Source organism: Durio zibethinus, chromosome 18, assembly GCF_047325235.1.
Source record: "Durio zibethinus cultivar Kanyao isolate XHJ-2024 chromosome 18, ASM4732523v1, whole genome shotgun sequence".
Taxonomy (NCBI): domain Eukaryota; kingdom Viridiplantae; phylum Streptophyta; class Magnoliopsida; order Malvales; family Malvaceae; genus Durio; species Durio zibethinus.
This window is the reverse complement of record NC_143179.1, coordinates 19,886,117-19,945,327: the sequence shown is the minus strand read 5'-3', so window position 1 is coordinate 19,945,327 and position 59,211 is coordinate 19,886,117. Positions and strand designations below refer to the sequence as shown.

The window sequence follows — 59,211 nt, the reverse complement described above, 5'->3', positions numbered from 1 at the left end:
GTGGGACAAATTGTGCTAACTATTTTTGAAAATTTATGAATAACCAGTCACATTTTTTATGAAAAACAAGAAAATCATGTTTGAAAAAATTATTTAAATTATGAGAATCTTTAGACCAATTTATATTTAGGACAAAAAAGGTTTTTTTCATGGAATAATTGATGTTGATGAAAAAGAAAAAAGAGAAGAAAAAAAGAAAAATGTTTTTATAATGGTGATATGTCTTCTTGTTAAGTCCAAACACATGTGATATATTGAGTGTTGCATGATTGTATGAAAGCTTGTTGAAAATGAAAAAAAAATTAAGAAAAACATGTTGGAAAAATAAAAAAGGCAAAAATTGGTAAAAAGACCATGAGAAAGATGGGTGGAAGAACAAAAAAAAAAGACATGAAAAAATGGAAAAAGAAACCATTTTGAGAGGAAATTAAAGTGCTAAGAAGAAATCAACAAAAATGGAATCTGAAAAATGAAAAAAAAAGTTTGGCATTTGCATTATGAAAAAGAATGTACATTTTCATCATAGTAAGGAGTTTAGCATTTGTATCCTCATATTTGCATCATGAACAAGGTTTTTACACTCGCATCATTACAATACATCTGCATAACTAGGACAAACATTTTTCATTTGTATGGAAAATTTGCATCAGGGAAAGGACATTTGCATTTGCATTTGAAATGAGACACTTGCATATTCGCATAGAGCATTCATTTGCATACTTACATGAAGTAAAGTTTTCATCTGCAAGATCATAGTTTTTTTTACATCATGATTATATTTGTCAAATTTTAGGTAGTAAAGTAAGAAAAAGAAAATTTATTCTTTTGAAATTTAAAATACAAGAAATGGTGTGGAGCACTTCCAAAAGATAAAATTTAAATATTAGGTATTTTCAAATCTAAAATATAAAATGTTTTGAAATAAATAGTGAAAGACTTTTGAAACCAAAAGTGAAAATTTTGAAGTGAAAATATTTTAAACTTTAAAGGAAAATGAGTACTTGATTTTCAAGACCTCTGGGCAAAATCTTAGATTTCTAAATGATTTCTAAGACCTTTAGGCAAAATTTTAAAATTTTGAATTATTTCAAAGACTTCAAGGTAAAACCTTAGATTTTTTACATGATTTATAAGACCTTCGAACAAAATTTTAAAATTTTGCATGATTTCTAAGACCTTTGCACAAAATCTTAAATCTTTAAAAGATCTTCAAGACCTCCAAACAAATCTTAAATTTATAAATGATTTTTAAAAACCTTCAGGCAAAACCTCAAAATTTTTACATGATTTTTAAAACCTCCGGGCAAAGATTTGAATGATTCGTAAGACCTTTAGGTATAGTGTTTAAATTTTTTATACTTTCAAGACCTCTAATCAGAGGAACTTTCATACATGACAAAATTTATAGGACGTTCGAGCATAATTTGTAAGACCTTCGAGCAAAACCTTATATTTTTTATACATGATTTCCAAGACCTCTGAGCAAATATTTGAATGATTTGTAAGACCTCCAAGCATAATGTTTAAATTTTTTTTAAAGTTTAAAGGCCTCTAATTAGATGAGTTTTCATATATCACAAGATTAATAAGACCTCCGGGCATATTCTCTAAAATTTTTAGGCATAATTTTTAAGACATCTAGGCATAATCTCTACAGACGCCCTATTTTGTTTAAAAATTTTTTCGGAATAAAAAATGGGCTTTCGACTATAAATTGGGCCATGATTGGAAAACTTCAAGCCTAATATTATAAAAGCCCAAACCTTTTAATTTGGTTTTAATTTTAATTTTATTTAGATTTTTTTTTAGTTTTAGTTTTGATTTTAACTTTGTGATTTATTTTGGTTAAAACAAAAAGAGTAAAGTTAAAAGTTAAAAAAAAAGAGCCAAAGTCAAAAAAAAGGAAAATAAAAAAAAAGGAAAGAAAAAAATACGCTTGAAATTTGAGAAATCATTGGCATTAAATCTATAGATTAATGGATTTTATGATGTAATGATTTTAGGAATCTTAATCTTCATGAAAAAAGAAAGATATAAGAAATCAAATCTCTAAGAATTAAATCCCATAAATCAATCAAATTAACTGATTGAATTTTTCCAAATTGAAAAGAGTTAAATACCTATATAAACCAACAATAGGCACAAAAAAAAGGTTAGCAATCAAAGATGTTTTGAAAAATTCTTGGGGTTCGTGTTCTTGGGGTGATTGAGATTTGTTTCTAAAATTTTTTTTTCATTTTTTTGGGTTTGGGTATGGAATTTTATTTAAAGCTGTTAAGTCTTTATTTAAAGGAATTCTTTAAAAGTTTTCAAAAAATCATATGCCTTTATTTAGAAGATTCTTAAAAAAAAAAAAAAGGTGGAATGATTTGGGCCTGAAAGTAATGAGTATCTATGTCTTTACACAATTTACATTCTACAAAAATTGTGTAAAGAGGGACAACTGTAAACATCCTATTTTGTTTAAAATTTTTTTCAGAATAAAAAATAAGCCTTCAACCATAAATTGAGCCTTGATTGGAAAACTTCAGGCCCAATATTATAACAGCCCAAACTTTTTAATTTGGTTTTAATTTTGATTTTTTTTTAGTTTTAGTTTTTTATTTTAACTTTGTGATTTATTTTGGTTACAAAAAGAGAAAAGTTAAAAGTAAAAAAAAAAGGTCAAAAGTAAAAAAGAGGAAAAATAAAAAAAAACAAAGAAAAAAAAACATGTTTGAAATTTGCGAAATCATTAGCATCAAATCTACAAATTAATGGATTTTATGATTAAATAATTTTGGGAATCTTAATATTCACGAAAAAGAAAAGATACAAGAAATCAAATCCCAAAAATTAAGAAAATTAACCAGTTGAATTTTTCCAAATTGAAAAGGGTTTAATCCCTATGTAAACTAATAACAGACAAAAAAAAAAGGGTCAACAATCAAAGATATTTTAAAAAATTCTTTGGGTTCTGTTCTTAGGGTGATTGAGATTTGTTTCTGAAAGTTTTTTTTCTCTATTTTAGATTTGGGTCTGAAATTTTTTTTTTGAATTTAGTTTTTTTTATTTGATTATAGAGCTGTTTAGGCTTTAAAAAAGTTGTCTTGAATATAAGAATTTGTAGTTTAAAATTTTGGATTTGATTTTTTTTTTATTTTTTAGGAAAATTTTAAGTTTAGTTTGACTTTTTCAGCGGAGGTTTGAATTATCTAGTGGAATGTATGGCAGTTGAAGGGTTTTGGTGATGGTCGTTTTTTGGGTTCATCCAAGCTTCTAGGAAAGTTTGAATATTTTGATTGTCGTTTGAATTTCGCAACGTCGAAATTTAGGTTCATCTTGGTCGTTTGAAGTTTTCGACAAGACTTTTAGAGAAAAGTTGGAGAAAGATTGAACTAGAGAGAGAAATAGCCAAGACAATATGAAGAAAAACTAATTTGTTTCTGGTTTTATAAGGAAGCAAAACGACGCCATTTTTTAAAGGTTCTTGACCCATCTATGACCTAGTGCTTGCACGTTGACCCACTCTCAAACCTAACCCACAGTGCAGGTTTTCCCTTTTTTTTGTTTATTTTTTGTTTTGAATTTTTGGTTTGATTTTTATTTTCTTATTTAATTTTTTTATTTTGTTTTTATATTATTTTTATTTTTATATTTTAATATTTATTATGGTTATTTGAATTAATGTGGTAAGAAAAAATAGTTTATTTTTGCATTTTTTTTATATCTAATTTCATGTTTTCATGTTTATTGTGTGATATATTAAATATATTTTGTATAATTGTATAATTATATTTAATTGCATGATAATTAATATTATTGCATGATATATTGTACTATTTTTTATGGTATTATTTGCATGATATTTTTGTTTTATTTTAATTAATTTTTCTTTCAAAAGTTAAAAAAGAATTTTCAATTTTTTTTTTAAATCTTACCAATGTATTGGAAGATAATTTTTCATGACAAATTTTACTAACATATTGAATATATTTTTGAAAATAAATTATTTTCACAAACAAATAAATTTTCAATTTTACCAACATATTGGAAGATAATTTTTAACAAAAAATCTTACCAACATATTAGAAGTTATTTCTAAAAATAAATTATTTTCATAAATAAAAGTTTTTTTAAGTGAATCCGATGACGAAACCTTTTCAGAGTGAGATACTATTCTTCATGAATACTCCTGATGTGAGAAAATTATCTTAAATTGCTATCAAACTATTTGAGTAATTTTAAGATCAATTTTCAATAATTAAATTATTTGGTAAATTTACAAAAAAGGCTTTACAGGTTGGCTAATTTGAAATCAAATTGATATCATCTTTTGGATGGGGCGCTATGAAGGTGCTATAACCTTTCTCACGTATAATTGTATTCTCGAATATAAAATTTGATTTCGTAGACTAAAATTTACCTTTTAAAAAATCCCGAATTAAGTTTAAATCTTTTTTTAAAATGAGATAAATTCTGTTAGTAACCAATTACACCTAAACATAAAATATTGATGGCAACTCTTAAAGTTTATGTTTAGTGATAAGTTCACGAATCTATACATTATGACAATCTCTAACCTTAGGGCATAATCTCTAAGACCTTTGAGTATAATCTTTAAAACTTTTAGGCATAATCTCTAAGATCTTTAGACATAATCTGTAAGACCTCCAAGTAAAATTTCTAAGATCTCCAGGCAAAATATTTTAAATCTTTAAAGTTTCAATACTTCTTATTAAATGAACATTAAAAAATGTTGAAATTTATAAGACCTTTGAATATTATCTTTAAATCCTTCAAGTAGGATTTAAAAGTCTTCCAAGTTGAATATGTTAGTTTTAAAATTTGTAAGACATTCAAACATGATCTATTGTTTTATTTTTAAAAATTGTTGACTTTTTGTTTAAAAAAGTATTCAATTTTTTTTTTAAATGATCAAATTTATTAATTAAAAAAATAAAAAAATAAAGAAAAAACAAAAAACAAAAAAACTTTTGAAAAACCTAAAATCGTTAATCCAGATAAAATTATTATCTATATATATACCTTATTCCTAATTTTTAATAATATATTAAAAAAATTATAAACATTTAATTTTGTATGAGTCAATTCAAGTTTGTTCAATTTTGAATATTTGATTTAAATATTTTGATTTAAGTTAAATTTATCAAATTGAGCCCAACTAATCTTTGTTTTGAATTAATTATTTTTAAATAATTTTTGTATAAACTCAAATTTAATTCTATTTAATTATTGGATCAATTTTGAGTTTAAATTTTAAAGTCGAATTTCTCTAAAAACTCTAAAAGAAAACTAATTAAAAAATTAATTACAAAAACAAGGGAACTAATTTGAAGGTCAGCAATTAGGGCACCAGAAGATAGGCCCTGCACTCCACTAGCTCCAATAGCCTGATCCACTACCCTGCACTCCATCAGCCCCAACACCTTGATCCACTATCCTGCACTCTGCCAGCAGCCCTCACCCTGCACCACCCTGCAAATTTTGTCTATTATGGGAATTTACAAATTAAAAGGACAAAGGGGAATTCACACCATGGGGGGTTTGATTCTGGAAACAAGAAGCAAGAATTGCAACAGAAAAAAAAATTTTGAACCTTCTGGTCTTCCCCGCCTACAAGCCTCGCGCCACACCAATCACTAACCCCAATCACAGCCCTTGAGACCTCGGCCAGCCGAACCAACCCTTTCCTCACCCACACAAACCAGACCCTATTCCCTTTATCGGCCTTCTTAGAGATCAAGCAACCATTTCCCACACCCCAACCGAACCTCCATCACAACCCCTCCTCACCGGCCTCCATACCCTTATCCAGCCCACTACAAAACCCTGCCAACCCATTTCCTACACCTCAAGCAAACCTCTATCACAACCCCTCACCGGCCCCTTCCTCTGAGCTCAACCCTATCCCACTCTAAGGCCTTACCAACCTATTTCCCACAACCCAACCAAACCATCACAACCCCTCCTCAACACCCAACAACCCTTTTCCAGAGCCCACTTCAGAACCCCCTATGAACCACCTCCATCCCACTCCAGTCGAAACCCTTTTCGGCAATATCCCCCAGCACCATAACCACAAGCAACCAAAATGGGCAAGAAACCTAAACCCAAAATCAATTTCCAGAAATAGTAGCCCAAACATACAGATTCAACCAAGAATTGAACCCAAGGTCAGAAAATTAAGGAACCAAGAAAAACCCAATACCCAAAAAATCAATTAACTAGCCTCGAAAATCAAACCACCCACAAGCGCATAGAGAAAACATATTAGGCAGAACATCCAACAACAATTTTTTTTTAGTTTCAGTTTCAGAGGAAGTGGTGGTTGTTCTTGGCTAGAGTTTCAAGCAGAAAAAAAAAGGAAGAAGGTCTGCTTCAAGGAAGAAAAGGAGAAGCCTCTGGAACAGGCGTGGTGGCTAGTAGTGGTGGTGACAGCAGCTAGCTGTCGGGATTTAGGTTGGTGTTTGATCGGCTTCTGTTTTTGCTTTGGAGTTTGAATAAGCTACAGAGAAGCAAGGAGAATTTGAAATCTAGAGATGCAGGGAAAAGAAAATAAGGTAAAAGAAGCTAGTTCTGGGAAGATAGAAACCAAACGGTGCCGTTTTGGTACTAGGAGGAGAAAAAAAAAAAAAGACCCGCACCCACGTCCACGTGACCCATTTGGTGGTTAAAGGTTTTTCTATTTTATTTATTTTAATTTTTATTCTCCTTATATTATTTTTATTTTAATATTTTTCAGCATATTTATCTCATTTGTACATGATGATGATTAATTATTATTATTGCATGATTAATTTTACGAGTTTTTATTATTTGCATGAAATATTTATTATTAGCACGTTTTATTTATGATTTTATTTGCATGCTTTTATTTTGATATTTTTGTATGAATATATAACTGTTTGATATTTTATATTTGCATGAATAATTATAATATGTATTGTTGGATGATTTTATATTTATTTTATGATTTTATGTTTATTGTATGGTTTAATGATTGCATGGTGTATGATAATATTGTATAAATAAATAAAAGAACTTGAAATTTGATTTTTATAAAATATTTAATAAATCTGATGATGAAATTTTAGGAAGTTTAAGTATTAATTTTTGATAATTCTTTAGCTATGAAAAGACTTTCAAAATTTACTAAAGTATTAGAATGTTCAGAATCTCTTTTTAATACAAAGATTTTTATTTTAATTCTTTTTAATTTGAATAATTTTTTTAAAAAGAGATAGAAATATATAATATTTATAAGAGTATGCATTTTTTAGGAAATAAAAAATTTATAGATAATCATATTATCACATAACTTTTAAATATTAATAATTATTAAAAAATAAAAAAATAAAAATTTCAAGGATGAGATAAAAAAAAAGTTTGAGTAGTGATTTTTTATGAATCTCTATGTAAGAAAATTTATTTAAATGACATCAATGTATTGGAGTATTTAGAATAATTTTTTATGAAATTTTTTTTAAATAAATAGAATAAGAAATGAATTCTTTAAAAAATTAATTATTTCGATTAAGTTATAGATATCATATTTTATTATATGCATGGTAAATATAAATTTTGAAGATAAATATGAATTATCGAGGATATGATTTTTGAAAAGTCCAAATAGTGATTCTTAAGAGATTTTTAAGTGGGAATTTTTTTTTAATATTACTAAAGTATTAAAATATTTTCAAAAAATTTTCAATATGTAATGTTTTTATTTATTTTTCAAGCAAATAACTAGAAATAAAAAAATATTTTTTTACAACTAAAAAATTATGTTAATCCCATCGTGAACATTTAGAGAAGAAAAATGTGTTTTTTTTGTTGCAATAAAGAAAATTAAGAAAATTAAATTAAATACAAAAATTAAGATATTTTTATCAAAATTAAAAGATAACATATAATTAAGTGGTATCATTTTAAACGGATATTATGAAAGTGCTAATATTTTTTCATGCGTAATTGACTTTCGAACTTAAATTATTTTCGCAAACTCAAAATTTATCTTTTTATTAAAATTTAATTAATTTTAATATTTTATTAAAAAGATAAATTTTATTAGGTGGTTAATCACATCTAATCAAAAAAGATTGTAACGATTTTTTTTTATTTTCAAATTAATATAACGGACCCAAAAAAACATTATGACATAGTATATACAATATTTTTTTTAAAATATTATTCGATACGATATTAATAATTTTAGATAAGATTAATTCTAATGAAATTAAATACAGCAATGGTGATAAGATTAGTAAATGTGGCTATAAGATTGTTATTATAGTGGTAAGATTGGATATTATAATAATCAAATTAAAATTAATAAAAATATATGCATTAAGATACGAATGCAATAATGACAATGATGTGAAGTATAATGAGAATAAAAAATTACCATTAAAGATATTATATCAAAATTTTTATATAATTAAATTTATAATATATATTAAATATTTGTAAAATTAATAAATTATTAAAAATTATTAAAAATTATGGTATATATTTTATTTTTATGTTGTATTTATGTATTTATAATGTTGTAACTATTTATTATATATAATTATTATATAAAAATTATTTAGTTTAATTAATAATATGTATAGATATATTTTTTTGTATATATTTTTTAAAATTTTGCTATCTATTTGTTTATTTATTATGCAATTGTATAAATTTATTAGCCACTTTAAATAAATAATTAAAAATATCTACAAAATTAAAAACAAAAAGGGGTAAAAGGGAAAAGGGAAAAGGGGACTACGGTGGGAACATTATTTTTCCACTGGACCTTAAGGCTCGAGTTTCAAATCATGGGTACCACATGATTAAAAAGTCTCCGCCGTTACCTTTTTTATGTCACCCAAATAGCATCATGGTGTGATTGGAGAGTCCAACAACACCTTATCGGCATAAAATGGAGATCCAAATCCAATTTCAGGTTTTATTTAAATGATAAAATTAATTTTGATAAAATTAAACATAATAATAATTATAATTAAAAAATTTTATATAAAATAAATATTATTAAAATTGATATTTAAATTCAATTGATCATGTAATAAATTCAAATATATCTTATTAAAGGTATAATGAAATCCAAACCTCCACCTAATGTATTAGGGTTAAAATCTTATTTTCAAAATGATATAACAAAACAAATATATACAAAAAAAATTGAACACATGAGATTTACAGTAAAAAACTTGCAATTATGATAGAAATCCTTTAAACATAAACACAATTAAAGAGATCAAGTTACTTATGTCAAAAATTTAAATATATCTTTATTTAATATTATTATATATTAAATTTTGTTTAAAAAGCTACGTCGCAACCTTCACATCAATTTTATTGTAAAAATCAATTCGTAAATATATTTTAAAACAACCAACGTCAAAAAAATAATTAAACTCTACCCAACTTAATAAATTTTTGTACAAACTAGGGAACAAGTTAGCAATTCTCAGTGAAAATTAATTAATTAGTTCATCGGGTCAAGTAAAACCTATCTTTCTGCTTCTATACATGGATATGTCGAAAGCATTAATTTATTAACTGATTTAGATTTGAGGCATATATATATATATATATATATATATTTCATTGATGGTTCTCTAATTAATTGCTGATGTGTGTGTATATATATACATATATACATATATATGTATATATATACACACACACATCAGCAATTAATTAGAGAACCATCAATGAAACAACCAACTGAAATGTAAGAAATGAAACCTAATTCATAAAAAGAAAGTAGGAAAAGACAAGTTGACAACTTGATATAAATAAATGAAACTTCCTCTTTATACATATTTTGATGTAAATAAGGGAAAATTTTTAAAAATATGTTCGAATATTGAAAGTTCTTCTTGGCCAAAAATATTCTGTTTGAGGTTTTCAATTTAGAATATAGGATGTAAACTAGGAAGAAATTTAGCATCGAGAGGATTAACTTCCATAATGCATAATGATGATATAGTAATGGGATGAATTGAGACGGTTTTTTATTTGTTTCAACTTTAATCTAATTTAATATTAAAATATTATTTTTATATTCAATCAATTCACATATATATATATATAATTGTAATTAAATCGATTTAACTCGAAATTAAATAATAATTTTAATTTAATATAATATTTATAAAATATTAATTTTTTCATATAAATTATATTTTAATTATACATAAATATAGTATTTTTATTAAGTTAATATCTTAAAATATTAAATAATAATTTTATTAATATAATATATATAATTAAATAAATAATAAAAAATATTATATATCAAATCGGGTTCATTTAAAACCTGACTTTGACCTGATTTTGACTTATTTAAAAAAATAAATCTAATCTAACCCAAAACTTAATTCAAAATAAAAAATGATCTTATAAAATTAAAATGAGTCGAAATCCAACATATTTGAATATATTTACCTTCTCTAATGATGCATGCATTTTTCATAAAAAATCCAAATCTAGTTGCCAAACAACTAGATTAAAAAAGTAAATTTATTTATTATGAATTTTTTTGTGTGTTTATGAATTTTTTGCTTAAATACACATTTTGGTATCATTGATTAAGAATTTGAATGGTAAGTGAGAAGGGATCATCTCAATGGCCATATTCCCACCAACAATTTGAATGAAAGTTTTAAAAAAAAATCATGTTGGACTTTGTAATCCATGTAATGTTGTACTCTTCATATAATAATTAATCAAAATTGTTTATAATTGGCTTGTTGCCATTAGGATCAAGTTGTTGATGCTAAAGTCATTTATCACCCTAATTTATTTATTTTTCCATTGTCCTAAAAGAAATACAAAAAAATCATATTCTGACAACCCTAATAAGTCTAATAATATTCTCTCATTAATTCCTAAATCCACCCTGACTTGACATAGTCCTTAAAACAAACGTTTTTTTGGGATAAGGGGAGTGATCCAGATTGTTAAGGGTATAATCGAGTTGAGTCAAGTCGAATAATGAGAAATTCAAGTTTGAACTCGACTCACAATTCGAGGTTCGATATTCGACTCGAGTTCGATCGAGTTTTATTTTTTAAACTCGAGTTCGATTCGTGATTGAATTCGAGCTACTCGAATTCACTCGATTAAGCTCGATTAATATGTAAAAAATAAGCTCGATTCATATATTCGACAAGAGTTCGATTATTCATGTTCGAAACTCAAACTCAAAATATTTTATTAATTAAAATAATAAAAATATATTTAAATATAAAAGTTCGATTAGGCTTACGAGCTACTCGAGTCAGATATAAAAATACTTGAATTTAGCTCGATCGATAAGTCAAGCTACTCGAGCTCGAGCTCGACTTGATAATAATCGAACCGAATTCAAATTTTTTTCTAATCGAATCCGAGTAATTATGAGTATTAATGTATTATTTACACCCATAATCACAACAAACTCAATTTGGTTTAGCCAGTCGTTTTCAAATTTTCATGCAAGTCCAAATCCACCCCTAGTAAAGCATTATAAATATATATTATTAGCTTTAAATTAATCATTGTTTTAAAATGATAAAAACTTTAAGTGTATTTTTAAAATAAATTTGCTTTAAAATTTTGTGTATTTTAAAATCAAATATTAATTTAAAAAATTATTTATTTGAATTTAAATACAAGTTTAATTACTGTTTCAAAGAATTTTTATTTTTGTGGACTCAATATAATGATGATATTATTAATTTTATGAAAAATAAAATATTCCATGTGCTTTACTTGAAAATGAAAGTCCAAATTGATATTCAAAAAATATTTTTCTTGAATTTAATATAATTTCAGCATTTTTAATTTCAATAAAAGAACATTTTGAATATGCTTTACTTTACTAAAGCTTTTGTTATTCAAAAGAAAATTGATGTTTAGTTTTAATATTATCTTTGATAAATTAAAATTTGGAGAAAATTAAAAACAAAGAAATATTCCCTAGATTGAAGTTATACAACAATCTTTGTTAATATTTCTTTTATGTAAAAAAATATTTTTAATTCTCAAAAAATTCCTAATTTTTATCTCAAATATTTGTTTTGAATTAACCCTAAATGAATAATTTTAGACTTGAAGAAGGATTGGTGAAAACAAAAGGAAAATGAAAGTCGGAGGCTTTATGCTTTGAAGTAAAAGAGTACTAGAGCGATCCCCTAACCCATGGATCAATCATATGATCATACGATTCCAATTTTATTTTTATCAAAAATAGATTCGTTTAGTTTTTTTTTTTTTCCCAACAAAAGAAGCCTAGCCTTGATATTTATGGACCAAACTTGCTTGAAAATATAGTATTATGAAAGATCCTCCCCAAGATTAAAGTTGTTCATTTCACCACTTCAGATGAACCCTTTCAGAAACACTAGACAAGATTAAAAAGGAGTAAGTCATGATTAATTACTTTCAATTCCTATATTTTTGTTAATGCATTCTTTCGCAGGAATCCAAAATTAATTTTCTGATTGCTTTTGATGGAAGATTATCCAGAACCAGAATTAAACTTTAATTATAGTCCAATTTTATAATTCTAATACCATATTATTGGTAACGACAATTATTATACCGGAGGAGGCTGAGCCGAGGATTCTTCTTTTCCAACTTGCTCAACCCTCAAGTTAAGACAATTTAACTTCCACGAATTCGACCCATCTCCGCCTCCAGCGCCACCTCTCTGAAACTTGACCGAACCCGTCTTCGTAACAGACGGCGGAGTCCTTAAAAACACCCACCGGTCAGTATAACTTTTCCCCCTACTGCTTCCTTCACCTTTCGTTGAACTAGCTTCCATCCTCGAAACGACATCGTAACTCCTCGTCCGCTTCAACTTCCCGCTTTTCTCAATTTGCTTCCTGATCTCTTCTGGCAATCTTAACGTGAACCTTTCCACGTTTTCCCCGGGTTGAATCAGTGAGTGACCCGTCGAGTGAGAACGCAGAAACTTTCCCTTTACTTTCCCTCTCGGTCGAGTTCCTTCATTGACTTGAATGACGAATTCATTTCGTTCTTCAACTTGTTGTGTTGTTGGAGGACTAGACTCGTTGTTGTTGTTCGAGTTCAACTCAGTGATATTTGGGCTTGAATCTTCTTGTTTGGCATCGGAATCGGGAGTCAGTTTAGTTCGACAAACGGGACAGGTCACGTGGTAAGCCAACCAAGCGTCAATGCAATCAGGATGAAATACGTGATTGCATTTCGGCATTAAACGCAGCGTTTCATCATCTTCGAATTCACTCAAACAGACCGCGCATTCCAGAGCACCTTTCCCGATTTTAAAGTCTTTCACATAAGAATATATAAAGACCGGGAAGCTCTCGATAACCGCCGTATCAAGACCTTTTGGCCCGGAGCTTTCAACGGAGGAAGCTGCAGCCAAGGGTGCTGCGGTGGCGATGCCGTTGTATTCGTTGCAATGGTGGATGTAAATGGAGATGAAACCGACGAAGAAGAAAGCGCAGACAAGGACTATAACGATGATGGCCATGGACGGGTCTAAGTGAGAGTAAAGCCCATACGAATCTCCCCATGGCGGAGCTTCTGGCTGCGCCGCCACTAAGACAACGGTTACTATGTACAAGAAATTCCAACTGCTGAGATTTAACATCAAGGCCAGGGGAATCAAGATTTCGAGAAAGAAATAGAAACGGATACTCACGTCAGTGAAAAAAAAAAAGGAAGAACGGGAAGGATAATAATCAGCTGTCGCCGTGGGGGGGTTGTGGGAATAAAAATGAAGTAGTGGGTACGGACGTCACTTTTCACAATGGCTATGTTTTGAACACGTGGATATGTTAATGAGTGCTTTTATGAAGAGGAAAAAGACAGCTAAAACCCAGGTTGGCTGAGAAATCGGTGGGCTAAAGGCTTAGAAAAAGCCTAAAAAGGGGGATTAAAGTGAATAAAGTGAAATGACAAGGAAGGGGGTGGCCATTACCCACGTAGGGTTTGGATAAAATTTGTTCGTTTGGTTGCTAAGGAGACAAACTTATTTTAAAAACTCTTTTTGATTGCTTATGATCTGGTCCTTTTGTTCTAAATGCAATTTGCAATTTCCTTTTGCTGATTGACGTGACATTAGAATTGGTTCCAAATTCATAATTATCATCGAATGTCTTTGTCTTGATTTATTATAAAAGTAGAAATTTGTGTTTCCACCGTTTTTTTTAAATGGTTATATAAATTAATTAAATTAAATTTTTTTATTTTAAATTAATTTAATAATATTTAAAAGAATATAGATGTAAAATTTAATGTTATTTTTAAGGGTTAGTAAAATTAATGTCATACTAACAAAATTAAAAGAGAATAACTAACATCATTAGTATTCGATCAATATTATCAAATTTAATTAATATAAAAATGAGGTATAAATTAATTAAATTAAATTTTTTATTTTAAATTAACTTAATAATATTTAAAAGAATATAGATATAAAATTTAATGTTATTTTTAATGGTTAGTAAAATTAATGTCATACTAACAAAATTAAAGGAGAATAATTAACATCATTAATATTCGATCAATATTATCAAATTTAATTAATATAAAAATGAGATTTTTATGAATCTTAACATATAGATTAAAATTTAAATCTTACAATTAGTACATAAATCAATGACATAATTTGATCAAATTTTTTCCATAGAAAAAATTGGTATGCCTCAATGGAAATTAACTTGGTGACTAAGATTCCTTAACAATATTTTTTATTTCATTCTATGAATTGAATCAAGCGTAATTTAATGTTTAGATATTCCTCCACTCAAACACTTCCTTCCTCTACAAGTGAAAGACTATAATTTTTTAAATCATGTTCCATCTCATTACCTTCGACCCTTTTTTATGTTGAGTGTCACATTAATTAAACTCTTTCATTTCGTATAAGCCATCTAGTATAACAAGTAAAATGTTTGGAAGGTCTCATATGTTGAACGTAATTTCTTGGTTACTATTAGTGTCAAGTTTCGATGTAAGGATACCCTTGGAAGGACAAGAAAGGGAACATAGCAATTAGATGTAAAAGCAAAAAGTATTTCCTGCGTTTTCACTCCGATGCATAAGTCAGAGATAAGAATGAAAGATGTTGAAATGAGAGAAGAGTAAAGGGTTAGGGCAAGATGGAGCCTAGGATAATAACGCTTGGATATCTATATTTATAAATGAGAAACAAGGGACAAATGAGGGATAACAATGACGTGATCGAGTTAATGTGGCACTAAACGTGTCATGCCAACCTAATATGTCAAATCAGTTCAAATGTCTGAGATATCTCTAGTTGTTTGCCAGGGGTCTCTAATGGGGAGAAAGATCATCATGCCTTTTGGGCTATTAAATACCCCTAATATTCTATCCCCCACAGAGCAGTTTGAATATCAAACTGTTAGGTGTGTGATTAATTCATTTCACATAGGTCGGCTAGCTAAAAGGGGCAGCGAGGAATTTGATCTTTTGCAATTGAGGTCGACATGGAGACTAGCATTAAGGGACTATTTATCATCCATTTCGACTCGAAGTGCCATGATGTATGTCGACCTAATGTGAGTCCGATCTTATGTGAGTGTGGTTTAGGTTAAATATATAATTGGTTTGAAAGTTGTCAATGTATTTTTTATTTAGGATGATTTGAGGTCAAGATAAGAGGTTTGAAAGAGTTGAAGAGTTCTTTTGGTAGATGTGAGATTTAAATATTTTTTTATAAGCTTGAACTTGAATCTTTGTTTAAACTTTGGTGATGAACTGACTACCAGTTCACTAGATCTATTTAACCTGAAGACTCATCCGATTTAGTCGATCTCACCGCGTTAAGTGGTTGAGATTGCATTAAATGAGAAGATAATTGGTTTTGGTGGTAAAATTCAGAGTAAGAAAGGTGAAAAGACACTTTTTAACGGTGCTCTTACACATGGCACAATTTAGGTGATCCATCTGATATGATGTGCGACTACATAAAAAGCTATTGAGGCTTTTATTTTTCATTTTTTTACTTTTTGCTTGCCATCCGACTTGAATTTTTTGACCTAAAAAGATTTTTATCTTTTTTGACCTTACTATTTTTTTCCTTTCATCCGTTTTCACCGTTTTCCTCGGTATATTCTCTCTTCATCAATTTTTCTAGTTTTAGCTCCAATAAAATTAAGAATTTCAAGGTAGAGTTTAAAAGAGGTCAATTCAAGTAGGATGACAATGATCTAATCTCACTAATCATTGGAGGTTGAAACTATCACAAGATGGCCTACCACCTCAACCCTATGTTTAAGGAAAGGCAATGTTGGATCAATGATAAAGCTCAACAAGAAAATAGTGAGTCATAAGCATAAAAAAACTGTGTGCCTATATAGCTTTTGATTTAAAAAATCCATTTCATTTTCTTGTTTTTTAAGTCAGTACGTCTTCTACAATCAACCTTTTCTTGTCTTTGGTTGTTCCCTCTTCTAGGGTCCAACCTCATCTAGGGGTGTAATTAATTGAGTTAGAGTTGATATAGTATTAAGCTCGAGCTCGAGCTAAACTCCAAATTTGATGCTTGAAACTCAGCTTGAACTCAATCAAGGTTTTTTTTTTAGTTTGAGCTTGACTCGAGATAAAAATTGAGCTACTTGAGCTTGCTTGATTAGGTTCGATTAACATATAAAAATAAGCTTGATTCTTGTATTCGATAAAAGTTTGATTATTTGTGTTTGCGCTCAAACTTGAGTTTGAAATATTTTATCAATTAAAATAATTAAAATATATTAAAATATAAAAGCTCGATTAGACTCACGAGTAACTAGAGCTAGGTATAAGAATGTTCAAACTTGACTCGATTGATACGTTAAGCTACTTGAGCTCGAACTTGACTTGATAATAACCGAGCCAAATTTAAGTCTTATTTGAATTGAACTTGAGTAGCTTGCGAGTATTAATGTATCATTTACACCCCTAGCATCATTAACCTTCTTCTTTTTCTTTTTCATCTGCTCATTTTCCTATAAATACTCATGCTATTTTTACTATTCTTTCTCGATCAACTTTTATTGACCTCACCTCTTCTCCTAAAGAATTTTTTACTCTTTATCTTCCTTTAAGGTTGTGGTGCTTTCTGCCACACCTCTAACTTAAAATTTTACTCCTACTCTCTATCACGAAAAGGGTTTCGATAAAAAACAAAAAGACGAGAGTACTTTTAATGAGAAAAGTGATAGGGATGAAAAGAGTTCTTTAAAGTAAAATGAATTGGCCAAGGCTCCTATATACGCCTCCTAAGACCTAGGTATGATCCCCAAGGACATGATAAGAGAACTAAAAGGCAGGGTCAATCCTAAGGATAGCCCAATATGTGTTTAGCTCATCACGTCCATGCTATGGGAATGAACTTTTACTTTCTTAAAGAGGGGTATAATGTACTAATGCTGAGCTTCTTAGATCGGGTCATAGATAAATTAGAGTGACATCGACTTTGGGTATATTAAGATTCATTTATGGCCAATCTGAGGTTCTTCTTTTATTTTTTATTTGTTTCAATTGTTAATTCTTATAATTTAACAAACATTTAGCTTACTCCTAATTTTATACGGTGCATAGTAGGTTTTATTATTCATTGTCAATATTTAGATATTCTTTTTTATCTCTCTTTTCAAAGAATTCTTTTTTATTAAAAAATACCCCAGTGATAAAAGGTGGTTTTACGATTTAGCTCAGCCTAATAAAAAGATGTTTGCTAATTGCTTGAGCTATATCAAGAACTAGAAGCTGCTCTTCTTCTATTTTTAAAAATAAAAAATATAAAGATAATGAGACTAAGGTTGAGGCCTGTAAGGTAATAAATGAGTCTAGTAATTTTGTAGATGTGCCTATTGCTCTATCTATTTTGGACCTCTTTGATCAAAAAAATAATGGAGCACACTTGTAAGGAAGAGCTCATCATAGATGTCTATGAGTTGACCTTTCTTGAAGTAATAAACGAGATGAAATATTAGGGTAAGTGTGAGGTAACCTTGTAGGATATTTGTTTTGTTTGTTTTTTTCTTTAACTCTCAACTCGATTTTGCAGAGATGTCTACCAATAAGAATTTTGACTTTTCCTTTTTTCATCACAAGTTAAGGTAAAAAAAAAGTCAAAATAAAAAGATTCAGCTCGATACCCCCTTTTAAGGGGGAATAAAGTCAGTAACCCAATAGTAAATAAGCAACTAAGCTTCTTAGCTTAGTATTTTTTTGCTAAAAAAATACAATAACTATATATAGGGAGTTCTCTTTAGCAGTTCCCCTTCTCGCAAAGAAACGAAAGATCGATGCCTTCTCTTTTACTTTAGAGAATCTTGAGTTTAGAGTTTTAAGGCCCAACTTGAAAAAAGTTAATACCAGTTTGAAGTATACTTTAGGTGACAACCCACTAGAGAACCTCGATGTGGCTAGAAGATTCTGTAAGGTTATGGTCATTCATAACAGTAAGTATTATTTAACTTCAACTCATTTTTTTCCCTTGCTTTTTGTTTTTTATTTTGCTAAGTCTAAATTCATCCTATGCAGTTTATAAAAAACTTTTTTTTGAGCTCGTTGACAACACCAATCAAGCTTTCCATCACACTTACCCAGTTATGGCCCACCTGCTTAAGGTTAAAAAAGACATGACTGTCTTAGGCAAAGAGTATAAGAATAGCTTAGATGCCTTACGTAGTGAGAAAAAACTTCAGTGTTTTTTACAAAAAAGAGGATGAGTAATGAAAAAAGATCAATGAGCTGACAGTTAAGCTAGAAAGCATACACATCGAGAATTTCTCAGTAGAGTCTATAAAGAAATAGGTCGAGCTGAAACCTAGTGATGTTCAGGCTGAAATTACAAAGTTGAGGTTCAAGCTTGAAGCTAAAAAGAAAAATAAAAAAGAGTTAAAAAAAAGTTGTTAAGAAGTTTAAAGCCTCCAGTGAATTTCTTAAGCTATAAGTGAAGTTCTCTAAGTAGAATGTCCTTGGTGCTTTTAAGTTAGCAAAAAATGAGGTGCAATTTAAATTTGCTAACCTCAACCTTGACATCTCTAATATTGACTTGAACAACATTAGATCAAGGCCCTCTGCAAACTATTTTGATGAGAAAAAAAAAAAAAGATAAAGATGAAGCACTAGATGTTAAACTCGAAGTTGCCATAGGCTTAAGGCTAAAAAAGGACCAACTGATGTTATGGTTGTTGTTAGAGGTGTTGATGCTTGAGCTTCTTTTCTTTTCTTTTTTTTGTTGATTTTTGTAAATTTTTGTTCAAGGTGTGAGGTTGGGTTTTTGTTATGACTTCAATTTGAATCACTCTGCACAACTTTTGTTATTTAATAATTTTTTGTACTTACCTAGTTGTTATCAATAAGAAGTTTAACATTTTGCTTCAAGTTTCAGTTTGATTTTGCCTCATTTATTTAGTTTAAAATTTCAAGTTTAAGCAAGAATAATTGTTCATAAGATAACCTTGTGGCTTAAGCTCTGCAACTTAGCTCAAACAATTAAAAATAACTCAGCCAATAGTTGATTTGATTCAAAATAATCCAACAAGTTTAAGCTCGATTCAAATGAACTTAAAATTTACCTAAATGTTCAAGAATATCCCAAATTAACTTAAAAATCCATCTTGATACAAGTCTCAGGTTGGATTGTATTAGGTTGGTTGAGGTTTGAGCCCAAAGATTAAAATAAACATTATCATATTTAACTTTAAATTTCAAGTCGGACATATCAAGTCAGAGACACTATTTTAGGACTAGCACTAAACATGATCATTGTTAGGTGAACATAATATTTATGACTTTATTGATTTTTAGATTACAATGATAAGCTCATTTTAGTCTAAGTTATTGATAATACACTTTTAGATTATCTGCATTTCATGCATTCGATAAGTGATTGTCATTTATATCCTATAATTTATAGGTCACATTATGGACAACCTTCTTAACCACATAGGGTCCTTCTTAGGTTAGAGTTGGTTTGCCACCTTGATCATTAACTATTGAGGCTTTAATTTTTTTAAGTACTAAGTCACCTTTAATATTTTTACATTAGACATTCTTATTGTAATAGTTAGATACCCTTTGTTGATAAGCCACTATTCTGGTTAAGGCCATGTTTTTTTACCTTTTAACTAAATCTAAGTCAGCCCTTAGGGCCTCTTTATTTCCTTATTTTGACCTTAGTTTGACTCTTAAGCTTGGGAGACTTATCTTAACTAGCACCACGATTTTTATTCTAAATGCTAAGTGGAAAAAGGTTTTTCCTATGAGGAACTTTATAGTTATCCTTAAGGCTTTTAATACCCTGAGGAGTTCGTTGACCCACTTCATCTAACCTATTCTTCAGGGACTCAAATATTGTTTTATTTGTAGCCTTCATTTGCCCATTGGATTGAGTGTGGGCAACTGATATGAATCTTGGATCAATATGGAGTTCAAACATGATTCTTTATATCTCAGATATTTAAATTAATTACCATTGTTTGTTATTATGGATTAAGTTAAGCCGAACCCATAGACAATATTAATTTAAGCAAATTTCTTGACTTGGGCCTTTATTGTAGTTGCTAGCACCTTAGCTTCAAGCCACTTTGTGAAGTAGTCTACCACTACTATGACAAATCTCTTTTGGCTTGTGACTGAGGTGAATAGTCTGAAGACATCCATCCTCCACTGCATGAAGAGTCAAAAACTGATGATAAGAATGAGTTCGATTGATGAAAAGTGTTATACATGGGTAAACCTCTAGTATTTATCATATTTTTTTACTAGATCGATCACATCTCTTCTGATGGTAGGCTAATAATAATCCTATTTGAGTATTTTGTAAGTAAGCGGTCGAGGGCTGAGGTGATTTTCACATATTTCTTCATGAATTTTTCTTATGACATAGTTTGCTTTTTTGTCATCCATACATCTTAGGAAAGGTAGACTAAAAAATCTTTCGTATAATTTTTCATTGATTATCATGTACTGAAGAGCCTTCATCATTAAGGCTTTAACATGGACCTTATCCTTAAGTGGCTTTCTCATAGTTAGCTGTGTCCTGATTAGGGTTATCTAAGTTTTTTTTATTTGTTTGACCAATTCTCCTTAATGTTTTTTTTGTGTCAATTATTCACTAGAACTTGGCCTGAGTTCTTTGTTGTTATCCCTAATGCCAATTTGGATAGGAAATTTGCTAGTGAGTTTTCATATTTTGATTTTTTTTCACCTTGACTTTTTGGAAACTGGCGATAAAAGTGAGCACTTTGTCTAAATATCTTTGGATTCTTTCATCCCGAGCTCCGAACTCACCATTTATCTAACCAATCATTAATTAAAAGTCACTATATACGATTATATACTTAACATTTAGCTCAGCTGCTAGTTTTAAGTCGACTATCAATGCTTTATACTCGACCTCATTATTAGATGTCTTAAGTCTAAATTTCAAAGTGTACTGATATTGTAGGCCTTTCGGGCTGATCAAAATGAGGTCGGCTTCGTTGTTGTGGCTAGTGGCTAATCCATTTATCACAATGTATAGATCTGCTGACCTAACGTAAGACATGGATAAAATAAAGACGTTACCAATCTTTTTTGCTAAGGTGTGATTGGTCACCAAATTTGATCTAATCCACAAAACTAGATTTAGGTTCAAAAGTACGGTTACGCGTAAGAAATGTTATACACCTCACAGAACCCATAAAAAAATGGTAACAGTTTGATTCCAAATTATCCAAGCCTTAAAAATGCTTATGCTTTTACCAAAATATTAAATATTAAAAATTAGTCTTAAAATTATCTCAATAGTTTGGTAGCAATTTAAGATAATTTTTTTACCTCAAGAGTATTCATGGAGACTAGTGTCCTACCTTGAATAGGCTCCATTGTTGGATTTATTAATGTTTTATTCAAAAAAATTAGTAAAGTCTCCAAATAGTTTGGTAGGACTTACTTTGAAGAATCTTCCAATAGTTTAGTGAGATTTTATTTAAAAACATTTGTAAAAATTTTAAGAATTTCATTAAGTCTCTCAATAGTTTGGTAGGACTTAATTTAAAAAGCAATTCTCTAATAATTTTATAGAATAGAAATTTATTGTTAAATTTTACTTTTGAGAAAATTCATTAAGTTTTTCAATTGTTTGGTACGACTTAATTTAGGAAGTAATTCTTCAATAGTTTGAGGATGAAAATTATTTTTTTTATTATTTTTTTTGAAATTTATTTTATAAATTTTTTTAATAATTTGGTGAATTTTATAAAATTTAAATCCATGAAACTTTTTTGATAATTTGGTACAATTCATGAATTTATTTGAAAAGATCTTTTTTTTAATTTTATTATTATTATTTTTTATTATCTTTTCATAAAAAGAGTTTTTGCTAAGTATAAATAATAAGTCACTCAATAAAACAAATAACTAATAAAATAATATAACGAAAAAACTGAAAAAAAGAACCAAAATCAAAATGTAAAATAAATAAAAAAGCCAAAATCAGAAAATAAAATCAAAATAAAAAAATGAAAACTTATGATTCGGGTAGGGTTAGCACACGGGTCGCCAGGTAAATATGCGGATCTAAGACTTTCAAAACGACGTTGTTCTGGCGTTGTACAAAAGCTACTCCCTCAACTTTTCTCACATAACTTCTTTGCCTTCCTTTTCTAGCACTAAAATCCTCTATTTTCTCTCTAAAATCCATTAAGAACACCAATCGAAAACTAAAAATTCTTAGCAATTTTTGGAAAAATCATCAAAATTTTATCAAAAAATTCAAATGTTCGATAGAAAACCCAAATTTCTCATAAATTCCCAAAAAATCCCAAATTGTTTTCTAAAAAGCTCTAAAAATCTTTCAGAACTTCAATCTAGACTTTAAAAACCTATATCCCAACCTAAAATCCAAAAAAAAATTAAGATCAAAATCCATAAACCTTACTACTAGAAATTTTTTCAGACTTGTGACATCAGTAATTTTTTCCCCTTCAACCATGTCCTGTCATTTTGATTCTTAGTTCAATTTATAGGCAGTCTTTAGGAGAATCTTTAGGAAATGAACAGAACCATCTCAAGCTTGGATCATGGGATTGGGTTTTGTCCAAATGTAATCTTAGGTTTCTAACTTGATTCCAATTGATTTCAGTAATTACACTGATTTTATTTTGCGTTAAAGATCTTTGACTATGTTGATGAGATTTTGATTTGACTTATTTGAAATTTTGATTTCCTTATTCAAGTGCAGATTAGAATGAAAAGGAAATAAGAACAAAAAAAATATAATAATAATATAATGTAATGATAATATAATAATAATGATAATAGCAATAACAATAGTAATAATATAGTAATAATATAATATACCAAGATAATAATATAATATCATATACTATAATAGTAATAAAATAATAATATCATATAATATGCTATATTATAATAATAATATATAATAGCATATATATTATAGAAATTTGACCCAATTGGTCCTAGATATAGATTGGTGTCTACACCATCAACAAAAAGTTTTCCCTTTTTTTTTTTTGTAACTTTCACATTCTTTTCGAGTTGTTCATTAAGATGAGTTGATGCGAGCTCTACAATGAAATCTACCAACATTTAGGATTTAAGGGTTAACCTAGGGAGTATATGTAGGTCAAATTCATTGAAGTTCTATAGCCCACTTAATTAGTTTTTTTAATAGTTTTTGCTTCTGTAAGACTTACCTTAGTGGTTAGTCAGTCAATATGTGAATCGTGTGAGCTTGAAAATATGATTTGAGTTTTTTGGCCAATGTGACAATTGTATAGGCTAATTTTTCTAGCTTGGTGTAGTTTATCTCTGACTCCGTCAGTATCTTGCTCATAAAGTAGACTAGTCGTTACCTCATTTTTTCTTCGTTGATCAAGACCAAGCTAATGGCCTAATCAGTGGTGGCTAGATATAAGTACAAGGTCTCATTGAACTTTGGCTTGAAAATGATAAGTGGAAAGGATAAGAGCTCTTTAAACTCATCAAATACTTTCTGACATTGAAAGGTCCATTAAAAATTGGAGATTTTTTAAAGATTTTAAAAAATGACAAGTATCACTCTTCTGATCTGGATATAAACCTACTTAAGATGGCTATTCTTTTAGTTAACCTCTGTACCACTTTCATTGAGGTCGATGCTTTCATGTCCAAGATTACCTAAACCTTCTCTAAATTTGTTTTTATCATTTTCTTATTGATCATATAGTCGAGAAATTTACCCGACGTGACTCTAAAGACATACTTGCTTGGGTTAAACCTCATGTTCTATTTTTTCAAGGTGTCAAAAGTCTTCTTGAGATCTTTTAAGTGCTCGACTAAGCTTTTATTTTTTACTATTATGTCATCCATATATACTTTCATATTACAACTGATTTGATTTTTAAAGACCTTATTAACCAGTTTTTGGTATGTTGCCATTGTATTTTTTAAGCCAAAGAGTATTACCTTATATTAATAAAGATTTTTCTTAGTGGTGAAAGTCATTTTTTCCTCATCTTTCTTCAACATTTTAATTTGGTTATAGGCAGAGTAAGTGTCCGTAAAACTAAGGAGGTCATGCTCAACACTATCGTCCACTTGCCAATCTATGCTTTATTAAGGTCAATAAAGTCAATGCACATCTTTTATTTTTTGTTGTGTTTCTCAACTATGACCACATTGACTATCAATTCGACGTAGTAGACCTCTTTAATGAAATTTGCTTGTAGTAGTTTGCCAACCTCCTCCTCAATAGTTTTTTGTCTTTTAGGGGCAAAGTTCATCTTTTTTTACTAGCTTGGTTTTATGTTTGGGTTGGTGTACAACCAATGGACCATTTTCTCGGTGTCAATACTGGGCATGTCAAATAGTGTCCAACTAAATAAGTCAACATTATTCCTTAAAAGTTGGATTAATTACTCTTTATGTTTGAGCTTAATTTTGATCTACATATATTTTTCAAAGGTATTCTCCCAAAATAGGATGGATAAAAGGTCTTTTATGGACTTAGGTTGATTTTCATCTGTCTCAGGTCTTTGATTAATTATTTTTTTCTATTCAATTAGGTCGATACTGCTTCCTATGGAGATAAATTCTGATATGACAGTTAGTATATTATTGATAAAATGATTAGAATGTATAACTAAAAAAAAATATGTTTATATTTAATTTCAATTTTTCTTTGGCCAGTGTGTTAGCTCGATCCCATTAACACGTGAATATTCATCTCGACTTAAGAGCTTGGTCACTTTCAAGATCTATTCAAAAATTACAAAAAATTATTATGTATCTTTTGTTAAAGTAGAGCTTAAGAGCTTATAATGACTTAAAGATGCATTTCTATCAGGTCGATTCTCTATTATTGTGGGTATTTACTCTTGTTTTCTTGCTTTTCTTCATTTTCTATTGCTTGCTTCTTTTTTGACCTGAGTCAAACTACTATTTTGCATTTCATCCTTTTTCTTTCATTGTTGTGACATAAAATTGTCGTGCTATGAACTGCTTTCCCTTTACTTCTTAAATCCTATGGAAACTTTACTTTCAGATGGGGAGCTAAGTCTATAAACCACATAACTGACTAGTTAAGTTAGCCTAGTATCATGTTATAAATAGATGAGATGTTTACAACCATAAATTCTATGACTAATTTGATCTTCTTCAATTCTGTCTCTAAAGAGATTGGCATTTTAATAATTTTTTTAATTGCTACCTGTTCATTTTCAAATTCAATTAGGGCCATAGTGATCGACTGTAACTGATCTTCTTTGATTTTCATCTTTTTCATAGTAGCGTGGTATATAACATTGGTTGAGCATTCATTATCAAATAAGATCCTTCTAACCATGTAATCGTCCACAACGATCGTGATCACTATAGCATCATTGTGAGGGTATTAGATTCTTTTCAAGTCCTCTTAATAGAATGAGATCGTTTTATTTTTTCAGTCTTTTTTTTTTGTCGAAGAACCAATAGTCATGACTATACCTTAATCAAATTTCTTTTTAGTCGAAGTGGAGCTTCCTTTAGTAATCATATTGATTACCCGATAATTGGTTTATTATCTGTAGCTCAGCCCTCATTTCATTTTTGTCTCATCCCTTTGAACTTTTTCTCTCATGTTCTCTTTTAGTTTACTTTCTCTTTCCTTTATGGGTTTTCTTTGGTCCTTTTTGTAGTTCATCCTATTTGTCATTGCCTTTGTTAGTTCACAAACCTCCTTAGCATACCTTTTTTTTATTAGAGTTTTAATATCATTTTTCAAGTCGACACAATCTTCGGTGTTTAACCTATATCTCTATGAAAGGTATATCTTTTAGTTAGATCCCTTATTGTATTTTGCCTTAGTGGCTTTAACTATCTGAGCTCATGCTTTCTTTCAATTTACATCAGAATCCTCTTTTATGAGGTATTCAGTGTTGTGTAGTTTCTTTTTTCGTTAGAGATCTTGGCCCTATATCATTTCTTTTTTAAGGAAGGATTATAGAAATTCTTATCTTTTTTTTCAATCGAAAATAAGGGATAAGCTTCTCTTACCTCAACCACAGAGGAGAGGTTCACCTTAGCTATTTCTTATTGCAGTTTCAACATTTATGTATTTTTTAGCTACAAGTAGGATGTTTGCCAAAGTCTTGGGTGACTCAGCTTAAAATGGTATTTTTTTTCATTGAGTAGACTTGCTAGGGTAGCTACAGTAGTTGTTTGTTTCAAGTTTTTCACTTGTAAGGCTTTTTTGTTAAAATGCATGACAATCCTTCAAAGATTTATTTCGCCCTTAATGAATCGACATCAAGCTTAATGTCGTCTTTTTTGTTCTTCGACTATTCACAAATCGAGACAAAAAGAAATGGTTGAGTTCTTTAAATGTTATAATCCACTTTGATTTTAAGCTACTCTATCAAGACCAAGCTGTGCCCTTGAGGGTAGTAGCAAGGTTTTTACACATCAGAGTTTCGTCTACATCCTGCATCTTCATATTAGTTCTATAAAATTTTAAATAATTAAAGGGATCAAAATTTCTATCATAAGTTTTTAAGGTTGGCATTTTAAACCCCTTTGAAGGCATAGCTCTGCCAAAATTTTTTAGTGAATAGCAAGGTCTTTAAAAATTTAAACTTGTCTTCAAGAGCTACCATTTTCGCTTTTAATTTTTTCTTCATAGCTTGCATCTGAGCTTCCAGGTTTTTATTTGGTTGGGGTTCCAAGTTACTTTGATTTGATCTTTGGGTTGTGACGTCTATTGAGTTATGACTCAAGTATTGGTGAGTGACTGAAATATCATGTTATTTTTCCTTAGAGGTTGAGAATGCTTATACTCTTTTATAGCTTAGCTATCTTTCTACGGCTTATTGACTAAAGGTGACCGGGTCAGGTATTTTTAAGGCCTGTGGTGGGGTTATAGTCTGTAACATTTGCTTAAGGGCTTGTATGTGCTCGGTTAGAGCTTGAAATTGCTTCATGGTTAGACCGACCTGTTGTGGGGCAAGTCGATTTGAGTGCTGGCTATTGTGTGTTTTTGTTTCGACCAAGATGGTCATTTTTCCTTCATTTAAAGCTCTTTTCCTTGGCATCATCGTCTTATGCCCGATTAATAAATAGAAAGTCCCTTACTTGACGCGCTAAATATTGGTGCCAAGCTCTAACGTAAGGATACCCTTAGAAGGACAAGAAATGGAAGAGAGCGATTAGAAAGAGTGGCTTTATATTCAATTTGAATGCATGTAATTCAATTTTCAAATAATTAAAAAAAAATTATGATCATTTCTAGGGGGATTAATTTCATATTATTATATAAATGTTAAAATTTAATGCATAATTATGAAGCAATTAAAAAAGGTATTTTAGCAATTTTAACTAGAGAGCAATATCGCAATTTCGATTAATTATAACATAAAATGTATTTTCATAATTATGGTAGGAAAGATATCTTATGAAGCAATCAAAAGGGCATTTTTTTGTAATTATAGCTAGAATGTATTATAGTAATTTTAGCCAAATGTAATATGATAGGTATTTTTATAATTATAATAAAAAGGGTATTATAATAATTTTGGCCAATTATAGTAAGAAAAATAAGAAAAATATGAAAAAGAACACATAACAAACAATTAGTATCAAGTGAGTCATGTGAAAAAATTAATTCAAAAAAAATGATTAAAAATTTTAATTATGAAAAAAGTTAAAAAGGTAAAAAAAAAGTTTAATATAAGTGGGTCTCAAATATAAAAAATTTTAAAAATATTATTTTATAATTTTTAAAAGTATTTATTAAATAAATTTAAAGAAAAGTAAAGAAAAAAAAACAAAAATAGTAAAACCTAGAAAATAATATGTGATAGTCAAAAGGAAATGAAATTATAAACTATACATCATTCAAGCATATTCCAAAAGAATAAAAAGATTAATTATTTTTTTATTTAAAAAATTAAAAAAGATTAAAAAATGGGTATACGTATGTCTCATACATAAAAATATAATCTTTACAAATATATATTTTTATAATTTCAAAATAATTTATTAATTTTTTAAATGAAAAAATTTTTTAAAACAAAAAAATAAAGATCAATCATAGATTGACATGTGGCATCTTTATGTATAAAAATTATTATTAAAATTTAAAAAAATGGTTAAAAAGATAAAAAATAAAGTGAAAAAGCAAAAAAAAAAAAGGGTGACACGTGACTTGGGCTTTATCATGTACCATTCATTCGTACATTAATGGATTAGGTGGGTGGTTGTGCAGTGTGGCATATCAAAATTTTTACATTAATTTATTTAAAAAATTATTTAATTTAATCACATCTATAAAATTGCTTAACATATAATTCAAATAATAGTATAATGTGTTAAAAATTTTTTTTTATCAATGGTATTTATAGATGTTTTAGTTGGAGAATATTGGTAAAAGATTAAAGGTGAAGTAGCCCAAATCTATAGCCAAAAAGTATGACAAGGGGTGCTGAAATTGGTTTCACAGTACGTGCTCCAACATTTAAGTTAGTGAAATATTTAGGGTTTTACGAGGAATAAGGTGAAATGTATTAAGGAAGTTGTAATGGAGGAAAAGTGGTTAAGTTTTAAATTTTTACGTATTTAGATCTCTTTTTATCTTGTTTTATTAAATGTTTCAAACAAATTAAAAATCAAATGTTTAATTATAAAGTGATGTTTTGATGGAATATCAATAAAGATGTTGGGTGATTTTTTTTTGATAAAAGGTAAGTTAATTCTTAAAGAGAGATAATGTGATAGCTTAACATGTGTTGACTAAGTGTATAAGAGAGTTAATTATATTGACAAGGTAAATATGTGTAACAAATTAAAAAAATTTACCATCTAACATTCGATTTAAAATATTTTTTATTCAAATTGTTAGCATTTCTCGAAAAAAAAAAAGGCAATTCCTCGTTCTTGATTTGTAGTATTTCCTTGGGCCTTCAAATGAGTAAGCTGGGTTTTCAATGGGCTTCAAAATTTTCAAAACGACAGTCTTTTTTTCCACGCAGAACACGAAATACGGAAAAAAAAAAAAAAAGAGATTCAAAAATTTCAAAGATCTCAATCCCTCCAAAATTTCGTAAATAGGGCTTGAAAATAAAGATGTTTAGAGCCTAAACAAAAAAATCCTATTGGTCCTTTCTATTTCACGCGGATCACAATCCCCGTCACACCTTCTCTCCACCGTACGATCGGAAAGGAAAAAATGGAAAGATCCGCCCCTCCGCTTCAAAATTTCAAATCTCCCGCGCTTCTATGCTCCCCTATAAAAAACCCCAACGCCCCCTCTGATTCTTCGTCCAAAGTTTTCTCTCATTTTATCAAGAAGCAGACAACTTATCACTAGAACCTAGTTTCATCTCACTACCCAAATGGCTCGTACGAAGCAAACCGCTAGGAAATCCACGGGAGGCAAGGCACCAAGGAAGCAGTTGGCCACAAAAGCAGCCCGAAAATCAGCTCCAGCCACCGGCGGAGTCAAGAAGCCCCACAGGTTCAGACCAGGAACCGTGGCCTTACGTGAAATCCGAAAGTACCAAAAGAGTACCGAACTCTTGATAAGGAAACTCCCTTTCCAGAGGCTGGTAAGAGAAATCGCCCAGGATTTCAAAACCGATCTGCGGTTCCAAAGCAGCGCAGTGGCTGCTCTCCAGGAGGCGGCTGAAGCTTACCTGGTTGGGCTTTTTGAAGATACCAATCTGTGCGCAATTCACGCTAAGAGGGTTACTATAATGCCTAAGGATATCCAATTGGCTCGTCGGATTAGGGGCGAGAGGGCTTAGAGTAAGGCTTAGTTTTACTATTTGCTTTGGCTGTTTCTTGTGGGTATGTTTTAGGGTTTAACTGGGGAAATGTGGAATTGTAAAGCCGTCGTGAAATTAGCTTTACGGTTGGTTTAATGTTATTGTCTTTTTAATCTTATGTGTTTGTTCATGGTTTTGTTAAAAAGATGGGTTATTTTTTTTTATATGGTAATGAGTTTTGCAAATCTACCAGGCCCAATTTGGAGACTGAGCATGATTACTCAATCCCTTTGAAGTAAAGCTCATATCTTTTTATATATTTATTCTCCTTTTCATTTGGTCTCTCTTTGCGATTGACGGCGACTGGTGTGGCTGCCAGTCGCAGAAATTTGGATTGTATGAACGATGACAATGATTTTTTGAGGGACAGGCAGGTTAAGATTTTTTTATTAGGGAATTTGTTTTGTTTTTCTTTTCAATCATTGTTTTTTTAAGCAATGATTTTTGTAATTAATAAAATTTAAAATTTAGAAAAAATATGATGTGGATTTATTAATATGTCATTTGATATTTTAATAAATCCACATTTATCAATAATAAATTAAACAGTCACATTAATAAAATCAATAATTACATTAAAAAATTAATAATTACATTAGATTTTTACGAAAGAAATTTAATAAAATTAAAAATTGAATTAAAATGATTAAATCAGACTAGATGTGAATGAATTTTATTACATGCACTAAATCTTTAATTTTGGATTAGTACAGGAGCACAATAATTTTCTCTTGTCATTTAGTGAGTAATAAACACGTGGAAAGAACAAAAGGGGAAGGACATGAGTGGATAAACCAGGCTATAAGGCAAAAACCAAACCCCATCTATTTGCTCCTATTGCATGAATTGAGCTCCCTTTGCTTCGAAGTCCATCCAAGAACCCCAAAGAAAGGCTCCCATCACCACCTTTCGTGTTCTGTATTATACATACAAATTCAAAACAAGATCAAGGCAAATAAAATGTAGGGTCCAAAACCAGAGAGGGGAAGCGCACAAAAGATTATATTCCTTCTTTTGCATAAAATAAATTACGTTTTAAGTTTAACAGTTGTAAATTGGAAGTTGAATAGTGCGCAGTATCCAAAGGTCTCTAATGGTTAGATGACGGGGAGATTGCTTGTTTTGGTTTCTTGGTCGTACGGACATTTCTTATTCTCCCTTTCTTTTTCTGCCGGGAGACCAAGTTGATCAGAGAAAATAAAAATGTCAGTCCAATTATTTGGAGAATATTTCATCCACTATACTTGCTTCCACAGTTTCAAATATATTCAAAAAAAGGAAATTCAGTACCCGCAAATTTTCCGTTTTCAATTTTTCTTTAGTCTTCTTTGTATGCAAAGTACATTTCTTTTTTTTTTTTTCACATGAAACAAAGGAATGGTCTAATTTCTGAGGCCCCAAAGGCCAAACCTAAACCTGTATCTGTTGGAGCAGTTGAAACTTGATCACACTTCTTTAATATGAACATATTTGATTAAAAAATATATATATCTCTAAGAAATATAAAAGCAAAAAGGTTTTTTTTTTTCTTTTTTCTACTCGAATTAAAATATTGAGATGGAACACCTGTTTAAAATAGAAGTAATTAATTGGCCAGCCTAACAACCAAAAGCACACTATCTTCTCTTATATAAGCCTTCACCATCTGCAACAACCCACAAACCAAGCCTCCCATATTTGACATAAGGCAAATTAACATGTCCTGTCTAGCAATTGGTGCCATCACCCAAATAACAAATGGTGTTACCTCTGTTGACTGCCAGAAACATGTCCGGTCATGGCGGCTTCTGCGTTCCCTTATGGAACTCCTTATCCCAAGTTGCTACTGCACCTTCATTGAAGACCAAGAAATCAAACAGGATTGCCTTCACAGCTATTATCCAGGGCATTTTTACAATTCTTCTAGTGTAATTACAGGTACCGTCTTTGGTTATCTCAGGGGAAAAGTCAGCTTTTGTATCCAAGCAAAATCCAAGTCCACCAACCCAATTCTCCTCCTTGAATTTGCGGTCCTTACAGCAGTTTTGGCTAGAGAAATGCAAGGTGATATCTTCCGAATTGCTCTGGATTGTTCCAGTTCAGGGAATAAAGGAAATTCTGATTCTGTTTTGTCCATGCCAGCGTGGACTATGTACTGCAATGGATGGAAAGTTGGCTATGCAGTTAAGCGGAGGCCATCAAAGGCTAATATGGATGCATTAAGGCTAATGAGTTCAGATGTTGTTGCCGCAGGAATGATTACTGGAAAGGAACTCGATCGTGACTATGAACTTATGTACCTGAGGGCTACTTTGAGAGAGTTCGTGGTTCATCTGATTCTGAATCTTTCCATTTGATTGATCCAGAAAGGAACGTTGGTCAGGAATTTAGTATTTTCCTTTTCCGGTCACAGTGACCTTGGTTCTAGTTCATCCACAGATAGTTTTTGATTTCAAGTCTAGCGGCGGGTGTCCTGAAACCAGTTTTTTAGCCCGTCCCCCTTTTTTGAGCTGTGCTCATTAGCATAGCGTTAGCATTCGACAAGCCATTTATCTTGATTTTAACATGCAAATTTAGGCAAACAATAATGAAACTGTGTCCTAAGAACAGTAACCTGACATAAATCCTGTCTCCTCCGATGGGATGAATTTCTTAAGGCTTAATTATAATACTATGACAGAGGAACATCTCTCATGCAAGGGTTGAATATAGATGAACCAGTAAGTTCATAAAAGAAGCCTTTGCAAATTCGTGAGAATTTGAACCGGTCAAACTTCCAACACACCCAAAAAAAAAAAAAAACATAGTAACATCATCACCATTTTTTAATTGTTTAGCAGGAGCAAGAAAATCCAACTTTCCCCCCTTTTTTTTCTTCCAATTTCTTCATAGCACCAGTGCACCAGCATAAAATATTTCTTTTTGCAGCTGAAAAATGTACATTTGCCCAAATCTGTTTCGAACCCCCTTTATTATTCTAATCTATGAGAAGAATATTTGATGACCTTCATTGAATCAAAAGCAGTAATATTCCAAAGAATATACGATTCAATAACTATTGCCATTGCCAGAGATCTAGACTGAAAAAGAAAAGTTTTCTGTGTTAGAAATCCGATAACTTGAGAATATTATCCTCTCTCGATATTGCCATACTATACATATTTTTTTGTATGAATATGTAGATGAACAATTGAACAGTTAGTTGAATTGTTGTGTTTTACCTTCCTCAATTCTTGCTTCAAGAGTCATCAGAAATATCCTCTAGATGATGCAATATTGGCATTTGTGTACACAAATGGATACTGGTTCTAACCATCCAAATGGAGAAAGATAGATGAAATCCCTTTTGATTTTAAGAGAAGAAGAGTATATATTATTTTGGAAACAGACCTAATCCGGAAGGCAGAAATGGCCAACCCTTCTAAGATTCATGATAACCAAATTAAGGAGCACTTGAAGATGTGATCACGAAAGTTTGTTCTTATGTGGAGCATGTAGGTAGGGGTGAGATAAAAGCTTTCTCTGCAGAAGGCCATGGTAGGATTTTAAATGTGGTGGAAGAACTAAACAGTGAGGGATTACGGGTTATAGGTGTTGCAATAAAGTATACAACAAACGGTTAGTTTAAACATCCTATAAACCATTGTGTTTTTGTTCTTATTTTCTTGCTATTCCTTTCTGTTTTGCCTTTTTCCGTGCATGAATTTCAGAAAGTTTCTTCTTGGTAATCAACTTCGACTACATGCTAGATTAGTTTTTGTTTTTGGTGGAAGAAAAGTTTAGGGTGAATGGAGTCTTTTCCATTATAAGGAATCACAGGTTTTAAAGAAAACTTTACAGATTACTCACAAAGGAAAATTGTTGACAACGGGACTTTAACCTTAATCTTACATGCGAAATATTTGAACTTTACTAACTCAACTAAGCTCTACCATAGATGATATTAATTCACCAAGTCACCAAACCCTCCAAAAAAAAAAAAAAAATGACAGTACAAATCACTTGGAGCTCTCATGTCGAGGGTCCACTTTACTTAACCAAGAAGAAAAGAATGTGAACGCTCTTTGGTATCAACGGGAATAGAATCCGGAAAAATGACAATATATAGCAAAGCTGGATTTTTATATTTATTTTTGGCTAGAAAGTGGCAATCTTCAGACTTTAAAATCTTCTTTGTCGTGAAAAACACGTTCATTTTCAACTTAACTTTCAACGAAGAAGAAGCAACATGTTACTAGTCTTCAAAATGCATTTTTGTGACGGATCTGAGACTCAACTTTCAAGATTGTGACTCTAAAACTCAAATATGATTTAATTCGATGTCTTAGATCAATTTAATTATCACGATTCATATTTTTATGAGATATTATTCATTTCGGCTCTCCTTTGATCTTATAATTTTATCTCACAAAACGAGAACTCATCATCTTCAATAGCACATCGTCAGTACCCCTAGAGCTAATCTGATATCATTTGTTACGGAACAAAACTCAACCTCCAAGTTCATGCGACTCCGAGACCTGAACATAATCTTATCTAGCATCCAAATTCGAAATTATTACGGTTCACACTATTTTGATGTATTATCTGTTTCGATCCTTTTTGATTTTACGATTTTATCCCATAAAAGATATTGTACAAAAAAAATATAATGTGAACTTTTATATCTTATAATCAATTTTAATACATATTCGAGATTTTTGACCCACATTGCAGGACCGTGACATTTGAGCTGCCACTTTAAATTGGTGAAACATTTCAAGATAGTTGTTAAGAAAACATTTCAACGCCATTGCCAATATTTATTAGATAAGATTCCTTGCCCATATTTTCTTTCAAAGCGAGTAACAGGGTGTTTGAGTGAAAATTTTAAAAAATACAGGAAAAGGAATATAATCCCAACCTACGTTATTCAGATTTGGGTGTTGATAGGACAAACGTGAATATGTGCCTGATACAAATTCATTCATTTTTTTTTTTTTAAATTCGAGTATACTTATTAAGCGATTATTTCATGAAAAATTACGAATTGAAGCAATATAAGAAATAACATAGATTCAAATTGGTATTGCTTTGAAGATTTGAAGCTCCTTCAGCTTAGTGACAGTGACAACAGACAAGTGATCGGGGTTTTGGCAATTTTGAGATCAAGTTGGAGACTTGGATACAGAGTAAGAGAAAATAATAAAAACAAACCAATATTATACACAATGCTTTAGCATATCCCATAGCTGCTCTGTGAATCTGTAGAAAGTGGTAAAAATTAAACCAAGGGTTTTATCAAAACAAGCATAATTTTATTGCTAGAACTCAGAGCAGAAAATGAAATATATATCAAAATTATCAACAGCATCCTTCATCTACGATGAAAACCGGCCTGTAACAGAAAAAAGGAGAAAGTGTGGATTTAGACAGGCATCAAACAACTCAGAGACGCAAGAAGTTGAAACTTGAAACTACATATGTCAGATAATTTTATTACTCAAACTCAAAATTTTTGTACAAAAACAAACTATTCTTTCTAGGACTTTATAGATAACTGGATTCTTCATGTATTCTGGTGCAGCCTTAATTTTATTATGTATAACTGTCCTTGAATTCACAAAGGCAGAAATCAGTATTGGATTTTGATTTTTTTGGATAATAAGAATTTTCCACCAGATGAGAAAGATCTTTTCATTGAAATAGGCCCCTTGGATAAAGAACGCCCAATTGAAGAACTTTTCATCAGCTTGCATATGCTTGAACTTTCACTGCCTCGCTTAGCAAGAATTTTCCCCTTCGGATGCTTTAGCTGTTGTAATTCAGTGTCCAAACTTCCATGATGTTTATGTGCTCCAATCCGAAGACCAGCTACATCGCTATAAATTTCCAAGGCAGAGGATAAATCCAATGAAACTGACCTCCTCATCGGTTGAACATCATCCTGAACTCCGGCTAAATCACTTAAGACATGAGAATCAGAATCAGAAGACCTAGTTTTAGAATGAACCAAACTTTTCTTCGAATTTTCAGAAGCGTTTACATCTTCAGTTGGACAAGTTCTCAATTCACTTGTTCCACCTTCTGCAACATCATTTCTCCCAAGACCACCAGAATTCTCTGAATTTTCAACCAGGGTTTCGTTCCTTGAACCTGAACCCATCGAATTAGGCTCTGATGCACTCGCCTGAGCCACCATGGTTTCACAAACAACAGGGGCACGACACAATGGACAATTTTTATGTGACCTTAACCAAGTATCAATACAAGGAAGGTGAAAAGCATGGCTACACTTGGGCAAAAGCCTAAGACTTTCATCTTCTTGGAACTCATTCAAGCAAACAGAACACTCAGTTCCTTCAATCAACCCTTCATGTTTTTTATACTTAAAAACTGTGATGGAATCAATAACTGACTGTTGGAGACCAACAGTGTTGATGTGCCATATGGGGTTGTCTAAATGTGGTCCTCGTTCTTCTTCAAGAAAATCATCTCGAGTAGCAAAAATAATAGGTGAACTTCTTCTCCTTGAACGATTTCTCCTGTTAAAATAAGATCTAACAATTGCACAAAAAATAGCAACAAGAAGAGCAGCACTTATCATACTTCCCATGATTGTCATGCCAGTGATCATCAAATTACTTTCCTTACGATCAGTAGGAGCATTATTAGAGCTAGGAGGTGGCGGCAGTGGCAATATCTTTCGTACTGGATCTGGCGGCAGTTCATGCTTGGGCTTACATAATTGATCACAGTTCTCATGCTTCCTTGGTCCTCTGTTACAATAACATTTTGGTGGTGGCATTAGATATCTAGAAGCGTGATGCATTGCGAGAAACAGAGAAGGAAACAGAGGAAAATCAAGCAGGGGTCTAAAGATTCATGCCCTTTGAGCCTGGAAGAAGGAAGGTACGAGAAGAGAAGAGATTAAGAAATTGCTTTTGTTTTGTTTTTGTGGACTATCCTTCTCCATAGAATGAAGGCCAGAATTAATGGTGTGACAAACAAGTCTGGCTTTTGGGTTTACTTTCTTTTTGTGTTTTTTTTTCATTTGAGACATTTCGCTTTCAATGAAAGGCTACTCTGCGCATATGCATTTACTTGGTAGTTTCGTTTTTCTTTGGCTTTGTCCAAGTCAAGAGACACATTGCAGTCAACTCCGCGTAAACGTTGGCGTAGGTTTCATGGGAAAGAAAGGGCACAAGGGGCCCCACCCTTTTCAAGGGGTTGATTCCTTTTGCAGTTTTAGTCTACCAAAGCCCAATAGCCCGTAGTCAATGATTTACGTAACACTTTCATATGTGTAGAATGAAGAATCGGATAGGAAAGGGTTGCAAAAAGCACCAATTCCCTTGTTTGGGTAAGATAAAGGAGGGAAAGGGAATAGCACGGCAATCTTTTTCAATAATCCAATGGGGGAATAGAAAGGAAAGTAGATAACTAAGCATTTGTTTATTTTTATTAAATTTGATATATAAGATGATAGATAAAATAAAATGATAATTATTTTATATTATTTTTAATTTGCATCAAAAGAAATTGATATTTTAGCAAAGAGTATTAATTATTTTTTTGGTATAAGATAATTTAATTCTTTTAAAGTAAAAAAATTATTTTTAATTCATGAAATTAAGTTTATATGTCCTATTATAATTTTAAAAATTATATTAATAATTTAATTATATAAACTTTGAAAAAAATAATTTTGATTAATTAATAAATTATCATATTTTAATCTTTATATACATAAAACATAATATAAAATAATATTATTTAATTTAACTCTATTTATAATATTATTTTTTTATCCTATTATAATATTATACATCAAATACATTATTTATTTTATAAAACGATGATATTAAGTTATTAGTATAAAGGACAATCTTTATAAAAGTCAGTATTTGATATACACATTTTATTTTTAAATTTTTTTTTAAATATATCATAAGAAATATGTGATCATTTTATTAATTTCATTTGTAAAATTTAAAATCTTTACCGAGATGAAATAATTTCTCTATTTATAAAATAACACACTAGCTGATTCTTTCCTTCCCCTCTTAATTTTGTGACATCCAAACGAGGCAATCCCTGTCTTTCCTTTCTCCTTCAATCTCAAGTCACAAAACATACCATCACTAACCTACTCCCATGAAAATCATGCTATCAAGTTGACAACATGGCTAATCTTGTTAATAAATAAGAGATGATTTTTTTTTGCCCAAATAACTTGGTCAAATTTTCATGTATCTCGTCCCTCTCTTTGACGACAAAAGCTTACTCTTTTAATTAGAAATCGGCCCTAACCAGTAACAACTTTTCATGTGCTATAAGCGAGGTCATCAACTTGATAATTGGGAGCAATTTCTTCTACAAAATTGCCAAAGAAATGTCGAAATTAAGTTTGAAAACAAGTAAAAAACTTTGAAAATATACTGGGGTCCTCGAAATTATTATTAGCACTTGATTTTCGTCCATGCTGAGGAAGACCTCTTGATTATCCGGAATTGGGAGTGTCCAGTGTTGGCAGCTTTGAAAATAGCAAACGAAGCTGTTTTTACTAATCAAAGCCTCCTCATCTCAAAGAAGATTTTAAGATCATATGTAATACAATGAATGCAAAAATTGCAAAAGCTAAACAAAAACGTCTTGTTCATTGAGTAAAACTGAAGACTCTTGACTCCGTTCATTAAAAAAAGGTGATACATATGGAAGAAACCAAATTTCATGATTTGGGGATAAAGCTATGCCACTCCATTTTATACATTGTACATTAACTATTGGATGTCACAAATTTTTTTTTCTTTTCTAGCAAACTTAGTGGATCAACAAATCAGGAAAAGTGGAGGTGTTAGAGTGATTAGCAATAGGCTGCGGCCTTCTCTCTCTTTTTAGGCTTTCTATATAAAAAAGGAGAGTTTTATTCTCACATGGCTTAATTTCATAGCTTGCCACATCCAATTAGACTCAAAAAATTGAGTCAAATATTAGGGATCGAATCGATCTCAATCTTATAAAATTTAAAAAATAATTTGAGTTCAGTCTCAGAAATTTTCTTTTAAGATTTAAGTAAAGCATTTGATTATAGTTATCTGATGATAATATCGGGCCAATTGGTATGGAAACATACAGAATAATTTGACGCGTTGGCCGCTAAGAGATACAGTCGGGCAATGAACAAACACATTGATCCTATCAATTGGACTCCTCCAACATTTATTTTGTTATTTTTTTTCAAGTCTAATATTCATTTTATTGAGATTTCAGAGTGCAAAATGATAACTATGAGCGGTCCAAGGTTTTCCATTTTTCAGAAAACCAGACATATATAGAGAGAGATTTAATACATATGGGGACGTGAGTTCTAACCCCATCATCTCTTTTTTCTTGTAAGGGTTTTGTCCTCTTATGAACAAAAAAAAAAAATCTCTTAATATAAAACTATTTTTATCCAACTTAACCTACATGAGAAAATATTTTTGTTGAGATGTGCCCTACTCACATATATTTTAGTGCAAGCTATTAGAAAACTAATTAATATGAAGAAATGAAAGAAATATTTAGATCATAAACAGATATTTTTGGGTGATTATACATCTCTTAGATTATTGTGGACAGATTTTTGTATCTTTTTCTTTGTTTTTGGTTTTCTCAAATTGCAGGAAGAGGTACAGGGATCTTAATGTGTAACATTCTCTTTTGGGCAATGGTTTACCTTCATTACCAATCTAATTCTAGTCCAATTTAATTGGAAAAATATCTTTCAGTTGTGACTAACAACCAAAAAATAGAAACTTGTGAAACACAACTGGAATTTTCAAGAGCCCAGGTTCCCTCGAGGTTAGGGTCATTTTTAAACACAAACAAGACATCAGTTTCATCACCATCCTGATGTAAATGTATATATATATATATATATATTTATTTATAATTTGTTAGTATTAAAAATTTTAGCAAACCCCGAGACTAAATTCAATTGGTTCATTTAATAATCATAAAAAATTAAATTAAATAAATTTGAAATTCAAATCCTAAGATTTTCATTCTCTACCTTTGTCTCAAGCTGCCAACCTTCTAGGAATAAAAAAAAATAAGCACTAAAAGAGAAGAACGGTACATCAATTAAAAATTTTGTAGCTTTATTCTAATGGGAAAATAAAAGTCTAGCTCCAATATTTCCAAGCAATCCCCTTATTAATCAATCTATAGTCTTCGAGAAAAGGTGGAGAGGGGGCTTCAGCAACTACAAAAAGAATGAACCCAAAAACTGACCCCAACAGTTTTTATTTGTTGCTTAAGTGTAAACAAGCAAGAAACGAATTTCCACTATAAAAAGAATAAAAACCGTTTACTCCAACTCACCAACCCCTTTTCGTCCTTCTACGCTCAAACACAGCTTTTTCTTCCAAATCTGATCAAAACCAACTCCAGGAGAAGCACCCTGAGATTAATACAGGGTTGTAAATTTCCTGCATGGAGCCATCGGCAATGGCCAGACAGGCACAGATCAATCAGAAGTTAAATTATTCCAGGGTTGCTAAAGAGAATGATATGACGTTATGAGCTCTTATTTCTCAGAAGTATGGTATTGATTTCATGCAAAACTGTGATCTCCCTCCTCCTCTAAATGTCTTTACAGGGTTGGATAAGGTGGTAGCTTTGTCAAGGAGCAGCATGGGACGAGAGAATGATCAGATACGTAGAAATAAAGGTGAGCGTGAGAAGTTGGAGCTTTTGAAGGCGTTGAGATTGTCTCAGACGCGTGCAAGGAAAGCAGAAATGAAGGCAGCAGGCTTAGCTCAGGAAAAGGAACGTATATCGAATGCCTTTATGAAAGATACGTTGCAGCTTTTTGCTTATCGGCAGTGGGTGAGATTGCTTGAGATTCAAGTCTCAAAGCTGCAATCTCAATTACTAAAGTAAGAGAAACATTCTCGCCATTGTTGCGACAAACCCAAGGGGAAAAGATTGGTGCAAGAGGGAGTTGAGGGTGGAAATGGGGATGAGATGTCAGGGTTAGTTGCATTGGCACTTTGTCTTGGTATTGCTAGTGTGGGTTTTTCATTTGGTTGTAGATATTTATTTTGAATGATAATTAAAACTCTGTCAGCAGTCACAGCAAATTCTTTATCCAGAATCCAACAGCAAAAGCAGCAAAGATAGACCTGGTAAGTATATTCGTATAGTGTATATTATTATATTGTAAAATATACGTAATTTATATAATTATATTATATTTTATTCAAAAATTATATATCACAATGTGCCCACAAAAAAAATCCAATAATACATATATTTTTTGTTTTAGTTAAATCCACCTATAATTTTTAAAATTTTAAATCGTATTATTTTTATATTATCTTTGTCATCTCTGTCTCTATCGTTTTTTAAATTGTCAATAAAAAGTGTATATGATTGTGTTTTACTTTAATTGCTGCATACAAAATCGAAAATCAATAGAAAGCATAAAATCTGAATGACCAAATGGTCAGCTCGTTTCAATTGTGCTTGGCCAAAGGAAACAAAAGAAATTCTATCGTATAGCTTTTCATCTGTTTTTCTTCTTTTCTTGTCTGATAATAATCCCAGACATCCTTTTCTGCACATGACTTCTATAATGTAGAGGTTACAATAACATCTAAACAGACATGCAAGCATCAGAAGAATGTGAAATAGTTTAAAATCATTTATACGAGCCGGTATCTGCACCGGCTCCAACTAGTTAGGCATGCAAGATGTGTGTACAACCCTATCTATCTATTTATCTATCTATCTATCTACACACACACATTTGGCTCTATATACATGGATTATTGTAACAGAACAAACCTACACAAGTAAAATGTAAGAAATAGGATAAAATTAGATGATGGCCATGTGAAGAGCCATCAAATCGCCGTAACAATCATCATTGCTACTAAAGAACTGTAAACAGACGCAGTGAAAATAACAAAATAAATAAAAAAGCATTACATGGAATACATTTGCTACTGCTAAACCAGGATCTTTGGTATGATTAAGTTCCTTATTAGTGTGAAATTTTAAATTGAATAATAAATCAAAATTTCATTCCAAATTCAAAGCATTGTTGTTGTCCCAGCAGACCTAAATGAATTACCAACTCAAAACACCAGGACAGGAAAACAGACCTCCTTATATCTCGGATATGTCATTGGAAGGGCTATTGCTGGTTGACCTGACATCTGACCCATAAATATGCCCCATTTTTGCTCGTTTCGTTTCCAAGTATCTTTTGTTATCTTTAGTTATCAGGGTCAATAATGGAACCCTGCTGGCAATGGCCAAACCATAACCTTTAAGCCCAACATACTTTGCAGGATTGTTTGTCATCAGCCTCATTGTATGGACACCAAGATCTCGTAGTATCTGCAGCAAATAGAACCCTAAATTCAGCCATGTAACGATGCAAGCATGTGGAGTAAATTATCTTATATAATATTGGAAGTAGTCAGTATAATATATTGTAGACATTCAATTTGGTCTAGATCCGGATCAATTGAACCTGATCCAGATAAGATAAATTGGCCCTTTTTTATTTTTTATTTTTTTGGGTTATTTGTTCTGAATTTTATTTTAATTATTATTTTTTAATATAATTTTTATTTTAGAAGATAATTAAAAAAATAAAAAAAAATTACCGTAAATTGTGGCTGGTAGAATTGGAGTGGGATTCAATTTGTTGTTTTCTGGTAATCCTATTCAAAAATGAAATTGGGGTTAATAAAAAACTCTTCTGATTGAGCTTTATAAATATCCGTGGATCACATACACAAAAAAACATACACGAAAATACATAAAAACAGAAGCAAAAAAGTGTTTAGAAGGTACAGAAATAGTCTTAGGATTTTTAGGAATTTTTCAAGGATTTTTTTTGTTTTTTTTTTAATTTTCTAAAAAATTTTCAGATTTTGATCAAGTTTCCGACGCCATTTAAATTTTTCGACGTATTTTTTCAGTTTTCGACGTATTTTTTTAATTTTCGGTAGATCATTCAATAGGATTCTGGGATTTTTAGAGAAATGAGAGAAAAAAGGGGAAGAAAGAGAAGGAAGAAGAGAACTCTGATGAAAAAAGATCAATTTTAACTTTTTATACCCTTACAAAACGACGTCGTTTTAGCGTTAAAAAAACCCTAAGATCCGCGTGTTCTTATTGGGACCAACCCAACCCGCTTTTGGTCTACCCGTGTTCCAGCCAACCTTCAGGCGAGCGAAGCTAAGCTGAGTTCCCTAAGCCGCAAACTTTGAGCTGATCTTTGTGCTTGTAAGCCGAACTAGATTCTAGTTTCGAGCCGAACAGTTCTTTGGTTTTTTTATTTTATCTTATTTATTTATTTTATGTGTTTATTTATTTTTAGTATTTTTTGCATGATTAAATTTAAAATAAAAAAATAAAATTTAAAAATAAATATTTATTATCCAATGATGAAATTTATAAAAATTTCAAATGATAAATTTCTATAAAATTCTTAAGTAAGAAATTTTGTCTAAATTTGTCCCAAATGGTGAAATAATTTAGATAAAATTTCAATAATAATAATTAATATTTATTTTCAAACAAAAAAAATAATAAATAAAAAATATAAAAATTTTGGAATTAAATACAAATTATCCAATAATAAGATTCTTAAAAATTTCAAATGAAAAATTCTTAAGAAATCTCTAAGTGAAAAATTTTCTCTAAATTTGACAAAAATGATTGAATAATTTAGATAAAATTTCAATACAAGTAATTGTATTCTTTTTCAAATAAAATTTTGGTTGAAAATATATGATAATTAACCAATGATGAGATTTTTAAAAATTTCAAATGGTAAATTCTTAATAAATCTCTAGGTGAGAAATTTTCTTTAAATTTATCCCAAATGGTAAAATAATTTAAATGAAATTTCAATAAAAATAATTGTCATATTATTTTCTTTCTAAGAAAAATTTTTTTTAAATAAACCAAAATGATAAAAAAATTTAGAAATTTCGAAATTTTTTTTTTTTTAAATAGGCCCAAATGGTGAAAAATTTAAAAATTCAAAAAGAGAAAATATTTTCAATTTAACCCAAATGATGGAATAATTAGATATATTTTCAAAAAAAAAATAATAATAAATAAACATATTTTCGACGACAGAGCCTCTTCAAAAAATCAAATGGATTCTTGAATACTCTTGATGTGAGAAAATATTTTTTAAGAATTCTACCAGATTGATGAAAAATCTTAAGAATTATTTTTAATATTTAACATAAAAATTTAAAACCATTAGACTCAACACCTAAGGATAAATTTAAAATAAAATGATACCATCCTTTGGATGGGCATGTGAGGGTGCTATAACCTTTCTCACATGTAATCGAACTTTCGAACCCTATTTTGGTTTGTAGACCCGAACCTATTTTTTTAAGGACCCTTAGTCAAACTTAAGAGCTCCTTAAGGTAGCCAATCACAACTAGTTAAAAAAGATTGGTGATGATTCTATTTGTTAAATCTAGCTATAAATTTTTAGATCTATATGTTATGACACATATGCTGTATGTCTAAAGACATGGCCACACTAGGGATCTTCCTACAGCATGAAATACAATTTTACAGACTATGACAACATTCTAACATTACATTAAAGATCGTATAATTCCAAAAATGAATGGTGCCAATAGTTTCAATCGAATTAATTTGCCTTCATAGATTAGCTAAGCTATGATTTGACTTCAACCAAAGGGAGATTCATTATCCGATGCCTTTTGGAATATTAGAATATATAACGCAGGAGGTAACATGAGTGATTAATTGTGATGAATACAGAAACAATGCATAAATGATACCTAACAAATTGCTCATGGAAATTTACCTGTGCACCAATGCCATATTCCCGAGCATCAACAGGTAACCCCAGCTCCTCATTGACCTCAACCGTATCACGTCCATCATCTTGTAGGTTGTAAGCACGAAGCTTGTGACCCAAACCAATCCCTCTACCTTCATGTCCACGAAGATACACTAATACACCCTGCCCAGCTGTCTCAATTTGCTTCATTGCTAGTGCCAGCTGGTTCCCACAGTCACATCTGGCCGACCCAAATATGTCACCGGTGAGGCACTCAGAATGTACCCTCACAAGAATATCTTGGCCATCACCGATTTCACCCAGCATGTACCACAATCCGGTTAACGTCCTACTCCTATAGTCGCACACCTAGCCAGATTGATAAGTTTTCCCTTATTGCTAATGACACAACAAACGCTGCGTAGGTTCAAAAGCTCTTAGGAATTTCATCTTACTATGTATTTCTCTCTTTAAGCCTGTGTGCCTAATCCATTCACATGCAAAGTATTTTTCCAGACCTTACAAAATCCAAATAATAATTAAAAGTAATCCTACCAAAAACTACCGTCTAAGCTGCGATATCATCACTAAAATCACAAAAATGGCACTGTTGGGACAGAGGAAGATTCTGTGAGATCTGAGGTCTGTGAAAGGAAGTACATCATCTTGGATAACCAGCTGAACAACTCAAGTGATCGAGCAATAACATGCAACAGGACTCACAAATGCTGCCTGGAAGTATACGTGCCGAGCGGTGCTTTTATAAAGTATTGAAACATGTCTTATGACTAGCACACAAACCAGTGCAGATTAGCAGAGTTAAACACAAAAGGACCAACATCACATAAAGTCAGCAATAAAAGTGCATTGCTGAAGAGCAAGATAAACTCAATGTAGCTTCTAACAAAGTATCGAAGCACAAATTAATGCTGCAACATCAAGAATACCCTTGAATTCCCAGATTTCAAAACTGTTTGTCAAAAATTAGTGTTGCTTACTCAACATAAATAAGAAACAGATGAAGGTGGTGAGCATGCAGATGAAATGCTTACTTTAACCATCGCAATGTGCTCAATGCCATCTAGCAATGACCTATAACAGTATGCTTTAAATGGGCCCCACATTGTGGGTATCAATGCGGCAGCAGCCAGCTCCACCAGCCTATCTCTTTTCCTTCTATATCTGTCAATTATAGTAATATAAATTTCAGGAAATGGATCAATTTTGATAGTCAATAAATGGAAAAATGCAGATGAGTTCTGATGTCAAGGTTCCTTAGAAGTTATGTTGCCTATACCCAGATATAAAAGTTTGTCACCATTCCAACAAGGTTATATTCACCTACTCCTAAAAATTTTCCTTATATTTGGAGAGTCATTCCCTAATAAACTTGTCCACTTTGAGATGTTGAACATTTTTGCAACACTAATATTTCAAGATAAATAAAGAGTCAAAGTAACATAGACATACATAGTTGGAAGAACTTATAAAAACAAGCAACAATAATTGACTGTCAAGTGCCCTTTCCTTTTTATTTCTTTTCTTTTTTTTTTTTCCTCATTTTCTTGGGCTCATATCTATAGACCATTCCGAAAAGGAGCCGGAACAAAGGAAGGAAGTTTTACTAACTCTACGAGGTCAAACTTCTTTCTTCTCTCACAGTACATCTACGAGGTCAAACTTCTTTGTTCTCTCACAGTACATCTACGAGAACAGGCATGTGGTGGTATTAAGTAGCAGGTCCTAGTTTCCCTCTATAGACCATACCGAAAAGGAGCCGGAACAAAGGAAGGAAGTTTTACTAAGTCTACGAGGTCAAACTTCTTTCTTCTCTCACAGTACATCTACGAGAACAGGTATGTGGTGGTATTAAGTAGCAGGTCCTAGTTTCCCTTTTTTTTCTTCCCCCTTCCATGTAGGAGAGGGCAAACTGGGCAATTCAGTTTACAAAATAATTCACAAGACAAATATCTATCCTTTGGTTTGAGGAGATTTAAGGGTTAAGAAAAGTAATAAAACCCCTAACTTTAACAACACCAGCACTCTGAAAAAGGCTCTCAACAATATACCTGATTAGATCGGCGATAGAAATAATCTTCAATTTTTCTGCCTGTGCAAATTCACGAAGCTTTGGCAACCTAGCCATTGAGCCATCATTGTCCACAATCTCACATAAAACTGCCACAGGTTCTAGCCCAGCTAATACAGCAAGATCAACAGAAGCTTCAGTGTGCCCAGCTCTTTTCAGAACCCCTCCCTCCCTGTACTTCAGGGGAAAGATATGACCTGGGCGATTGAAATCTTCAGGTTTTGAATCTTTAGACGCCAAAGCCAGTACTGTTGCAGCCCTATCACGAGCAGAGACACCTGTTGTTGTACAATGCTTTGCATCCTAAATGAAACCAATGCAGTTGATCTCAAAACAAGGATACAGAATTTGAAATTAATTATAGAAGGAAAGCACAACACTGAAACAAGAATCCACCATTAGAAGAAAGTTCTTGGACTGTAATCAAAACTTGCTAGTTTAGACAAAAGGTGTAGCTTTCACATGTACTCTAAATCAAGCAGAGGACATACCACTGATACAGTGAATGCTGTACAAAGTTTCTCCTCATTCTCCTTCTGGGTTACCATTAATGGTAGCTCCAACCTCTCCAAGTTTTCAGTTTTCATGCTCACACAAACAATTCCAGTTCCATGCTTGACAATAAAGGCCATTGCCTCAGGAGTTGCCAATGATGCTGCCATTATCAGATCACCCTCATTTTCTCTATCTTCATCATCTACAACAATCACCAACTGCAAAATTTCCTCAATTAGCAGTGCAATAGTCCTTATAAAAGTCGGCCAAAAAAATCCTTATAAAAGATTATCAGACATATAACTAGGACAAAAACAAACCTTTCCTTGACGAATATCTTCAACGGCTTCCAGGATGGAAGCAAATCCCTCTGCAGGACGGTCCAGGTCGTATTCATCAGCAAAGAAACCACTAGTCATAGGAGTTATTTCGCCCGCAAGTGTCCCGAAACCAATAGCATCAGGTTGAATCTCAATCCCAGTTTGCTGACCAACAAGCTCATGGACAAAACCAGTCTTCCCAGGAACAACTCCATTACCATTAGAATAAGATAAGACATCCCCTTCTCCAGACACCAAAGCAGCTCTAACTTTACCAACACCCTTGAAACTCAAACCTGTCCTTCTTGTACAAATACTCGAAAACAAAACATCGTTGCACCCATTTGCTGTAATAATCGGATTCGCATCATTGTACTGTCTAAATAAAACAGAAGAAAAAAAATCAACCCGTGTTCTTAAACGACTAGAATTCTAGAAATAATAACATGGAAACACCTAAAGTAACATTTTTTAATTAAAAAAATTACAGATTAAGGATGATAAGAAAAATTTCGTAGAAAAAGGTTAAATTATGGGAGGCGGGAAAAGATTAAGGCTAAAAGGAAATAAAAATGAACTTACTGTAAACGGGAGAGAGGAATTGGGGAATAATTGAGATTGATGAAAGCCATTACTAATACGAAAGAAGTTTCAGCTTCATTGACCCATCATCGCCATCGCCACCGCCACGAAAAGCAAAAAGGGTGTCGAGACTCGATCGGGAGATAGAGAAGGGAAAGGCCCGTGTTTTGTGTGGATGATTCTAATTTTCAGCTGACGTGGCCTCCTCCTGGAATCAGAATTTTCGATAATTATTCGTTTCGCTTTTCGATTTCAGGTAGTGTCCTTTTCTTCTAAGTTCTGTTATATTATCACGTTTTAAGCACGTGCTTATGACTCCCTAATCCCGTTTTTTCGAAACATGATTAAAACATCCTAAAGTTAATATTTGATATGCTAATAATACTGATAATGCATCATTTTTATATACTATCAATCAATAATAAAATATACTTTATTTAATAAATAAATATTAAAATTTTAAATTTTTAATAATAAATATTAAAAATTTTATTTAAGATTAATTAATTATTAAAATTTTGTTCTCCTCTAATTTTTTTATCGTCTTCCTTTTCAATAGTTTAAAACCTTATTACCCATTTTTAATTTTGCTTTTTAGATTGCTTCACTCACAATTACAAAGGTAAAGATTATTTTTCAAATTAGAGGCTCATTATTATTTTTTTTATACAGATTTACTGCTCATAGATTAATTATCTTCTCAGGTTTTAAATTTAGAATTTTTTCAAATCAGATACGTGATAACTTTTGGATAAAAGACTTATTTCTTAAGAGCTATTTAAACCTTTTACCGAAAAAAGTTGTTGTTTCTCCGACCTTTAATATGTTTATCTAGAGAAATTTAGTGAACTTTGTTTAACTGTCAGGTGTTGGAGACTACAAGTCATGTGGGGTTTATTTGCATAGATGTCTATGATTCATGAGTAGCTTTCTCGTTGAGGTATCAGCCTTCATTACTATTTCATCAGCTGAAAGGATTCATAGAGATTGATCATGAAGGAGATAAGGATTAGAGCTCATACCGGTTTGGTTTATATCTAATTCGATTCGATTTTTTTTAATATTGAATAATATTATAAAAATTTAAAATTTAATTTAAATTTGAATTGAATCTTCATTTGATCCGAATGAATTAATTTGTTTCGATTTAGTTTTTTTATTTTTAATTTATATATTATTTTAAAATAAAATTTTAATATTTTTAAATAGATTTTGATATAAAATTATTAGTTTTATTTTATAAAAATTTAAAAAATATATAAAAATTAAAAAAATATATAATTTAGTTCAATTCAATTTTTTTTTTAATTTTTAATTTTTTGATTTGAAATTCGATCTAAATCAAATACATACATTAAATATCTAAACTAGATCCAAATCAAATAAAAAAATCGATCCAATATAAATTAAATCAAACACTATAATTTTGAATCGATTTTCATATTTCTCATTTTTTTTTCTTATCCCCGGTAAGGACACATCTCAGTTTTTCTGTGATACCTATATTATACCTATAATATAATTGTTGCACAACATCTATACAATAAATTCATCCATCCATATTATAAATTTTATACATTTTAACCAACTTTTGATTGCCTTCCATTCTTTCCACAAGTCTACCTTTACAACTTTTTTTTCCCTTTTGTTCTTCTTTTCCTTTCAGATTTTTTTCATTATATTTCTCTAAATAAAAAAAGTGTATGGAGATTCATTTTCTAGAAAAATTACAAAATAAGGTGTTGATACCTTAATTTAAGAGATTAATATTTTAAATTCAATTGAGATGTCCATGTAACACTTCAAAGCTTCCCTTTTTTTTTTTTTCTTTTTTTTGAAACTTTTTATTAATAAAGTTTTTATTTGGTACTTTAATTTAAGAGATTAATATTTTAACTCACTTAGAATATCTATGTTGTACCCCAATGAACTTTCTTTTTTCTTTTATGTTTTTATATTTATATTTATATTTATTTTTGTTTTTTCCTTTTACCTTTTTTTTGTTTTTAATTTAATTTTGAGAAAAAGAAAAACAAATTTGGGTGTCCATATGGTATCCCATTTAGCTTTTTTCTCTTCTCCTTGTTTTTTGGTATTTTTTAAGTAGATAAATTTTGTAATAAAATATGCCTACTAATTGAGATAGCAAAACAATTTGTATTCAACGAGTTTTAATCAATCTCAATTCGAAAGCGGATAATTTTTTTTAAATCAGGATCGAATTAAGAAAAGTCAAGTTTATCAAAAGAATCAAGATCACATTGAAATGAAATTAAACTGTTTTATCTTAATCCATTTCAAAGTATATATATAAATATAAATATTTTATTTTTAATTTAATTTTTATTAACAGAATTATTATTTGATATTTTAATTTAAAAAATTAATATTTTAAACTCAATGAGAGTGTTTTCATAGCATCATCTATGATTTTTTTTTGGGTGTTTTTTCCTTTCAATTTTTTTTTGGTTTTTTGTTTTTATTAGATAAATTTTATAAAAAAAAAAGTCAACGAAAATATTCAAATGTAACCTCAATTCAACTTTTTATTTTTTAATTAAATAAATGTTGTAACTAAAAAATAATAAATAGAATGATAAAATAAAAAAAATTGAATCATGCGAGTATTTTTAATACGTACAAATCAACGGCGGGAAAAAATCCTACAAACTCTAGCTCTCCGCTCACCGGACAGGAATTCCTCAAACTCAGTGATCCTGCTCATTTTGATCGTGAGCCTCTAATTTTTCTGTTTTTTATTTTTTAGTTGCAGAATACTAAAAGCATTGGGAAGCATCTTATCACCATTTTGTTTGTAGGCTGGTTGTTTAGTTGGGAATAGTGGCATGCTTTTCATGGCTTATTGCTTGTTCATAAACAACTGTTTCTCTTTTGAATGCAACTTCAAAATTACCAATCTCAGTAGAAACATGGGATCTTCATTTGATACAAGTTCATTCCTGTTAATTCATCCTCAATTTCCTCTCGAGACATCCGAGTTTTTCTTCTCTTTCTAATGGAACCACGCACATCAGCACATAAATAGTTGCATTTGTTTTCTCCTTTGTTTTTTAGCACTTGTATTGGATATAAGCATTGCTGGGTGGAGTGGTTTAAGTTGGTGGTGAAAGTAGGGGACTGGATATAGATGATGCAAAAGGTTGAAATGATACCTTCTCTTTCCTTTTTTTGTTTTTTTTTTGGCTAAATGGTATAAAAATATGTTGAATTATAGTTAAAAAAATCCAAATCTTTATTTTTTTATTATAATCAATTAGTCCTTTAAATATTTATTTACGTACAATTAAACTTTTATTTGGATAAAAAATTTAATTTTGTTAATTATTTTGTCAATTAAGCTAAAATTTCACGTGACATTAATAAAATAAATGAAAATTTGTTATATGATATAATTGATATATGTGAAATATAAATAAAATAAAGTTTTCTCTTTTTTTTTTCATTGTTCTTTCTTCTTGTCAATTTTTTATGTCTCTCTCTCTAAGATCCTTCTAAGAGTTTAATTGATTGTAATTTGAAAAGTAATTGATTAAATTTTGTTATGTAATTAAATTTTATTTATTTAAAGGTTCAATTGAATTGAAATAAAAAATTAAGAACTTAATTGACTGTAATAAAATATTAAAAATTTAAATAATTATAGAATTATAATTTTAATGTATTTTTATCCTTTTAGCCTTGTTTTTTTAGATAGAAACATGTTGAAGTGAATTTATTGATTAAGAATGCGATATGAGTCCCATGACTATAGAGTCAGATCGGTATTAGTAAAGTTTTAATTTTATGCTCATGGGTGCGTATGGTGAAAGTACACAGTACTGATTTAGGACTGATGATTAAATTCGGATAAGTGAATTCAAAGATTAAAAACATTTGGTAGTGTTTTTGACCGTTGGATTTAGGGAAATGTTCCTTCAGTTAGCGAATAACGTCAAAAAATCTTGGTCTCATACCATACATGGCACTTCCATTAAAATAAGAAACTTTTTTCTGCAATCAAACTCTTTAAAGAATCATTAATCCTTTTGTGAAATTTCATGATGTCATTAGAAGGTTATGAGTAATCAAGCATTCGGTAAGATATGTTCATGCATCTAATTGGTACGTATTGTCATTTATCATATCTCCAATTTAAATTTAGCTATCAAAATGGTTTACTTGATCACTTTATATTGAATAAGCCAAAAGCATCATAGTTCATAGTTCATAAGGATATAAATAAATTGAACATACACTAATTTTGTTATGTTGGTAATTTGTTCGTTTAATTAACAAATCATAAAATATTATTTATGATTATTTTTTAAATTTAATAAATGAATATAAATGAATAAAAATTAAATTTGTTTACAAATTATTGGAATATTTTATTAATTTTTATAAAAGAACCGAACATAACAAAATAATATAAACAAATTTTATTATATTCATTTAATTAATAAATTTTAAAATATTATTTATGATTAAATTTAATAAATGAATATAAACGAATAATAATTAAATATATTTATGAATTATTTATCAAAAGTTTTATTGTATTACATTAGTTTGTTTTGTCTTTGCTTTAATGAAGCAAGAAGCACGCTCTTTAGAAATTGAGAATGTTCATTTAGACTACCAGTGCGCGTTGTGCTCGAGTCATGATATTTTATTTGTTATCCGTTGTCTTGCTTGACTGGAAAAGCATAGGGTCTTGTTCATAACCCTAACTTTTGCATAATGAACAGCAGGGCTCTGTTCAGCCAGAATAACAAGTCTTCGTCCATGAATTTTTTTTATTTGTGATGGAATTCTATGATAATTTTTCATGTTCAGCAAAATTTTTATAGCCAAACCTGTTAGCAAGCAACTTAAACTTTTCAATCGAGTTAAAAGTAAAACAGCTGCTTCTTCATGCAAACCAGCTCATGAGACAAACTCTATATACTTCTCCAACTGATCTTTCTCTGCTTTATTTTTAAAAATTCTATTTTAGAAAGCAGGGGAAAAGAAAGGCCAAGGAAAAAAATGTACCTTTCTATGTAATTGAAAGAGGAAGAAAATAAAGTCTTTATCAAGATTCTGCTTTCCAATACTTTTCAACCTAGCCTAGGGACAGCACTCAAAACAGAAAAGAAAGCAAAGAAAAAAAAAGGAAAAAAAAGCTGCTAGCCATTAAGGGGTCTACACTCTAAAAAGCCCATCCACCCAGAGAAGTATTTCGAGGTTTGGCCCGTTTTATTTGTTTTAGGGTAAATAGCAAAGTAACTCCTGAAGTTTGGATTAAATTTCATTTTGGTTCTCAATCTTCAAAAGCTTTTGTTTGTGTCTTGGATTAATGAAACACGTTTTATTTTGTTTCTTTTACTTGTAGAATCATTCGTTCAGACGTTAAAATGTTAGTTGATGTCATGTGAATCACACTGGAATCACTACGTGATGCCAATTGCTGGTTGATATATTGCAAAAACACATTTTTTAAGAGTTATTTTAAAACTTTTTTCTCTTATCTATAATTAGGAGTGAGAAAAAATAAAAAAAATTAAAAAAAATTGATTTGAAATAGTAATGTTTGATTCGAATCAATTTTTTATTCAATTCAAATTAAATTAGGATGTTAAATATATATATTAAATTCAGATTAAATTTAAAATTGAAAGGTAAAAAATAAAAAAAAGAAATTGAATTGAATTATATATTTTTAATTTTTATATATATTTTAAATTTTTATAAAATAAAAATAATAATTTTATATCAAAATTTATTTGAATATATTAAAATTTTACATTAAAATGATATATAAAAATTAAAAAAAATTAAAAATTAAAAATCAGTATCAATCCAAATTAAATATATAAAATTCAATTCGATTTAAATCGAATAAATATTTGATTCAAATTTAAATCAAAATTTAAAATTTTATAATATTATATAATATCAAAAAATATTAAACCAAATTCAATTCAAATTGAACTGTATTACTCCTACCTATAGTGGCGATTTGGCAAATAGAAGGACCATAGCAACACATATTTCAATAATTGAAGGCCAAAATGAAACTTTTAAAAATGGAGAACCGAAATGAAATTTAACCCAAAGTAAAGGATCACGGGCTCTATTTAGTATTTGTTTAAATTACCCTTTTTGCATTTTTGTTTTGTTTTGTATCCCGATTAGATTCGATAAACAGTTGTGCACAGCCCATAAGACCATCCAAAGGCAAAAAGATCTCTCTTTCCCGTCACTGAAGTAGGAAAAACCTTATCAAAACAATTTTCAAGTGCCTGTATCCTATCACTTTTGAAACATCTTACTCAAACTTAGTTATCTATCATTCATCTTGTTCCGGAAATGGAACAGATCCCTCTCAACAAATGGCCATGTGATCGCCTTCTGAGCAATAAGATTAATTCCCTCAAAATTGGTTTATGGCTGTGAGTTGTTTCCTTTGCCATTGAGGGCTAAGATTAATGGATGGATGACAGATACAGTTATATTTGCTTTTCTATTTCGTTCATCTCTAAAATGATGAGTGTATCAAAGAGAACCTATAACGAATAACGAATACCCCCATGCACGTCTCTGTGGCTTCCAGAATTAGCAATTCCATCTTTTCTATCGGTTTAAGATTTTCTGGCTACCTGCCCTGTTTGCGAATAATAGTTAGCTTGAACTTTGAAGATTGATATTTATGAGCTTTAACTAAAGTTTAACATAATCATTTGGGGCTTAAGCACAAACCCCAGTAGAAATTTTTTGCTGCAGCTTTATGGTTGTCAGGCTCTACTTCAGGTGGCTGCAGTAGGAGAAAAGGCTAACTCATGGTATCTGTTAGTATAGATCTCCATATCCTGTTTCCCAACAAATTTGAACCTTTCTCAGGTCTCAAATTGACCGAAAGTTGTCTAGAAACAAATTTGTGATGATAGTGTCTTGTATATTAACAAATATTTTTTTTTTTGTATTCTTCAAATAGAAATGTTTTGCAGTTGCAGGATACTTTTTGATCAGTTCCAAACAGGTATGGCAGTGCCTTGCCTGAGAGTTTCTGACCGGATTCACTGTTCCGTATGCTTATTAACTTTAGTTGAAAAGAAGACCAAAACTTGAGCTGTTTGGGGAGATAGTGTTGGGAAATTCACGTTGTGGCCACGTATAAACTTGGGGTATATGCCATTTTCCTTTGTTCCTGTTTTGGATATGTGCTGATAACTCTATGACTCATGACTAGACTGCAAGTTATGGTCCTTTGATGAAGTACCATATTCTCGGGGGAAAATTAATCATTTATCTGCAGCCATTTTCCTTTTTGTAATTTTCTTCAAAGAGTGATCATTACCCAAATCAAGAAGCTAACGTGCTTTTGAACCTGTGTGCTCCTTATCAATATGTCCATACATCAATGATGAGTAGATTAAAACCAACAATTTTCTGTGGGAATTTTTGCACCAGTCAGCGACACCAATCAATGTTGTCCCATACTCATTCCTGCTGGCTCAAGTTTCCCCCATATAGTTTAAGCTTCCATTCTTTGCCACTCAACTTGAGTTCCATGGAACTAGATCAATGGTTTTTTGACATGGATACTACAGGTCTAGCATATATTTTTCCATTGATTGGAAGTTTGTATCTACCAATAAGAATTGTCAAAAACATATACACAAGATGGAGATTTGAATGGGGATTTTAGGTTTGAGTCATGCTGCTTTTAGCTTTTTACTGCGAGCAGTATCCTAAATCATTCCAAGAGTCTATCAATAATCGCTTCTCGCTTGACTGCAGGATGCACTGTTTCTAAAACTCAATTTCTTTATTTTCAAGCTTTCTGCAACATTTCCATTACATCTTTGTATGTAACTGAGGTTCCATGGACCATCTTGGCATCATAGCAGTCAGCTTTTTTTTTATATGCCATTTTTCCATGGGTACAGAGCATTTTTTTCAAAAAAAAAAAAAGAACTTTTATGTGAGAATTTAGCAGTTCTCACATGCTCACAACTCATCTTTTCTTCTTTCTGTGGGGCTCTTTTGAAACTCGAGAACCCAAGAAACCCAACTCACACGTGTTGTTCTCATCAAAGAAATAATTCCTGTCCCACTTTTTGTATAGTATCAACCAATTTTTCATGGTGGTGGGCTCCCCATCCTTTGATGGCCATGCTGCAGGTAAATTCCCACTTGTGCTTTGCTTATCACAGCTTTGGGGGAAATGTGCTTATTTTCCTTTCACTTGGTGTAAAATTGACAATACAGGAGCTTTCTGTGATAAGAACTCATCAATTCTTCTTCACCACAAGGAGTCATCTAATGGATCAGTATGATCAAACATCCTTTGCTTTCAAGATGTATTGAAAAATGCATCAAACTTCAAACATTTTAGGAAAAGGGAATTCGATATTGCTTGTTATTGATTCAGAACTGCTGGTTATCACCGTGGCTGACTGTAGGTGAATGAGATTTATTGTTAAGCATTTTTTTTTTTCTTTATCATTGAATAGATTTATCAACGATGAAATTGTTGTCAGTTTTGGAGCTCAAATCTTTTGGCTGTATGTGAGGTTTTGTTTATCAGATTTGTGCTCTGAAATTGATGATACCCTCCAATTCCCATCATAAACTTTTGTTCCCATTTTTACTGGGCCCTGTGGGCCATCTTTACCAGGGCCTAGCTCTTGGCTTTCACTTAGCCACAATGGTTACAGCCTCATCATTTTGATTCTTTATGGTGGCCCTATGACATATCCAAGGTAAAGAAACCAAAGTCTCTCCCAAGAATGAAGAATGTTCCTCTTTTATCAATATGATCTTACTGAGAAGAAAGCTAGAGATTGTGCAATTATACCATCCTGTCCATGTTTTTTTTTTTTTTTTTTTTACTTAGATGTTATACAGATTTCAATTCTGATTAATAAAATTAAGAGTTTAGTACTCTATTAATTGTTCTTTCTTTTCTTTTTTTTTTTTTTTCCAACTAACAAGAGTTGAAACAGTGGATCTGCCAAAGTTTTTTTTTTTTTTCCCTTCATGTTCATAGTGGTAATTATTTTGCTCTTATTCTTAAAGAGTTCCTTGCAGTGATTTTAAACAGTAGGAATCATTAATTGCAACCCTAGCTTTTACTTCCAATTAGAAGGTCCTTTTTCTTTTTCTTTTTTAATTTAACAAAGTAAATTTATTGAGAATGCTAGCTATTCATTCTTGTTGGCCATTGATACTGAAAATATTTGATTTGGTATCTTGTAGGTCAAAGGTTGCAAGCATAAAAGATGGGGTGAGGTACTAACTGTGGTAAGCAACAAGTTTCATTAATAATAATAATAATAATAATAATAATAGAAGAACAATAAATTTGTAATTACTTGTTTCTTTGGTAAAAAAAAAAAAAGGTAAATACTTGTTTCGTGTTTTCTCCATTAGGTTTGTGAACTAGAATTTGTTTCAAAGACAATGATAATTAACAATTTTTCTCTTACCATTGTAAATAGACTAATGCAAGATGATATTTAGATAGTCGCAAAGCCTAAAGCCTATTTTTTACTTTGGCCAATGGAGCATTAGTATAAGCAGATTTCCGTTCTTTATGTATAAAAAAAAAAAAAAAAACTCAACAACAAAAATTGAGTCAATTGAGCATTAACTCAAACGTTATGTAAATCGGACAAATTTTGAAAATTAGGGTTCAAAAAATCTTTAATAATTTCTTAAATTTTGCATTATATTTTCATGACTCAAAATTTTAATTTAAAATTTAAAATTCTAAATTCTAACTTTTGAGATATCCACTTAATTTGTTTATAAATATTTAACTGATGATTAAATTTAATCATAGGATAAATTTTACTTATTTGTGATCTAAACATAAATCTCACAATTCGTGTATTTATATAATATAAAATACTAATAATTTATATATTTATATTATATTTTATACAAAAATTACTTGTTATAATTCGTGTCGATATAAAAAATAAATTTTTTTTTTATTTTGTTAAATTTATTTATGATTTTTATTAAAATTTTAAATCATATCATTATCATATCTTTTATTCATATAGTTTTTGTTTCACACCACCATGTCATATTTTAAATTGTTAGGCCTATCTACACATATGCATAATCAAATTCCATAGTTGCTTGAAAAAACCATAACTCTTAAATACGGATTACATCAACTTCAAAAATATATGGGATAGATTTTGAATCCAGAAGAAAAAAATGAAGAGAATGAAGACTGAACTGTGATCACAACAACCCTCAGGTTCAAAACTATATATATTTCTTTTCTTAATGATTGGTTCCATCTATAAACTTTTGTTTATATGAATTGAAAATGACATTCAAACAAATATATAAGCAGCAAAACCTATATAATCAAGTGTTATATTGTACTCAATTCACCCTAAAGAGTTTTCTTGTTAGAAAACATAAAGTATAATTTTGAGCTTGAGGTTTTGCCTTTGAAAGGCATGCAAGAAAAGAAGGTGGTGTATAACAAATTTAATATTTAAATGTTAGCTATTCTAATTCTTTTTTTTTTAATTTTTAAATTATATATATTTAAAAAAAAAAACACATAAGAAAATGCAATTGCCGCAATGTGAACCTTTAAGGTCTCTCCATAATTACATATAGGT

General features: G+C 30.5%; 3 protein-coding genes and 3 pseudogenes across 5 annotated transcripts; 3 read left to right on the top strand and 3 right to left on the bottom strand.

The window, feature by feature from the left end:
* Positions 1-12,273: 12,273 nt before the first annotated feature.
* On the bottom strand, positions 12,274-13,953 carry LOC111300682 (E3 ubiquitin-protein ligase ATL6 pseudogene; annotated as a pseudogene). The gene has a single exon (XR_016329533.1). The product of XR_016329533.1 is annotated as an E3 ubiquitin-protein ligase ATL6 pseudogene (transcript).
* A 15,827-nt stretch (positions 13,954-29,780) lies between these two features.
* On the top strand, positions 29,781-30,462 carry LOC111299876 (histone H3.2). Its single transcript, XM_022895378.2, has one exon. The coding sequence runs from the start codon at positions 29,859-29,861 to the stop codon at positions 30,267-30,269; it is 411 nt and encodes a 136-aa protein (XP_022751113.1). The 5' UTR covers positions 29,781-29,858; the 3' UTR covers positions 30,270-30,462.
* A 1,457-nt stretch (positions 30,463-31,919) lies between these two features.
* On the top strand, positions 31,920-32,931 carry LOC111300681 (protein MIZU-KUSSEI 1-like; annotated as a pseudogene).
* A 2,781-nt stretch (positions 32,932-35,712) lies between these two features.
* On the bottom strand, positions 35,713-37,288 carry LOC111299874 (uncharacterized). Its single transcript, XM_022895377.2, has one exon. It carries the CDS (start codon positions 37,078-37,080, stop codon positions 35,884-35,886), a length of 1,197 nt encoding a protein of 398 aa, XP_022751112.2. The 5' UTR covers positions 37,081-37,288; the 3' UTR covers positions 35,713-35,883.
* Positions 37,289-40,334: 3,046 nt separating this feature from the next.
* On the top strand, positions 40,335-41,425 carry LOC149513848 (uncharacterized; annotated as a pseudogene).
* A 681-nt stretch (positions 41,426-42,106) lies between these two features.
* On the bottom strand, positions 42,107-48,814 carry LOC111300680 (bifunctional riboflavin biosynthesis protein RIBA 1, chloroplastic-like). 2 transcript variants are annotated; one of them, XM_089747827.1, is made up of 8 exons: positions 48,578-48,814; positions 47,996-48,374; positions 47,672-47,893; positions 47,161-47,483; positions 46,144-46,273; positions 45,116-45,460; positions 42,914-42,970; positions 42,503-42,641 (listed from the first exon to the last, which is right to left on the bottom strand). In XM_089747827.1, exons 1-7 carry the CDS (start codon positions 48,625-48,627, stop codon positions 42,947-42,949), a joined length of 1,473 nt encoding a protein of 490 aa, XP_089603953.1. In that variant the 5' UTR covers positions 48,628-48,814; the 3' UTR covers positions 42,503-42,641; positions 42,914-42,946. The 2 variants fall into 2 exon arrangements, with proteins under 2 accessions (XP_089603952.1, XP_089603953.1); XM_089747826.1 differs by lacking the exon at positions 42,914-42,970 and having other exon boundaries at positions 42,107-42,641; positions 48,578-48,812.
* Between the last annotated feature and the right edge of the window lie 10,397 nt (positions 48,815-59,211).

Bases quoted from the DNA above. Each gene is read 5' to 3' on its own strand.
- LOC111300680 (XM_089747826.1), bottom strand. From the start codon at position 48,627: ATGGCTTTCATCAATCTCAATTATTCCCCAATTCCTCTCTCCCGTTTA. The intron at 47,894-47,995 runs GTTTGTTTTTGT...GAAATTTTGCAG, and splicing joins AAGATATTCGTCAAGGAAAG to TTGGTGATTGTTGTAGATGA. The intron at 45,461-46,143 runs GTAAGCATTTCA...CAATCTGGCTAG, and splicing joins AGCACATTGCGATGGTTAAA to GTGTGCGACTATAGGAGTAG.
- LOC111299874 (XM_022895377.2), bottom strand. From the start codon at position 37,080: ATGCATCACGCTTCTAGATATCTAATGCCACCACCAAAATGTTATTGT.
- LOC111299876 (XM_022895378.2), top strand. From the start codon at position 29,859: ATGGCTCGTACGAAGCAAACCGCTAGGAAATCCACGGGAGGCAAGGCA.